The sequence below is a fragment of the Tenrec ecaudatus genome, chromosome 3, assembly GCF_050624435.1.
Source record: "Tenrec ecaudatus isolate mTenEca1 chromosome 3, mTenEca1.hap1, whole genome shotgun sequence".
NCBI lineage: Eukaryota > Metazoa > Chordata > Mammalia > Afrosoricida > Tenrecidae > Tenrec > Tenrec ecaudatus.
The window spans coordinates 7,980,864-8,052,952 of NC_134532.1; the positions used below are offsets into that span (position 1 = coordinate 7,980,864).

Genomic DNA, 72,089 nt, shown 5'->3' on the forward strand with positions numbered 1-72,089 from the left:
AGAGAGTAGTTCCTTAAGAATCATATCACACTTGGTGAAATAGAGAGATGAAGTGAAATACGAAGATCCTTGATGAGTTGATTTGGCATAGTGGTTGCAAAAGGGGGCTCAAACATAATAAAACAGTGTTGGACCAGGCAGTGCTTTGTTCTGTTATACTAGACAGTAAAGGATCAGTTTAATTTAGCAATAATCTGTTCAATTATATTGTTAATATTGGTCAAAATATTATGTAAACATTTCCTTCTTATGCTATATATCCTCAGTAATGATTATGTAAAGCTTTCTTTACATGTCATATATTCTTAGTGTATTTTAGTCCATTTTGATTTTTTTTTACATTTTAGAGAAATTAATAGTATCTTTCATTGCTAATTCATTGATTCTTCCACTCTCTATGAATAGTTAAAATAACTGTCTACAGGGAGGGGAGAAAATGGCAACCAGATAGGACTCATCTGTCTGGAGCTCCTGCTGCCAGACCAGAAAATTGGGAGGTAAGGCGAGGGAGGGCAGGCCACACCTAGGGAGGTACATGAGAGCCCAGCATGAAGAAGGGGAAGTGGGGCAGACATAGGGATAAGTGTGGTGGGGAGAAACTGAGTGGATGGCATGGTGGGGAACAGGGCACTAACCCACCCAAGGGAGAGTATTGGTTGTGTCCCCACAGAACAGAGCAGGCATCCGGATCCACCATGACATGCCAAACCAGGAGAGCAACATAAAGTGTGGAGGACTACATAAAGGGACTGGACCATATGCCGGCCCCAACCAGAATTAGCCTGATCCCCACCATCGAAGGGAGTACCACACAAAATTAAAATAGATCGTCTGGTGTGGAAAGGAACTGACTTATCACACCACACCAAGAAGGAAGCTGATGCAAATGAAGGAGGAAGAATGGAGTGGAGCACACGTGGGCCCACCAAGCTCAGAGGACGATAGCCTGGCTCCAAGGACCCAATGTACAGAGAGGAACATATAGCCGGCCCCATGGCGAGATGTGACATCCTGCATTGACGAATGGCTCTACACGTGACAGCACTTGAGACACAGTGTGGGATGTGCGACTGAGATGACCCCACCACACTGAGGCAAAACACCAGGATTGTGCAATGGAGAGGCGGGGAAAGCAGAGCAAGGAGGCCCTGAGGGAGTATAAAGGATGAACTTTGGGGTCAGGACGTGGCACCACATCAGACTCGCACGGAAAACACTCCGAAAGGTCAACAAACAGACCTTGAATTACTAACAGGTTCTCTTTATTTTGCTGTGTTTTTGTTTTCTTTTTTCTCTTCTTTTAAATTTTGTATGACAGTGGCTTTTTTGTTTGTTAGCTTATTGGTGCTGCTGCTGTCGATGCCATGCTCTTATGTGCCACTTTGGTGCTGTCAAAGTCATCCGCATTTTTATGCACATATTACTATAACTGTAGGTCCGTCTAGATAAGATAGGCTGGACAAACAATGTGAGAAGAAAATAACGGGACCAATGGTCCTGGAGGGACATTAGAGTGTGGGAAGTAGGGGAAGGGAGGAGGTGTTGGCCAACCCAGGGACAAGAGTAAAACGAGTGGTTCAAAACCAGTGGAGGGAAGGGATGGGAGGACTGGTAGGGAGTGACCAAGGGCAAGGTAAGTGAGAGGAATTACTGAAACCAGAATGAATCTGAACATGGTAGTGGACAGGAGGAAAGAGAGGAAAGGAGTAGGAGGCAAGGGGCATACATAGAAGCCTAAATACAGACATATACATAAGTAAATATATTTATGATTAAAGGGGTAATAGACCTATGTGCATATATTTATAGGTTTAGTAGTAGGGGAGCAGGTTACATTGGGCCCCTCGTGTGTACACTCACAATACAAGAGCACCTTGTTCAGCTAAATGGTCATTCCATGATACCCACCTCCCTGAAATGATCGCTGAAGACAGATGTGTACATAAGAAAACGTAGTGAAGAAAGCTGATGGTACCTGACTATCAAAAGATGTAGCATCTGGGGTCTTAAAGGCTTGAAGGCAAACAAGCGGCCATCTAGCTCAGAAGCAACAAAGCCCACAGAGAAGAGCACACAAGCCTACATGAACACGAGGTGTTGAAGGGATCAGGTAGCAGACACCAAAGAACAAAACCATCATTGTGTGATGACCTTCCCCACATAAACACTGAAGATGTTCGTGTGCATAAGTAAGTGTGGTGAAGAAGCCTGATGGTGCCTGACTATTGAGAGCTATAATGTCGGTAATTAAAGGCTTGAAAGTAAACAAGCAGCCATCTAACTCAGAAGCAACAAAGCCCACATGGAAGTAGCACACCAACATGTGTGATCATGAAGGGCTGAGGGGACCAGGTTTCAAGCAACAAAGGCGGGTGTAAAAAATCACATCACCGTGAATGAAGGGAGTGCATGATGGGGACCCATGGGCATCCCTTGCAGAGGGGTAGTGGGGAAGAGATGAGTCACTCAGGGTACAGTGTAGCAATAAAGAAACTCACAATCTTCCTCTAGTTCTTAAATGATCCCCCCCCCCCCCGCAACTATTGTGTTCCCAATTCTTCCTTGCAAACCTGGTTAGATCAGAGGATGCACAGCAGTACATATGGGATCTGGAAACACAGGGAATCTAGGACAGATGAACCCCTCAGGACCAATAGTGAGAGTGGCGATACCGGGAGGGAAGTGCGGGTAGAAAGGGGGAACCGACCTCGGGAATCTACATATGGCATCCTCTCTGGGGGATGGTCAACAGGAAAGTGGGCAAAGGGAGACGCTGGGCAGTGTAAAATAAGATAAAATAATAATTTATAAATTATTAAGGGTTCATGAGGGAGGGGAAGGGGGAAGAAAAGGAAAATGAGCTGATTCCAGGAACCCAAGCAGAAGGCGAATTTTGAGAATGATGAGGGCAACGAATGTATAAGTGTGCTTTACACAATTGATGTATTTCTGGATTGTTATGAGTTGTATGAACCCCAGTAAAATGATTATAAAACAAAAACAAACAAAAAAATCCATCACGTCAGTAATTTAAGCATTTCTGTTTCTGGGCAGTCCATAATTGAATAATTGCAATTTCTCTACATTGTTTTAAATTCTATACCAAAAACTAAATAAATTACACTATAAAAACAGCAACAAAAGAACTGTCTTCAAGAGACTTCAAAGGGTTGGGGAAATAGTGGGTTCTTTTTCCACCTTTCGTATTGCAATCACCAGCAGTTATCAATGCATCTTAATTACATGTTTGATCAGTTTCACATAGAAGTTGTTAAAGTATTTTAGTGTCTTTTTAACTGATTTTAATGTTTAGTGCACACATATAAATAGTAATTGTATTAATTGGTCTTCCTTGTAGGCAAATCAATTTTATTCTGTCATTGATAGCTTTAGTCTTCAAGAAAGAATATAAAATATTGTTTACCACCACGATGCCAATGGAATTTCACTTGTTTTTAATTCCTGGCATAGGAGATTGTTTGATTTAAATGGCCAATCTATGCCAATTAATAATGCCTAATACACCAATATCTATGAGTTTCACTTCACTCTTATACTATAATTATTATCACTTAATTATTGCCAAGGTCCATTATCAATATCAGTTTCTAAATATCAGTTATAACATCAGGATATATTCTGATTAGCTAAATAGTTTTATATTTCTGGAAATTAATATAGAATATATTTAATACAATCTTATAATTGCATCCTGGAATTTGTAAATTTGGATAGTGCAGATGATTTATGAAATACAGATTTTAATATATACTATCATTGTAAAACATTATCAGTAAATTATACAAACTAGGTTCTTTTCAAATTAATAGCATTTAATCATAACACACACCATTGCTGTTCATCGAATTTCTACCTTATATGAGCAAGGAGAAATTCATCCATGATATTTATAGTCCTGTAAAACTTATGGAAACCAAATCTGAAATCTTTTTCCTGTGGTGTGGTTATTTGGTTTAAAACACCTTTAGATTAGCAGCTAAAAGATTGGGTTTTGCATCACGACATCTTCTAACTGAGAATAAAATTTCAATTAAGTCATATAACGTACTTTATTACAATCTAAGTGTGTTAGTCTGGGTAAACTAGGGAAACAAATCCACAGAAACTAGTATGTAAAATAGAGAGGTGTATATAAAGGATAAGTGTACATTAAGAAAGCATCCCAACTCATATGTCTGACACCAGTCTTCAAAGTCATCCTCAATCCTCAATCTCATAAAACACATGCAATGACATTGACTACAGGAGGAAAACCAAATCAGTGAATGTGTAAACATCTCAGCACTGGCAGGAGTCTTCTCATGGCTGGTCCAGTACCCAGGGCAGAATCAAGGAAGGTCCATGCGGCTTCTTCTCAGGACTGTCTTCCAGGAAGTGAGCCTGGCCAGCTGAAGCAGGGAACTGGCTAATGCACCTGTACCCTGTTCTGACCATCAGAAACAAGAGATCCGAGAAACTAGAAAGGTGAGGCTCATGGAGCCATTTATCTCTTCACCCTTCAATTAACCCCACATGTGTTTATTGTCTAGGTTGGCACAATATAAATTTGTTATTTGTATCATAGTCAGACCTAGAACATTATTTTAAATTTATTTTCTACTTACTGAAAAGTTGTACATTGATTAAGTAATGAAGAGAATGTGTGTAATTTAATAAAAAAGACTGTAACACTACCCCTTTATAAATAAGAATCCTTTAATACTGATGCTATCCATATTCATAATGTATGCAGGGATATATTAAAGTAGATATAATCATATCTGGTTTAATAATATCCCATTAATTTTTACCTCTTAAGAATATCTTCACCTATTACTTGGATTTATAACAAATCCAGCTTACTTTGTTATATTTTCTTCATTCTTCAAAAATTCTGTAATATAGAAGTCATGCAGATTAGTTAGTTACAAAATGTGATGTTTATTTCTCAATTAATAAAGTACTATTCATATATTTTGACTATGTAGAAAAATAAGATAAATATTAAAATTATATTGTATAATGAAATATGAAAGTCAAATATAATTTTAATTAATTACTAAAATAATTAAACCAATAATTAATATTATTAACTTGTATCTTGAAGAATTTTGCCACAAGTCACTATGGAGAAAATCATCTTAGGGTTAGGAAAAAAAAAGAAAGAAAATCATGAATGAAGTATGGAAAAATTTGAAAGTATGACATTATTCTATATTGAAATAAAATAGAATGAGAGACTTTGATAAGATTGGCCTTCACTGAATTTAAAATTGATAGTATGACTATTTGTTCTGTCTATATATTTATCTTCCTGTCTTCTATTTTATTGACTATGCAAAGGCATTTGAATATGTGCATCATAATAAACTACAGATATCCTTGAGAAGAAGGGGGTTTTCACAACACTTCATTGTGCTCATGAGACACCTAAACATGGATCAAGAGAGAGTTGTGCAAACAGGACGAGGGGTTACTCTATGGTTTAAAATTAATAAAGGGTGTTTCTGGGTTGAATCTTGTCATCATATTTTTTCCAGATATATGTTCAGCAAATAATCAGAAGATGGACTACATGAAAGAGAATGCAGCACTTATAAGCCAATGGCACAACCGTATTTATTGCAAGTGAGTAAGACTTGAAGCACTCGATGAGGTCAAGGATTGCAGCCTACAGTAGGGATTACAATTCAATGTAAACCCAAATCCTCATAACCGGGCCAATAGGTAACATCATGCTTAATGGGGAAAAGATTGAAGTTGTCCAGAATTTCATCTTGCTTGGATCCACAATTGATGCTCATGGAAGCAGCAGTCAGGAGAGCAAATGTGTATTGCATTGGATAAATCGGCACACAATACCTCTTTAAATTATTGAAAAGAAAGGATGTTACTTTGAGGACTGAGGTGCACTTCAAGGTCTTTTCAGTAGTTTAATATGTATGTGAAAGTGGGGCATTGAACAAAGAAGACCGAAACAACATCAGTGTTTTTGAACAATGGTGCTAGTGAAGAATACTGAAAGCTCCATGGACAACAGCCAAAAGAACTAAGAAATCTATCTTGAAAAAGTGCAGCCAGGATATTCCTTAGAAGTAAAAATGGCAAGACTTTGTATCATCTCCTTAGGCTATGTTGTCAGTAGAGATCAGATCCTGCTAAAGAATATCATGGTTGATAAAATAGGGGACAGTGCAAAGAGAGATAGGTGCTTAATGAGATGGATTTGCACAGTTATAAGAACAATTGTGAGGAGGCACAGCACCAGACAGTGTTTCATTCGGCTTACATATGGTCACTAAGTTGGAACTGACTACATGCTACCTATCAACAAAAACTAAAAAACATCTATAATATTTCTACATCTAATATTTATCTATCTTTGCCCTAAAACAAAAGACATGGTGATTATTCAGTTTAATTCAATTTGGGGTTATATATAATTGTAAGACTGTCATTTGATCCTATAAAATCACACTATCTGTACTTGTTTTTTGGTTCTTAACCAGAACACTAGTCCTACATATTTTCTCCACATACACACATGCATACAAAAGACATACTTCGATATTTGGGAGTTATGATCCCCAAAGTGGCAGAAACTTATTAATGACATATCTATCCATTTTTACTGCCAATGTTCCCCTAACTTTCCTTTCATTCAAATTCGTGACATCACTAGCCAATCTAAGAAATCTGTCTTCAAAGAAGTGCAGCCAGATAGAGATACATATCGAAACAATGATGACATATCAATTCACATCCACAATAATAGCCCAGTTGAAGAGTTTAAGAGAGAGAGAGAGAGAGAGAACTGTTGGAGAGGATTTGGAGAGATTGACACTGCTGGTAAGCTTGTAAATATGTACAGCCATTGTGGAAAGCAATTTGATGATACCTCAAACAACTGGGAATATTAATATCATGTTGCTGTGTCTAGGTGTTATCAAATTGGTTCCAACTTATTGTGCCCCATGTATAACAGAACAGAGCATTGTCCACCCTGTACCATCCTCACAGTTATTCTCATGTTTGATTTCATCAATATACTCCCTGTGTCAATCCATCTCATCAAGAGCCTTCCTAATTTCCACTGCCCTGCTAAGATAAGAAGCAGGATGTCCTTCTTCAGGGACTAGTCGCTCCTGACAACGTGTCTAAAGAACATGAGACATAATGGGGTAATGCTTAGCAATACTTCTATAGAAACTGAGGGAAGAATTTTTCTGGTATTAGGAATCTTTTAATCTAGTTTCTCTCCAGTTCTTGGTGACTCATGCCATGTACTACATACTATTGGGATTTTAGATTAATACCTTCAAGGTGAACATCACCAGAGATTACACAAGAAGTCTTTAATGTGAAAATCCCACTGAGTGCACTGAGATTTACCTCAAACTGACCTGTAGCATGTTGAAGTAACTGACAACCTCCCTTGGATTTAAGGCTGAAATACCTTCATGTAGGAAGCATCAGATGACTATTATCCCAAGATTATGGTTGTTGGACTTGAGTTTGGATCTCTTGTAGGAGGGTGGCCAATGAACGGTGGCCAGAGACTACCATATATTTGCTATTTCAATGCTCTGCTTGCTTTCTTATGAAATAGACCAGTCTGGTAGACATGGTTCTGCTTCTGTGGATAAGAATTATTGAAAGTGTTACCTATCTCTAACCATCAGTGTTCATTTACCTAGTAAGCATTTAATATGTACATGCAAACAATGCATGCATTGTGGTCTGAAAATCTGTCCTCCACGTGTATAATTTCCTCTTCTCAATAGTGCTTAAAATTCTCTATCATTGACTGAATTAGTGTCCAAGCCAATAGAATCATCCTGTGTCCCAGGGAGATGATTTACAATACTCCCTATCATAAAATGATTATGTCTCCAAAGTAAACCAGAGGCATACATAAATCATAGATATATGAATGTACCTGGGGCTAGCACTTAATTCTAGCCTAAATCTGAGAGTAATTAGTTCTTATGACATTGGTTCTCAGAGAGAGATCACTGATGATATGGGTACTATAGCAAAGTGTAGTGAAGAAGGCAGATTATGTCTAGCTATCAGAAAGAATGGTGTCTGGGATCATAAAGCCTTGTCCTAAAACCATTATTATTGGGGGAGTAAATATTTAAAATACTATTTATATTGAAAAGAAATGCATTGTTTCCCATGGCTTCTGACCCATAGTGATCTTACAGACTATTGTATAATTGCTAATAGCGTTTCCAAAGTTTATTCTTTAGAGAAGTAGGCTACCACATCTACCCTAAAGACAAATATTGGGTTCAACATATTGAACTTTCAATTAGCAGCTTACCACTTCATTATCATAACACCAGGCCTCCATTTTCATAATATATGCTAAAAAAACAATGAGCACTGGGTATTTTGGTGTTTACTATTTGTTTTAAAGGTATGACATATGTGAACATGTTTGAATGCATATGAAATAAGGAAATAAGGAAGGAACATGGAAAAGAGGTTAAACAGACAGAAAAACTGAGCAAAAATAAACAGTTGAAAGAACAAGTTCCTAGAAGAGGTGGGGGATTGAAAATCTAAGAATGATAGAGTTAAGGAACATGGACTTGGACTGAAAAAGGGCATAGTTTTCACAAGTTACAGAAGAGAAAAATAAAATATAAATGAGTATTGATTGCAGAAAGATTTACAGATTTGTGTGAAGTAAAAACTTGCAAGAAAGTTTTATGGCTTTTATTTTCTGCTAGAAGAAGAATTGAGTTCATCTGTGAATAGTCAATGGATAAGCTGTAGGTTTCAGAAACTGGAGGGCTGAGAAAGACACTACAGAAAATAGAATACTAATTGAAGAACTGACTGTGTTTCTTGTAAATAGAAGAGAAGGTGAAGTTTCCTGTATTATTTGGAATCTATGTGAAATGACAAAATTTAACTTTAAATTCTTACCATATTGTCTTGTCATATGATTTTGCCCAGGTGGTCTCAGTAGTTCAGGGTGGACCCTTAAATAAAGAATTTTGAAATCCCTTATATCTTTTAATAACCAGTTAAAATAATATACTCCTCATGAGAAATTATTTTATTAAGCTTGCATTGCTACTAATTCCCTTCTTTATGTGTTTGTTTTATAATCTGTATATAGCACTTATGTTAGACAGGGTTCTCTAGAGAAAACCAGGACATTTGTGATTTTATATGTATTTATATATATAAATATATACAACACAAGGAATAAACAGCTAATTAGTCTATAGAGAAGTACAAATGGCTCAATTCAACTCACTTCTGTGAGACAGCTAATCCACTGACAATCCTTCAAGTCTTAAGGGTCACCGACTGCAAGTCAAGGAACCAGACAGCTGAGACCTCTGTAGAGCAATAATGGCAATCCGGCATCAGGCAGCAAACAGCAAGGCAGGCCACCAACAGTCAGCCAGATGACAGGATCCAACAGTTCCCAGCTCAAGAGATATATGCCCCAGTAGCATGGTGAAGCAAGTCTTGAAGGAACCTCAAACTATAGCTACACAGTACATGGGTTGGGTAGCCCACAGGCAGTGTAGTTGCAAGTTGAAGCAGAGAGCCAGGTAAGGCAGCCACACACTGGTTCTATCATCAAAGAGCAGGAGACAAGAAAGGTAAGGCTCATGGAGCTATTTATTTCTCTGCCCTTTAATTAATCCCACAAGTATTCATTGACCAGGCTGGCACAATAAACCTTCCTATCACAGCACTAGATCATTTTCAAGTGTTAGATAGGTTTACTCATGTCTATCTCAGGTACAAAATAATAAAATCTTTGGTCATAAGTTTAGGCATATTATCCAACACATTGCCTTATATTATCTGTTTACTATTAAATAAAAATATTAAATAAAACTCTGAAAGCTTAAGAAAACTATCCTCTCTTTCTTGCTAGCATTCTAATGAAAAGTATTGTTAACCAATTTTGAATAGACATGCTATTTTTGTTACATTTTTAAAAGATGAGAGCTATATGTTTACAAATAACACTACTGTATGAAAACTTCCTATCTATATTGGAAGCAATAATCTGAAAAACAGTGTCATATTTTTATAATATTTCTTCAACCTGCCTTTATTTTCTTCATATTTACCATCTGTTCACAATCCTGTAAAAGCTGTTCAAAACACTGTGATGCTTGGAGTGAAATCAATAACAAACCGTCTAAACAATTTATCAGAAAGCTTTGGCTAAATCATTCATATGTAATTACATTAATATAAGCTCAAGCTTCTAATTAATATTTTCTTGTAGCTTTATCAGAAAGTATAATTTATTAAGAAGTATATTGCTACCCACTCTATTTAACTCATTTGTCATAAAGTTAGCTATGAGTTAAAAAAGCAGAAGACAAGAATAATAATTTTCTTCTCATGTACTTAAAATATTTTTATCATGAATAAAGAGTGGATTTATATATATATGCTCCTAGCACCAGTTAACATTATGTATAAGCTAGACACTTCTTATTAGTGTTGACTATCAACACTATGGGTCATAAAGATAATGACCTAGATTTAATTACACAATATATGGAATAAAAATGAAGCAGCCAGTTGAAGCCACAAATTTGAACACCTTCCTAAGCGGGGAGAAAGGTATAGGAGGTATTAAAAAAAGGCATTATGATCATTTTTACTATTTGAGGGCATCCAACAGTTTTATATTCTCAACATTCTCTTTGGTAATTCATAAATTATGTTACTCATCAACCCAAAGTGAAATCTAGGAAATATGCTTTTCATGACTACTTTGAAGGTAAGTCCTTTTAAATCTATTACACACATTTCCATAAGAATTAGATTTGAAACAATACCTGCTACAGAGACCTGATTTGAGTTAATTTCCTAGTAAGTTTGACTACAGATATGACTAGGGAAATTTTATTGATAAAAATAATGGAAACTTTTATTAAACAAAGATATCAAAATACAAAGTTACTGCTCTTCATCTTATCCGTAATGTAGTCTATGCATTTCTGAAGGTGGTATTTCTATCTCTAAAGCCCTTCCCTGAAATATTCTATGCTTTCTGAATTATCACACAAAACAGCTGATTTGGCACTCTTTTCAATATTTCTTGAGTTGTGGGAATAAAAGAGGTCTGAAAATGAAGGTCATATCTAAAGAGCAGAAGGGCTAAAGTCTACCAGTGAACTTCCCTTAGCAAGGTATCATTTGCTGCTCTCCATGAATGAGCAAGTATATTGTCCTGATGGGAAAAAAAAAAGATTTCCTTACAACTTTCCTAGCTTTTAAATTATTTCCTATAAATATATTTTTAAACTTTCTTAAAATGTCTACATAATAGGGAAAAATGGAGGGTTAACAGGCCATTGCTGTGTATTCCATTTCTTGGGCTGTGTAAGAGATACATGGTATGTTTCTTTAAATCCCCCTCCCCCCAAATTCTCTAGATTCCTTATCCCTCAAATCTGAAAAGTGGATTGAGTCTCTTTAAAAAACAAGTACATTGGGGGAACAAAATTAAAATTGAAATGGACTTGGATTCTTTGGTGACAAGCAAGTTCATCTCATATAAGCAACAAAAAAAACCCACTTGTATATAATAAACCTCCATGATCATCAGGGCCCTTTGAAAAATATGACTCAAGAATGCTACTAAGGAGTCCCGATACACAGTTACCAGAACCTTCTGAGCTTCTTTCTCTACCTTGCATTTAATTCACCATACAGATTCTCATGAAGCTAGTGTTCTTAATGGCCCCTTTTGGAAGGTAGCCCAATAAGGATATTACTGAGAGAACTTCTCCTTAGCCTTTCAGCGACAGTAGGCACATGTTTAAATAGGTTTTATTTGGAATAAATCTAGGCATGTATTAACTGAAAACTTAGTAGCAATGATATTACCTGTTTCTTTGTGGTGAAGGTATAATGAAATTTTTGAAAGCTAATCCTTAAAACTATTAATATCAGCTGTTCTTAGATGAGATGAGCAAATTTTTAAAGATACTCTTCATTGTGTTATAAATATAACTCCTAACAATTTAGTTTCTGAATCTGGCTCTTAGTTATCAAGTGCCTTTTATGGTGCAAACTATACCCAAATATGTTGTCAATAATGTCCATTCTAACTCACAATGACTACAGGACAGAGGAAAACTGCCTGATACTATTTCCAAGACTGTAAATCTTTACAGAAGCAGATTGACACTTCTAAAAAAATTTTTCCTTCTGCATATTGACTTGTGGCTTTACTTAACTACTAATTCACCTATAAAGGACTCTTTTTATAGTGTAATAGTTTATGAAAATACATGTATTGTTTAAAATTGATTCTGTTCTTTGCAACTAATATTGAAACACTGATCTACCCTAACTGAAGGAAATGTTTGTTAAATCACTGAAGTGAATACTTATTGACAACTTCAAAATATGCATATTTAAATACATATAAATATTAACATTCTCTCCTAGAAAAGTTTGGACACTGTTAATGCATATACAGTAAATAATCCTTGCTTTGAAGATCAAAATTCTAAGTCTAGCACATCAAAGGAAATAGGCTATCTTGTGAGAACACAAATATACTATCCATTTAGCTACCTATTCTTTCTTTATTAACCTATACTCCTCCAGGGAAAAAATGAATGATAAGGAATTTTACTGTTAAGATTAGTAGAATATGAAACAATATGGAAAAAAAAGGTCGAATCTGTGACTGACCACAAGAATGGCTCAAGACTAGACATGGTTTTGTACTATTGTGCATGTGATAACATTAATCTGGAATCAGTGACAGACAGCAATTACAAAGTTAAATTGATCCTATTTATTAATTAGTATTTACGCCATACACCCCTTGTCTTTTTGTCACACTGTGGTGTTACAATGTTGACAAACACACCCTCAGTGACATGGTTTACAATAAGGAAATATATGTTTTAGGGTTGTATCATTTAATTGCTCTCAGCCCGTTTATATGTTGAATAAATTATCTGAGAACCTGAGCTGTATGAAGAAGGAAGTGGCATCAGGATTTGAGGAATTCTTATTAATACCCATGATATGCAGAAGCAGAACCAGATTTGTCCAATGTGAGGGAAGACATGATGGGCTTACTCATGAAAATGAAAGACTCCAGCCTTCAGTGTGTACCACATCTCAATGCAAAGAAAGCAAAAATCCTCAAAACTTGAACAATAGGCTACATAATGATAATCAGATAAAAGTTAGTTTTTGTAAATAACTTTCTTCTATTTGGATTTATTGTCAATGTCCATGGAGGCAGCACTTAATAGGTGAAACAATAAATCATATCAGGCATATCAGTTAAAAATGACCATTTTAGCCAAGATAGCTCTTTAAGAACTACAGTGCACCAGAAAAAAATCTTGTTTTTTTTCTATCACTTCATTTGCATTTAAAATGTGGACAATAAATTAGGAAAACCAAAGTAGATTTGATGCATTTAGAATTACGGCATTAGAGAATAATATGAAATATACCTTGAACTGCCACAAGACTAAGCATATCTGTCTTAGAAGTATAGTGAGAATGGGTCTTAGAAATTACATCAGCATCCTTTGTCTGGTGTACTTTGAGCATGTTATCAGGAGAGGTTAGACCGTGGAGAAGGAATCATTAACAAAAAACAGAAGATTCTCAGTGAGGAGCACAGTAGTTGCCACAATGCATATATCACAATCATGAGCATTGTGCAGGAATGAACACGCTTCTATTCCTGTTCACATCGAGTCATTATGAATTGGAAAGGATTTGTAGCACCTAACAACAACCCCATTTTCAAGGCATATTCATCCAGCTCAAATATTCTATTTTTCCTTAGTGTACTTTAGTCATACCAACACAAGCATATTTTTCTTAAAATGCATACAAAATACTATTGACATTTATTATTGATTTTCCTGAAGTATAAATATACTTGCTCCACTAACAGTGTTCTGTGTGTACATTGTCATTTACTATTTACTATTTACTTTGGGGGCATTATTGTTTAGTACCCTAAATACAATTGCTAAATCAAGTGGTGCCCAGCATTGAAAACCTAACTTCCAGGGAGAACAGGGACAGTGAACACAGACACAATATACAATCCAAATGTGGTGTCTTAAAAGATAGTTTTATAATTTTTAATATATACAGTAATAGAAATTTTATCATACATTGCTTATTTTATCATACACAGCATATGTTATCTGTCTTATTGATAAAAGGTGTAAATGCCTTCATTATGATAGAACAAGAACACAAAAAATACAAATTTACATAAATGATCAGGAAACAAGTCAAAACAAGCCATGATACAAGTCAAAAAAAGTTCAAGAAGTCATTTTATCAGGAAAATTCTTAAGCTCTTTAGCAGTCTCAACATACAATTTTAAAAAGATCATTTAAAGTGTTATTTTTCTTTTGCAGAATATATTTTTATATTAAAAATTATGTTCATCTTCTAATATTATTATGTACTTCATTAGAATTTCAATGATTTTCCAGAATAACAAAATTTTGACATTTATGATTTTGTGCAAAAAATCATATGCAAAAGATTGCATGCAATACTCATCTTAAAGTGCTAATAACTATTTAATAAATAGATGTCATAAATTCTAACCTCTATGCTTATGGGTATAATCTCATTTGGGAATGGATTGTCTTTGTTTTGTTAATTAGACAGGATTAGTATAGGGTAAATTTTAGTCAATCTCTTTTGATGAGTGAAAAAGAGATTGAAGAAGCAAGCTAAAGAGGCAGAGATGGGGAAGAGGGGTGTCAAGCTCCATGACGATTTTGCCCGGAGAGAAGCTTACAAAAGTCAAGAATTTTCTTCCAAAATCAACAAAAATCTTTCCCCTAAGACAGTAAACCAAATTCAGATCCCTAGAATCTTGCCATGAGAAAAAATAAATTTATGTTTGTTAAAACTGAGTACTTATGGTGTCTGTTATGATCAATTATGGAGGAACAGATTGAGCTGCTTGGTGATCTAGCAGCACTAGGTCACTAACACACTGAGGAATTCATTGCAAAGAAAGATGATATAAATATTATTATTATATCTAATTCTAATGTAGAAATTTTAGAATGCTCTTTTTTCTTGATTTTGCATTTCATAAATGTCTAAGAACATTACATTTAATAATAAATATAATGCTTGCATGTAGTACACTTTTCTAGTCACAATCAGAAACTTACATAGTGAATGACATATATTTATTTAACTTACTAGATTTTGAGTAATTTCAACTCATATGGTTCTGGACATAGGTTCTTAGTGCATGAAAACAAACATAAACACATTTTTCTAGTCCCCGGGCTCATATTGCATAACGTAAATAAATGCCTTTCACATTTTTATAAAATAATCTGTACAAGAGAAAATTAAAATAAAGGAATGCAGTGCTTACAATTCCTAGTTAAAGAACTTAAACCCAGTGGTTTCATTTCATCAGCCAGGCTAATGCAATAAGTATAACCAATGCAAAGTAATATCCATAGAGGTTGCATATTTTTATTAATAATCTCTACTTCATCTCTAAGTTCTAACATTCTTTTTTCCAAGTCCTCTTCTGATTTCTACCGGAACCTCTGACAGTTCCCAGTTAATGCCTTTTTGCAGCTGTTGTTGGCTGATCTTCAAGAAGTTTTTACTTTGAATGTGACATTTTGAGCATTCTAGTGGGTCATGTTGCTTTGAAATGGATACAAATGCAGATCTCATACAGTAAATTAGTGAAAAGTGGGAAGGCTTGCTCTATCTGACTTTAGCACATATGATACAGTCACAGTGGTCAAAACAGTATGGTACTGGTATGACAGATATTCTGACCAATAGAAAAGAGCTTAAGACCCAGAAATAAAACCATCAGCATACATTCAACTGATTTTAGACAAGGGCCTAAAAATTCAAATGGGAAAAGGATGCCCTCTTTAATATGTGGTGTTAGAAAAAATGGATATCCACCTGAAGAAAAGCGAAGCAAGACCTTTACCTCACTCCATGCACAAGATTAAATTCAAGGTGGATCACAGAACTTGAGGTAAAACCCCAAACTATTAGAACCATTAATGAGGGAATTGGGACAAACCTGAGAACCTTGGCCCACCGGAAATAGGGAAGGATACAAATATAGAGGAGTCACAAATTGGCAAATGGAATATACTGAAGATAAATCACCTGTGTACATCTAAAGAATTCACCAAGACAGTAATAAGAGCACCCAAAGACTGGGAAAACATCTTTAGCAATGACACATCAGAAAAGTCCATATTACTAACAATCGATAATACTTTGCAAGCTTACAATTAGGAAAAAAACACTAATTACCCACTGAGGAGGTAGGCAAAGGATCTGAAAAGAAGTTTCACAGGGGAAGAAATAAACATATGAGAAAACGTTCCCAATCATTATCCATAAGAGAAATGCAAATTAAAACAACTATGAGATACCACCTAACACCCTCAAAGATAGCCCAATTAAAAAAAATCAGAAAGTAACAAGTGTTGGAGGGATTGTGGAGAGATAGGAACTCTTGTCCACTGCTGGTAGACCTGTAGGTATGGACAGTCATTATGGACATTGCTTTGGCGATAAAACAGATGGAGCTTGAGCTACCACATGGCCCAACAATCCCCCTACTGAGCACATACCCAGAAGAGACAAGAAACAAACCACAGCCAGACATCTGTGCTCCAATGTTCATCGCAGCATAGCTTACAATTGCAAGAGTTAAAAACAACCCAAATTTCTATCAACTAACAAATGGATCAAAAAACTGTGGTACATACATACAGTGGAGTACTATGCATCCCTAAAAAGCAGCGATGAATGTATGAAGCACATTGCCAAATGGGAATAACTGGAGGAAATCATGCTAAGTGAAGTAGTTCAAGCACAAAAGGACAAGTACAACATGAGTCCACTGAGGCAAGCTTAAAAAAACCCCAACAACAAAAATGGGGCACAGGGGAAAAGCTATTATAGGCATTTACCTCTGGGATGAAGTCCAGCAACTATGGCAAGAGCCAAACCAAATCCAAGGATACATAAAGCAGCCAACTAAGTAAGACAGGGAAAGAAAGGGGGGGTTGGAGTCATGCCTAGTGGGAGAGTTGGGCACTAACCCATCCAAGGAGTGGATATTGTTTATATCTCCACAGGAGAGGGAGAGAGAGTCCAGGCTTCAACCTGGTGTGCCAAGACGTGAATATAACTTACTGGCATGTACCAGGGAACCAATAGAGAGGTCTGTGGGGCTGACCCCAATCCCAACTATGTGGAAAATCTCCCCCTTCTCCTCCGCCACCCAGAAGAATGTACTTCAGAGGATAGCGCAGGGATTATAGCTTGAGGAGAGAGGCTCCTCTGATTTGAGCACATGGAGTAATGAAAAGGGATGGAGAGGGAAGAGAGAACATCCTGACCAACCAAGCCCCAAAAGTATGGTGTTCCTGCTTGGAGCAAACAATGCACAGGAGGAGCGTAGAGCTGGCCCTACCACGGGACCTGGTGTCCCTTACTGAACCATGGTGCCATGAGGGACAGCATTGGAGAGACAGCGCGGGAATAGTGATTAGTCTGGCCCAATCATGCTGGGGTGAGGCACTGAGGGAATGTGGCAGAGCAGCAAGGGGATCAGAGTGATGAAATCCTGGGGAATACCAAAAATAGATTTTGTCGACACACTGTGGCATTCCATCAGACTCAACTGGAAAATACCTGCAAAGGCCAAAAAACAGACCTTGAACTATTTATAGGCCTTTTCATTTTTGTCAGTGGCTTTCTCTTTGTTATTTATTTATTTGTTGTTGTTGTTTTGTTGGTTTCAACTTCCTTTGTTGTTTTCTTTGGAGTTGTCTGGTTTTTGTACTCATTAATGTATCTGCGTGTCTACCTAGATAAGATAGGTGGGATAAATAATTCAGAGATAAAAAGAATGGAACCAATGGTTTCAAGGGGATACGGGAGAAGGGGAGGTAGGTGAAAGGAGAGGGGCCAACCGAGGGACAAGGGAACAACAAGTGAACTAAAATCAATGAAAGGAAGGTCGTAGGATGCCTAGTGCGGCTAAATCAAGGGCAATGTAACAACGAGGAATTAGTAAACCTAACTGAAGGCTGAACATGATGGGGGACAAGAGGAAAGTAATAGGCAATAGAGAAAAGAACCAGGAGGCAAAGAACACTTAAATAGACCTAAATACAGGCATGTCTTATGTAAATATATATTCAATGAGAGCGGAATAGAACTATGTACTCATATCTGTATGTTAAGAATTAAGGTTACAGATGGATGTTGCGCCTTAACTGAAGTACTCTCTCAACATAAGGACACTTTGTTATAATAATCTGGCATTCTGTGATGCTCACCTTTCTGACACAATCACTGAAGACAAAATGGGTGCATAAGCAAATGTGGTGAAGAAATCTGATGGTGCCCAGCTATCAAAATATATAGAATCTGGTGTCTTAAAGCTTGAAAATAAACAAGTGGCCATCTAGCTCAGAAGCCAAAAAGCCCACATGGAAGAAGCACACCAACCTGTGTGATTACAAGATGTTGGTGGGATGAGGTTTCAGCCATCTAAGACCCAGAACAAATTCATACACAATGTGAAGGGGGGGTTGAGTGGGGCATGGAGAGGAGACCCAATGCCCATCTGTAGACAATTGGATATCCCCTCACAGAGGGGTCACAGGGAAGAGATAAGCCAGTCAGGGTGTAGTATAGCAACAGTGAAACACACAACATTCCTCTAGTTCTTTGGTGCTTCCTTCACCCCATTATCATGACCTCAATTAAACCTACAAATCAGATTAGACCAGACCATGAACACTGCTACAGATAAGAGCCAACAACATTGGGAATCCAGGATAGATAAGCTTCTCAAAGTCAATTATGAGAGCAGAGGTGCCAGGAGGATTAGGGGAGGGTAGGGGGAGAAAAGGGAAATCAATCACAAGGATAAAGCAGGAATAATAATGGAAAAGTGGGTGCAGGGAGATAGAGGATGATTTAAGATATGGAAATAATAATCTATAACTTATCAAGGGTTCATGAGGGAGGGAGGGAGGGTGACAGAAGGGGAAGAAATAGGGAGCTAATACCAGGGGCTCAAGTGGGAATAGAATGCTTTCAAAATGATGATGGCAGCATATGTGCAAATGTGCTTGACACATTGGATAAATGTATGGGTTGTGATAAGAGATGTAAGAGTCCCAATAAAAGTATTTTAAAAATAGAGTATACTTCAATAAAACAGACAAACAACAATATACAACCTCTATGGTCTCCTTAAGGCCATTAGTTTCAACTGTTTATCCTTGTTGAAACTAGACTGATTGGTGGTAAAAACATTGGGTATGGTTTCTTCAACTAGGAATTACATAAGCACTATGATTAAGAACAAGTTTCAGAGTCTCTTCTGACATTGACTTTGACCTTTGTTTACTGTCTTTTTAATGACCCTTTTCTTTCTTCATTATTATATTCTCAATGTCATTCCACAAATCATCCAATCTGTAATTAGTGTTCAATGCAGCAAATCTATCTTGATATATTCTCAGAATTCAAGGGAAATATGATTGAAAGTCATGCTGTTGTTGTTTTTAAAAATCATTTTATTGGGGGCTCAAACAACTCTTATCACAATCCATATATCCATAGGTTATGTCAAGCACTTTTGTATTTTTTGTTTTCCTCATCATTCTCAAAACATTTGCACCATACTTGAGCCCTTGGTATCAGCTCCTTATTTTTCCCCTCCCTCTTTGCTCCCCCGTCCCCCATAATCCCTTGATAATTTATAAATTATTATTTTTTCATATCTTACACTGTCTGACATCTCCCTTTACCCACTTCTCTGTTGCCCATCCCCCAGGGAGGAGGTTATAAGACCCCTTTAATCTGTTCCCCCTTTCTCCCTCACCTTTCCTCCAACCTCCCGGTATTGCCACTCTCACCACTGGTCCTGAGGGGTCCATCTGTCCTGGATTACCTGTGTTTCCAGTTCCTATCTGTACCAGAAGCATACCCGCCTATCCTGACAAGATCGCTGAAGACAAAACGGGTGCATAAACAAATGTAGTGAAGAAAACTGATGGTACAAGTCTTATAGGCTTGAAGATAAACAAGCGGCCATATAAGTGAGAAACAACAAAGCCCACATGGACGAAGAACACCAGCCTGTGAGATCAAGAGATTCCGAAGGGATCAGGTATCAGGCATGAAAGATGAAAAAAAATCATAGCACTGTGAATGAGTGGGGAGGGTAGAGTGGGAACCCAGGGGCCATCTGTGGGAAATTGGACTCTTTGATATTTGTGTTAGTTTGGGTTGACTAGATAATCAAATTCATAGACACTCACAGGTGTATAACAAAGAGCTCTGTATAAAGAGTAATTGTGTATTCAGAAAACATTCCACTCCAGTACATATAAAGCCCATAAGTTTAATATTAGCCCGTATGTCTGATACCAGTCTATAAATTCCTCTTCAGACTCATGTAACATATGCTGTGACACCAAATGCAGGAAGTTCACAGGTCAGTGGGTGAAAAATCTTGGAGATTCAGTGGCAGTGGAAGCATCTCAGTTCTGGATGGGTCTCGTGGCTCCTCCTGCTCCAGGCTTCTGGTTCCATTAGCATAGTTCTATGTGACTTGTCAACCGGAATATGAAGCACAGAGTCTGTCCTGCTTTAGAGAGGAAGACAAGAGTTCCCAGATCATCAAGCAAAGGAATGCCCACAGAGAGGCCTCATTGGCTATGATCTGATTGACAGGCTAGACTCCATCCCTTCACTCAAGTTGGCAAGAAATTATGTAACTGTAACAATATTAGCAATTATTTTCTTTTTTCTGTGTCTTCTTCTGAGTTAAGCTTGAATTTCTAAAACTTTTCTGTTGATATACTGTTATAATTGTTATAATTATCTTCAGCAAAATGTTACTTGCATGAGAGATTGATATTTTCCCATAGTTTCCTCATTTTATCAGACCACATTTTAGGAAGGGTACAAATATGGAACTTTTCTAGCCAGTTGATCAGGTAGAGTCTCCCAAGTTTTCCAAATCCCTGGAACAAATAAGTTCCAGTGCTTTATCAGATTGTTATGTATTAATGCATCTGTGAGAATTTTGGTTTTCTTTACATTGATTTGTTGTCTATACTGAAGGCTGCATTCCTAGATCTTCAGCAGGTGCTTCAAGTTCTCCTCATTTTTTTTCAACAGTCAAAGGTGTGTCATCTGCATATGAAAGGTTGCAGACAGGACTTCATCTAATCCTGATGCTGTGTTCTTCTTCAGACTGTTTGCTCGGTATGAAATTTGAATAAGTTTGGGATAAGGATTAAATTGTGATGCACATATTTCAATTGGTGTTTTGTCCAAACTTAGAGCCTGTTTTTCTCCAGTAACTCCAATGTAGTTTCTACTTCCTCTTTCAGTATCATTGGTTCTTGGTCATATGCTACTTCCTGAAATGGTAAATATATACAATCTGAATTTAGAGAACAGACTAAAAAAATTTGATATATTGAACATTAATGACAGAAGAACTGATGAGTTATGTATTGACATCAGCAGCGTCATATATGAGGACTATATGGTATTTATGGTAGTTACAAATCTGATGTCAATTTGAGGATTCAGAGTGAAGGGGTGGACTCTAGGCTGTCAATCAGATCACAGTCAAGGAGGCCCCTGGTTATGGCCTTTTCCTGAGGATTCTGGGAATTCCTGTGTTCCTCCTTAGAGGCGGGAGACATACATTCTCTCTCTCTCTCTCTCTCTCTCTCTCTCTCTCTCTCTCTCTCTCTCTCTCTCTCTCTCTCTCTCTCTCTCAGCTACTCCCTGTGTAAGACATCCCTGTGGAGAAGACACACATGGAGAGAGAATGATAGAGTCAGAGTTCTGGAATCAGAAAAGCAATGCGGAGACCTCTGCCAGCACTGAGATGCTTACAATGAGATTGGATCCACAAGACTTCCCACCCACTGACCTGTGATCTTCCTGCATTTGAGATCATTGCATGTGATTCATGAGTCTAAAGAGGACTTTATAGATTAGTATCACATATCGGTTAATATTGGACTTATGGTCTTAAACTGGACTGGGCAGGGATATTTTCTCAATATTCCCTTGCTCTTGTATATTAACCTATTTCTTATACACACATCAGTGTCTCCCTGGATTTGTTTCTACCCAGACTATCACAGTCATTAATCAGACATTAAAGATAAATAAAACCAAAGTACCTTTCAGAAGGGATCTAAATTTTGCTACAATTGATGATAGGATATTTAAATCAAATGAAATAAAAGTTAAAAAGCTGAGCATAAAATTTCAAAGGGCAGCGCAAAATACAAAACAGTGTATTTTAATGAAATGTGCAAAGATCTGGAATTAGAAAATCAAAAGAAAATAACATATTTAGCATATCTCCAGCTGAAAGAACTACATGAAAATTCAATCCTCAAGTTGAAATAATGATGGATGCGAGGGCAAAAAATTAAATTATGCAGGATGAATTTTTTAATTGGAGAAATATATAGGCTCATTATAATAAAATTAATTGTTGACATTCAACCATTTCAAGAGCTACCATATAATCAAAGACCATGCTCAATATCTGTCCATTTCAGTTCACTAGTGTCTAGGATCTACCTTTCTGCGTTCCATTTTATTTTGGTTGACTTTTAATTTTTCTAGATTTGTACTTATTGCATACAACTTCCTGATTATTAATAGATATTTGTTGTTCTTCCTCCAAATTTTGAATTTTTCCCTGCCAGCAAATGAAGACCTTGGAAGCTTTACATGGCTCTATTCCGAGGGGTCTGCATCTCCCCAGGAAGTTTTTAAGTATTTTCCAACTTGAGTTGCTGCTTTTCATAAAGTTGTCAGTGACTAATGCCTCAGAAATGGACAACCCATTCCATCTTTCAGCATAGTATTTGGCAATGTGCAGCTGTTGGGCATAAGGTTTTCAGTGGCTAATACTGCAGAAATGTACAGCTTATTTGTACTTCATTGTTGTTGTTAGGTCTAGCTTACAGCTGAATATTCTCACAATTGTTCTTAAGTTTGAGCCTATCCAACGTAGCCACTATATCAATCCATGTTGTCAAAAAACTTCTTTTTTGATGCCCTGCTAGTTTAGCATGATATCCTTCTCCAGGGACTGCACTAGCCTGACAACATGTTCAAAATATGTAAGATGAAGTCTTTCCATCTTTGCCTCTAAGGTGCTTTCTGGAAGCACTTTTCCAAGACAATTTTTTTTCCCTTTTGTCAGTCTACAGGGATTTCAATAATCTTCTCTAGCCTTACAACTAGGAAGTATCCGTTCTTCTCCTGACTTTTTTATTCAATGTCCAACTTTCACATGCATCTGTAGTTTGTTGTCAGGTGACATCTAGTCGCTTCAGGCTTATGGAAAGCCTATGAGAAACAAACCAACAAAAATACTACCCAGTCTTGGGCCACCCATATAATTGTTCTTATGCTTCAAGCCTTTGTCGCAGTCACTATGTCAATCTATCTCATTGGCGGGCCCTCTACTTTCCTAAGCATGAGACTTCTCCTGGGACTGGTCCCTCCTAACCACATATCCAAAATTTGTAAGATGAAGTCTCTCCAACTTTGACTCTAAGGAGAATATGTGTGTCACTTCTTTTAAGACTTGTTTGTCCTTTAGGCAATCCGTGATGGTACTTTCTATATTCTTCCCCAGTACCGCAATGCAAATGCATCAATTCTTACTCAGTCTTCCTTATTCAATGTCCAATTTTTTCATGCATATGAGGCTATGGGAAATCCCATGGCTTGGGTCAGGCATACCTTAGTCCTCAGAATAGCACCCTTGATTTTCCATACTCTAAAGGGGTATTGTGCAGCAGATTTACCCAATGCAACACATTGTCTGGTCTTTTGACTGCTTCTTTGATGATTGTGGATTTAAGCTAGACAAATTTTTTGAGAACTTCATTCTTTTCCCCATTTACCATGATTTCACTTATTGGTCCAGTTGCGAGGATTTGGGGTCTTCTTTTCAATGAGTTGAAATCCATACTAAAGTACGTAACATTTTATTTTCATCAGAAAATTATTAAATTCGTCCTTGATTTCAGTAAGCCAGGCTGTGTCATCTGCATATCACATGTGGTGATAAGCCTTCCTCCAATAGTGATGATGCATACTTCATATAGCCTAACGTCTCTGATAAATGTCTCAGCATACAGGATGAATAAGTATAGTGAGAGAATACAACCCTGGTGTACATCTTTTCAGATTATGAGGCCATTAAAATTATCATGGCTTGGGTTAGGTGTCCATTAATCTTCAAAATAGCATCTTTGCTTTCCAACACTTTAAAAAGGTCTTGTGCAGAAGATTAATCTGGAACCTATGTAGAAACTGATTGATTCTCAAAGTGCCCTAGCTTCCAGCAGGACTGTAACACACTAGCTCCACCATCAATAAACTGACATATAAGTGACAGAGCCAAACAATTGACAGGGCTATATAATGATTATGGAACCTTGGTTAAGCATTGGGCTGTGATCTGCATGGCCAGCAGTTCAAAACCACCTGCAGCTCTGCGGGGAAAAGACGGCTTTCTACTGCCATGAGCAATTACAAGATAGACCAAATAATAATACTCATGAAGAATGTATTCCTCAGAACTAAAAATGAGGCAAGAAGGGCAGCATTTGACAACTACAAAAGATGAAAAGATAGAGAAGACCAGGAAAAACAGGTGAATGGGAAAAGAGAAGAAATAGAGAGAGTGGTAACACACTGTAGAGTTTGAACGCGTGTTATGGAACCATTTGTGTAGGAAGTGCTCATTGAGAATACTATGTGATATGAAAACTTTCAGCTAAAGCACAAAAAATATTCTTAAAATAAGAAATTAGAATTAGGAAGTCACTGTACACAGCAATAGTACTACCTACCAAGAAAACTCTAAGAAAGACAAAGAAAACACATATTAAATAATGGAGTTTTCAGAATCTAAGTTAAATATTCAACATATGTCATTTTAATCTTTGATATAACTTATTAGTATATAAATTCTATAAATAATAAATATGAAATGCAGAGATTAAAATCCCCCAGTGCCATAGAAGCACTACTATAAGCAAGATTAAGAGCCATTGTCCTTATGTCTAGATTTGAGTACTAAAATAGTGTGTTATTATATCTTTACCATGATGCAGCATTATAAATATGTACATGTATGAACTAACATGAGGGAAAGAAGGAAATGAGCAAAGAATTTCAGAATCATAGTCAAAAATAGGTCATGAGTGAGATATGAAAACTCAAGTGTGATTATGCTATTTATATAAGTTAGAGTGCAATATATAATGTTTCATGTTTACATTTTGTGCTATTTATACTTAACTTTTGCCTCATTATCAGAAAATAAAATATACATACAACAAATTTGTTGAATTAAGAACAAGATATCTTATAGTCATTTTGCCTATATCTTTGGGGATAATATTGGGGAAATATTCACTTTATGGCTATTGCAGAAAGTGAAACAGAAAACCTATTTTGTTCTTATTTATCTCATTTTAAATATCCCCCCAGCAACTGAAAGTAGGAGAAGTTTAATAGCTGATATTTCTTCTAAATTCAATATTGTGAAATGTTTTAGAAATAGTTTTTTTTCAAAATTCATTGAGTAACCCATATTGATTTATATTCCTGGTTATCTAAATGATTTCAGCATGTCCATAGATATAATTAGATGAGTACTGTGTGAATCTCTCTAATTAGAATTTAAAGTAAGATGAGTGGAACCTGTTTCTACTCTGATATTCATGTGTAATTTCCAGCAAAGTGAGCTAGCATCACTAAAGACAATGCTTTCCCCTTTGAGCGCTTGGGATTTTAAGCTCTCCAGATGTCATGGAGACTCCTATGACTATTTCCTTTATTCAAACCATTGATTTGCTATGGTAATATAATTCCATATGAATTCATGTTTGTTTGTTTGTTTAAATGAAATTTTAGACCTCTCCAAAGTAATATAAGTTCTGGTTACGGAGAGGATAACTTTTCAGTGATGAAAAAAAATATTTGCTAAGTAACATGAAAATATTTGTCAAAGCCATTATGCTTCTAGCCTGATGATTCTGGACAGGGTGCTGATAATAGCTGGCAGAAAGATAGGAACATCTCTGCAGATTAAAATGCAAATTTTATTGCTGCAAAGAACAATCCACAAAAAGACCATCGAGCCTTGCAGCTCTCCGACAGCGGCATGCAGAATCAGCGCACCGAATCACTCCATAGCTTTAAGTATCTATCGTATTCGGCAACTCTCATAAACATCTGCTCACACGGCACCGATGCCAAGTTCTAGTTTTAAGAATATCCATGCTTCAACATTAAATAACAGCTGGATTAAAACTTTCTGTCGAGTAGATCATTATGAAATGCACACATAATTCAAAACAAAGGCCCTGGGGAGAAGTGGAGTGATATATAACATTGCATACTGATATTAGATCCTCCAATGTAATATAAAAGTAGACTTTAAATAAAGGCAATGTTGTAAATTTGAGATACTTGAAATTTACAACTGATAAAAATGAGTAAGATGTTTATCCAGCAAGCAATTTTTGAGATCAGGATCCCAACATGGTTCGTCGGTCAAATGAGCAAAATAAAATTGTTTGGCTTACAAATAATGTAAAATGTAGTCAAACTAAGCTTCCTTGAGAATTAAAGGAAAATGTTATACCTGAATTTAACAGTACAACCTATGGTCTAAATTGCTTCTGCTGCAATCTCTCAATATAGAAATGTCATCTTTCCAGAGATTAATTTTTAAAAATAACTTTCAAGTTGGAGCATGGTGAAGTATTTAGAGAGTATGCTTAATAAACTATCAAAAACTTCATACTGTCATCACTTTGCAACGATTAATTTTGCTTTAACAATCAAGTTAATTAACAATCAAATCAATCAAAGTGAATCTTTGTTAACGTTGGAAATTTGGTCATGAATTTAGATTCTGTTTTCTTAACTTCGTGTTAACTGACTCAGTTTCTACAGGGTACATTCTATCTATATAGAAGTAATTTAGGTTTACTTAGCTATCAATAAATATTTAATGTATTAGGAAATACTACTTAAACCCAGTATTGATCACATTTTTCCATTTGCCCAAATTAAAAATCCAAAAAGATTTCTTTATCTATAAACCTATAAGTTGCTTTATGTTTACAGCCTGTACTTCTAATGAAGACAAAGCTGTAAATTTTTATATAACTTCTCTATGGTACAGACAATGAGTCATTTGTAGATACAGTATAATATGCAGCATATAACATACTCACATTTTTCTTATCAACTATATAACCCAATATCACTGTAAACCATCTATGTACTTACTAATTCTTATAGTCTAATTAACATATATTTACAAATGAATGTAAATATTTTCTATGTAAACTTCAATTTAAGATTAGATACTTTTAATATTATTATTTAATAAATTAATTTGTGCCTCTGGATTATTTCAATGAATAATCTAGAGTTGCTTCATTTTTAATTCCATTTATGAGCTTTTTTTGTCCCTGCTCTTCTATCATGACCAACTTTGATACAGAGTTTAAGAATATTCAACTTTGATATACAGTTTAATAATGTTTTACGTGCCATAATTATTCTTAATGCAAAGTTTTGATATTACTTTATAATGCTTACTATTGCTATTAGTTTCATTCTTATGTCACAATTATTTCTGAAAAAATATGACAGATACATCAGATTTTACAAACTAATTTGTAGTTTACATATATTTTCCCTTTTACTGAAATTTACAAAGAAAAGCCTGAAATCGTAAACATATTAATGGTCTTACTGTTTAAGAGTGAAACATATGTTTTTCTCTGGCATGTAGAAGGAGGCACTATAACATATAAGAATGTTAGTTACTGACCTCTAAGGGCATGAAATGACATGGAAGAATCATCACAGATAAATGTTGACTTAGTTTTTTAATTCTGTGAGGGAGTTCAAGTAATAATATTTAATGAAGGCCATCCTTAAGCATTAAAGAAACAATAAAATAAACTGCGCATGGATTAATCCAATGACTACCAAGTAGTCCTGCTCAACCTTAATAGTTTTCATAATTAAAACTGTTGACTATGGGAGTGACTATCTCAGCAAGTAACCATGCATGTCAATGAGATCACGCTTACCGCCATCAGCCAGAATTTATGGGAGAGAAAAGACCTCAAATATATAGTCTTCCATTCTCTCATTCTTTCTTGGGAGAAAAACTTCCCAAAGACTACAATGACAAAGTTGGAAATTTTTTCCAATTTGAGGGTTCACTTAGGTCTGATATGTAAAAATTGGTATTTGAGAATAAAGTTACTTGTGTTATCTGATGGCCACATCTTAAAAAGTTATTTTTCCCCCTTTTACTCAAAAATGACTTGACACACACATATATAAGCACATAAACACGAGAACACAATATCCTTAAATTCAGAGAATCATGGCTTCAATGAATATTTTTCTCCCTAAATTTATTATTAATGATTATAGAATTAGCACTATTATTTAATTGAACTGAATAAAAGGAGGATTGAGAATTCAAGAATTCATGTTTCCTTGACTTGGGTCAAATGTACCTATATCCTCAAAATAATATCCTTGCTTTTCAACAATTAATAAAGGTCTTGTGCCACGGATTTACCTAATGCAATGTGTCATTTGATCTCTTAACTTCTGCTTCCATGGACATCAATTGTGGATCCAAGCAAGATGGCATTCTTGACAACTCCAATCTTTTCTCAGTTTATCATGATATTACTTATTGGTCCTTTTTTGAAGATTGGGGATTTCTTTATCAGTCGTACGGAAGGCTGCTATCCTTCCAAACACATTGCCATCAAGTTGATGCTGACTCATAGTGTAGCGACCTTAGAGCTTTGCTAAGGCTCTAAAAATCAAATGACATCTTTACAATATTAAAAGGCAAGGATGTTACTTTGAAAATTTAAGATGCATCTGATTCAAGCAGTAGTATTTTCAAAAGTCTCCCATGAGGAGGTATACCCAAGAAACCGGAATTTTGTTTTGTAAAGCTATGCATTTAATTTTTTAAATTAACGCTAAAGAGCCCACTCTGCTTTATTTACAACACACAGGCCGTCCGGACAAACAGCTCATAAAATGGAAAAAGAAACACCACCTTTCTGCTTTCCTTCCTCCCTCAACCAGGCCGTGGTACTTCTGAGCTGCCATGTCAAAAAGGGGAAGTCCAAAATTAAAAATACAACTGATGTATACGAAAATAAATGAGTGAGAAGAAATGAGGGAGTGCTATATTTACACTAAAGTTTTATAGACTCTGTAAAATTCCATCCCAAGTCCAACCCTGACCCAGAAAGTGAGAGATGGCAGGTCCCGGGGAGTTCCAGGAGGTGGGAGCCTATCCCCCACCCCACCCCCGCGCTCTGCCTTTTTCAACTTCCCTTTCTTGCTCTTCTTGATTCGAGACCTCTTTTCCCCATCACCAGGGGCTGGCCGTGCTCTTCGAAGTACCCCAAAGCCAGCCCTGCCTCCAGGCCCCAGCTTTCGGTTCTTTCGGTCCTTCTTTCAAGGCGGCTGGGTGAGATCCCCCTGGGAAAGGGGCACTGGGGTGAGAGCAGCAGGGGACCAGGAAGTATGTGTCAGGGATCTAGGGGACAGGGGAGATGCCACTTTCGGGCTATCCAAATCAAAGAGAGAGTCCTTGAGCTTCATATTCTCAAGCAAGGTGGACCTGTCTGGGGCCTTGCAACGGAGAGCTGGAGCCAGAGGCTGGCCAATCACTGTCCTTTTTGCTGCGGGGGGGTGGGGGAATGTAACCAGCATAGGCCAAGACAAAACTACAGAATTTGTTGAAATCCTCAATTGTTCTCCACCCTTTCTCTGGTGGATGGGTTTCTGGTTTAAGGGTTGGAAGTAGATCTTCAGGACTGGGTTCCTCCATGACTTCCAGCATCGCCCCCTCTCCTCCTCCTGGTCCATTTAATTTTTTTTTTATAGAACAACCTTATCACCTTTAAAGTACTCCCCATTACACCTAAGACATTTGTCAAATCTGCGAACCAGTCTGAAATGTTTTTCAAACTCTTTTGTTTGGATGGCTGACAGTACCTCCCTCATTATTTTCTTTACCTCTTCTTCATTGTCAAATTGCTATCATTTCATGTCCCTCTTCAACACAGAAACAAAAAGAAGTCGCAAGGAGCAAGGTCAGGTGAATAACGTGTGTGGGTCAAGAAAAGCATATTGCTTTCTGCCCAAACTGGCACACTGAGATGGCTGTGTGAGCAGGTATATTGTCCTTGTGGCAAACCAGACCCCATGTGTCACAAATCAGGCCTTTTTGTCACACAATCTTTTCAGGACCTCTAAAAAGAATGCTTGGTTAAGTTTTTTTTATTTAGCTTTCCAAGATTTATTAAGCTTTCCACAGTCTCACTTGGTAGAATGAACTTCAAATGCACTGTAAGTTAACTTTTCGATCCATCTGGAAAGTTGATGGATGTCCAGAAGGAGGTTTGTCATCAATTTTTTTGAAATGAGAAATGAGAAAAACCGCTCACACACTTGAGTTGTTCCCAAGTGCTGTCCTTGTGAGCTGTGCTCACCATCACAGCAGTTTCTGCGGCACTTTCCTGAACAGGAAACACAATTTCACAAACTGCATGCTCTTCTCTTAAATTAGCCATCACAAAAAAAAGGAAGTTCCAGTGAAAGATTTACAAAAAAAAAAATTCACTGTGACCAGAGAGAACCTTGCCAGGCAATGCCACAGGGTGCACCACTCAGAGTGAGTTGCTAGATGCTTGCCTATTGAGAAACACGAAAACTCCATACAGAGGAGCTTTTTCCCTTTTTTGGGTGGTACACCTTCAGATGCATGTGGAAGCAGAAGAGTGAGTAAGGAAGACCGAAGAAAACATTTATATATTTGATTTATGATATTTTTGAGGAATACTAATATCTGGGACTGCCAGAAGAACAGGCAAGCCTGTCTTGAAAGAAGCAAAAGAAAATGTTCCTAGAGTGAGATTGGTGAGATTTCTTCTCACGTAGTTTAGCCGTGTGATCAGAAGAAAATGTTGTTTTTATACTTATAAACTACCATATTTTTCTCTTGTGGAGACACTGGTGTATTTGAACCACAGATCTTTTATTAACACCTGAGGACTCAAATACTGTGCTTTTTAAATAAGGCTTCTTTAATAATGTTTAATGTTTTAGAATATGTACTATTATCCATGCATTGGAATAAGCTCTCTGTATAATTTCATCTCCACTCAAAAATCTTACGTGAGCATTACTAGGAGCCCCGAGTTAAGAGAGGTTTTCTTTGAATGAAGTCTAAATGTACTTAAAAAAAGAAGGGGGGGGGGGATTTGAACTATTTTTAGTATCTGGTTATCAGTGCTTGAAATTAGAGAAGTTATTACTATCACGTTGATTCTGACCTATGAAACAATGGGTAACAAAGTACAACTATTGCCTGGTACTTTCTTGACTATAATCGTAATGGAAGCAGATTCGGGGCCTTTTTCCCATGACATTGCTAAGTATATTTGAGTCATTGATTTTTTGGTTATTAATAAAATTCTAATACTTTGCCCCATAGGGAAAATTAAACTATAGAAAAGGACATCACAAATCAAAAGCATATTTTTTGGGGGGGAAATGTGGCAATACATATGTGATGGCATCATTGAGAAATGACAAATATTATAAGTTCACAATTTGGGAAATTATGAATGGAATGCCTGGAAATTAGTAAAAGACTTGTATGAGGTTTTCATAAGACTTTGTATACTCATATATTTGTTGTTATTGTGTAAGCTTTGTGTCAACTTGGCTGAGTCAGTATTCTCAGTGACTTAGCAGTTGTAACCTAGTAGTTCCCACAAAATGAATAAACACAAATGTAATCAATTCCACAATGAGATCTTTTTTGCGTATTTAAGCAATTAAAAGACAATAAGGGTAGCATACACCCCCCTTTCTCAGGCCACATCCTTAATTAGGTTTCCTCAGGGGTGTAAACTGCTCCCTCTGTAAGGGGCCACTGTAGAATTGCTTGCTTCCTTTTTGTTGGGGCTAGATCCTGTACCTGGCTCATCAACTCCTGGTTCTTTGAACATAAGCCAGTAGCCTGCCCTTTAGATTTCCCATCATACCTGGCAGCAAATAGCAACCTGCTATTTGACCTGCCATCTGACATGCTGACCTTGGATTCATCTGCTTTTGCAGCCACCAGCCTGTGAAGTTCCAGTCAATCTTGGGTTCATTGGCTCCAAAATCATGTTAACCAGGAGAAGCTTTGAAATTAACATCTGTCCCACAGGCTTGGAACTGGACTTGTCTTACCTGCTTCTCAATTTTTTATTCCTTCTCTAGTGAACCCTGTCTAACATACTTACATATAGTTAAGGTTTTTAAATGTGTATCAGTTACTATTTGAAAATATACAGGAAATAATATACAATAATGGTCATATGAAAGGGTACACTTAAAACCATCCTTTTACAGCAGGAAAAAATCACCACCACCAAGACCACACGGTTTATAAGCATCAATGTTTTCTGAACTGTACTCAGCAAATAGTGGGCAGTCATGGTGCCTGATCAAGTTGAAAGAGAGGTATACATTAAAGACCACAGATTATTCAGTTTTCAAACTAGTATGCTGTAAAACTAATATTGCTGGTGACAAATTATGAAGTTGAAATGATTATTTAATAGGATGGATTTGGGGGATAACGTTTCTTCTGCTGCTTTCTTAGCATTATTTCTCCTTTTTTGTTTGTTTTTATGCATGAAGAAACCAGGATAAATTTCTCAGGGACGTTAGTATGAAATTTGAATAATGATTTATTTCTTTATTTTATCTGACTCTTTATGAAGAAGGAGCTACCCTAAGCAAGTTAAAAACTCTCAGAGGAATGGTTTTGTAAGATTTAAAATTAGGTTCTAGACATTAGTACAGAGCATATTCAGTTATATATCCTCTACATATAAATGGAAGCCCTGTTCTTACCAGACAAAGGAGAAAGAGAAACACGATTGTATATTTACACAAATACTAATAATACCCAGTCATTTCTCCATGGGTAAAAAGGTTATATCCACTAAGAATATTTGGATCTCTTGTTGCAATGGGTGTAAATAACATCTGTGAACACTCTAAGTTCAAACCTAGTCTTAAGATCGATACTATAGAATTTTACAGATATAATTATAAGGGAAGTTATTTACATATCACATTAAAAATTATACCAAATGGAGATATAATTAAAATGGCCACTGTACACTTGAATGGATTTTTCTAGATAAAACAAGTTTTTATTTGTTTCTCTGATTAGAAGCCTCCAAACTCTTAACACTGAAACAATGTTATTTATTGGAAAGTTTATAAATCTAAATATAATACATTGGAAAACTATGAGTATATTTTTAAACAGCTTAGAGTAATCATTTAAACTATGCATAAATTATCAAAGAAATTTAGCCATCATTCATTTATTTTTTCATAAAGTATGAACAGCTTAGATTCAAAAATATTGTTCTAAATGTGTGAAAAATTCTAGATATTCTCAGATATTTGGCAAAATAAGATTATGCATATAAATGCATTTGCTAAATTAATGTATGTGTATAATGAGTTATACAGGAGCCCTGGGGGTTAGTGGCTACTTGCTGAACCGTGATTCTCATGGTTGGCAGTTTGAAACCACCAATATCTCCATAGGGGAAAGACTGGTCTTTCTACTCCTGTTAACAGTTAGGTTGTTATGAGTCAGCAATGACTCAATGACAGTAAGTTTGCTTTTTGTAGTTATGATGGGTTATTATTGTAATTTATTTTCCATCTAGTATAAGTGGCAGTCAGATAATTTTAGCAGCATGGACATATATTCAATTGATGCTCTATTTTTTAATGAAGAAAACTGAAACCATTACGACATATTGTTGCTGTTAGGTGCCATTGAGTTTATGCTGACTCATAGTGATCCTATGAACCAACACTATTGTTCTCACATTTGATGCTATATTTGTGACCATTGATGATCTCCATTTTTCAATGCCCTCAACTTTATGAAGTCTGGTGTGCTTTTCCAGGACAGGTTCCCCTAACAATATGTCCAAAGCACATAAAACAAAGAGGAGTTATTCCCACTTTTAAGAACGTTTCTGGCTGTACTTATTTCAAGACAGATTTATTGTTCTTTTGGCAGTCTATGGTTCTTTCAATGTTCTTTTCCAACACCATAATTCAAGTGCATCGATTTTTCTTTTATTTTCCTTATTCAATGCCGAACTTTCGCAGGCATATTGAAAATGCCATGATATGGGCCAGCCACACCTTAGCTATTCAACGTACCTTTCTCACCCCTTTCATATGCCTTTAAGGCACACAGAAGGGCAGGGGGAGAAAAAAGGATGGCAATAGGGGAGCAGGGCACTAATCCACCCAAGGGGAGGTTATTGTTTATGTCTCCACAGGGAAAGAGGGACCAAGAGTAAACCACATTCCGGACTGCCACTCCTTGAGGATGGAGTTCCTGGGTGGAGCAGCTCCTTCCCAGAGAGGATGGCAGTGCTGGCCTCAGCTGGAGACATGATTTCCTGGCCATAGATGACAGCACTATGTAGGATAACCCTGACGCCACACTTTGGGGGAGCAGCCGCGCTGATGTGTATACATGGGTGCAAACCACAAAGAGAGTGCAAAAGACCAGCGATGGGAGCCAAGTCTCAAAGTCCTCGAGAAATCCCAGTTGTAGACTTCTGACTATGGGGCAGCCCTTGGCACCTCACCTGAACTGGTTGGGGGCTGTTCACTAGCGGGCCACACTGAAAGTCTAAATGTGTAAAGCAGGGGTGGGGTGGGTTTGTATTGCTCCATTCCCGATGCAGGAAGAGCAATAAGGAACTGCAGGGTGAGCGCCTATCAGACACAAAGACTGGGGACTAAGAGGGTATGAGCGATGTTAGGTATTTTTAGGTAAGCAGATCCCAGGATATGGAACCCTGAAAGAAAAGGCAATTGGGCTGATGCATTTTAACAGGTACTGCCCACTATTTCGCAGAGAGATGATCTTCTACTCTGAGTCAGGACATCAGCTGCACTTGGAACTATATATAGGGACATTCCTTTTTCTTGCTTTTTCTCTTTTGTGTGTGTGTGTATCTCTATGATAGGCAGGGCAAACAACCCCAAGGGGACGGGGAAGGGACTAACAGCTAGTTGGGGGTGAGGTGGGCATGGGAAGGGAGGAGGCAGTGGGAGGGGAGTGGTAAGCCAACAATGAGAGGGACTGGGTAGTAATAAGGGTTATAAAATTGACAGTGAGGAGAGTATAGCATTCCTGGTTGGGCTAGATCAATTGAGAAGTATCTGAGAGGAATTACTGAGAGATGAACGAGGGTAAGGATATAGTGGGAGGAGGAAAGAAAAAGAGGAAAGAAAATATGTATATAGGTATAAATATACATATAATTATATAAATATGGGTGCATTTGTATATACATGTACACATATGTAAATTTAATAAGGAAGCAGATGAACTTTGGGTCTCTACTAAAATCTCACTTAAGTACAAGAATGGTTTATTCTAATAATGTGGCACTGTATGATACTCACCTTCCTGACATGATCACTAAAGGCAAAATGAGTGAATAATCAAATGTGGTGAAGAAAGCTGATGGTGCATGGCTATTAAAAAACATAGTGTTTGCAGTCTTAAAAGGTTTTGATATAGTTAAAGTTTATTGTGCCAACTTGTCTGATAAACACATGTAGGGTTAACTGAATGGCCTTGCCTTTAGAATTCTTGGGTCTCCTGTTTTGTGGTGGTCGGGCCAGGGTAAAGCTGCCTTAGCCAGTTCCCTGCCTCAGCTGGAAAGGCTCACTTCCTGCAAACATCCTTGAGGAGCAGCCACATGAACCTACACTGATGCACCCTTGGGTGCTGGAGCAGCCTTGTGGAACCCCTGCCAGTGCTGAGATGCTTACACATTCACTGACTTGGTTTTCCTCCTGTAGTCAGCATCATAGTGTGTGTTTTGTGAGATGGAGGAGGACTTTGTGGATTGGTGTTGGACATATGGGTTAATGTTGGACTTGTGGGTTTGGGCAGCACTGGGATGGGATGTTTTCTTGATGAGCACTTACCCTTTATATAAAACTCTCTCTTATACATATGAATTTATGTGGATTTGTTTCTTTAAAGTACCCAGAATAACACAGGCCGCAAGTTAAACAAACAGCCATTGAGCAGGAAAGCAACAAAGCCCACATTGAAGAAGGTGACCAGCTTCTGTGATCATGAGATGTCAATGGGAACAGGTATCAGAAGGTCAAAACAAAGCAATCAAATAGTTATAAAGGAACGTGAACAAAGTGGAGACCCAAAACCCACCTTCAAGATAATTGAACAGGCCCTCACAGAGGGGCTGCATGGTGAGAATGAGGAATTCAGGCTGCAATAAAGCACTAATATAAATCATAACTTTTCTCTGGTTCTTTAATATTTTCTCCCCTTACTATTAAAGCTTATGTTTCAGCTCATTAATACTGTTAGATCTATGTATGTTCCAGCTTTTAAGTAAGATTGTTCAATGCAGGAATGCCAGGATGCACGATCTTTCAAAAACAGCAAGGGGACTATTAATTCCCTAAAAGAGATCAAGAAGAAAGAAAATGTTTTAAAACCAATTGTAGTAGCAATTGTATAATTATGCTTGATTCGCTGGAATTATGGAATATTATGACACCGTAAGAGAGCCCAATAAAGTGAGAAATTCACAGTTTATAAAATAAAAATGAAAAATATAGGGGTTTTTTGCAACAAATTTACACAATTCAATATGTCATTTGATCTGTTGACTGCTCCATCATGGGCACTGATTGTGGATTCAAGCACGATGAATCGTTGACAACTTCATCTTTTCTGTTCATCAATATGGTAGTAACTCGTGTAGGTGTTTCTTTGCATTTACATATTGAAGACTGCACAACTTGACATTCATTAACAATTACTTTCAGTCCTTCCTGCTTCCAGAAAGCAAAGTTATATCTGTCGCCTGCTTATTACAGGTTTTTAAAGAGCCTTCCTCCAGTTCTGATGCAAGATCCCTCTTCAGATAGCCCAGATTCTCTGCTTATTTGCTCAGCCTGAAGATTGAATAAGAATAAGATGATACAACCATGACACGCAGCTTTCTTGATTTTAAGCCATGCTACGTGTTCTTATGTTCTGTTGACAATGTTTCCTCTTAATCCATATACAGATTACTTATTCTGCAACTCCCATTCTTCTCCATGCTATCCATATGTTGGTGTGATCCACATAGTCAAGTGCTTTTGTACAGTCAATAAAACGCACATAGAAATCTTTCTGGTATTCTCTGCCTCAAGCCGAGGTCCGTCTGACATCTGCAATGGCATTGTTTGTTTCATGTCCATTTGTGAATTGGACCAAGTTTTGTAGCAGATCTCTCTCCATATATTGCTGCAATTGTTGATTAATGATCTTCAGCAAAATTTGACTCTACGACATTGGCATTGAATGACACATTATGAAATGCAAACAATATTAGATTTGTAGATGACCAGATTTACCTCACTTTGTTTCGAGACAATTATTTGGATCATCAACACATATTACTTTCCCCCAAAAAGCAACCAGACACTTGATTTTCTACATTTCCCTAGCTTTCAGAAAGAAACTAAAAATCTGTGTGATTAGTTGTGTGGGTAGATGCTTGTATAATTTTGAATCAGAAAATCATATGGTATACTATGTCAGGAATAAACAGAAAATCAAATGGTATACTATGTCAGGAATAAACAGATAAGGGGCTAACTGTGGAAAGAGCCATCAATTACTCATATGTAATTCAGGTTAACATTGAAGAGAAATAAAACAAATACCTGAGAGACAAATTATGACTGGGTATATCTGACCTGAATTTTAAGAACAGATTCCTTGCATTGAACATTAATAAATGACCAAAGACCTGGTGAACTGTGGGAAGACGTTAAGAATATCATTCATGAAGAAAGAAAAAGGTCATTAAAAGGCAAGAAAGAGAGAAAATATCAAAGTACAGATCAGAAGAAACTCTGGAACTTGCTCTTAATCAGAGTAGCTAAAGCAAATGGAAAACTGATGGCATCAAAGAGCTGAATAGAAAATTTCAGAGGGCAGTGTGGTAGTCACCTAATCTGGGGTCAATTTAAGGATGAAGAATGTAGGGGTGGAGTCTAGGCTGTCAATCTAGAGATAGCCAATGAGACTTCTGTGTGGTCATGGCCTTCTCCTCAGAATTCTGGGAAATCTGGTGCTTCCTCCTTGCTCCCTCCCTGGGAGACATTGCAGAAGATAGCCACATGGATGCAACCAGACTTCGGAAGCTGGAGAAGCCACAGAGAGACACCTGCCAGCACTGAGATGCTTACAACGCCACTGGACCTAAAGACTTTTTACCCACTGGCTTGTGTTTGTCTTGGATTTGGCTTCATTGCATGTGTTTGGTGAGTCAGAAGAGAACTTTATAGATTGGTATCAGACATATGGGCCAATATCAGACTTATGGCCTTGGACTGCACTGGGTTAGGATTTTCCCTCAATATTCAATTTCTTTTGTATATAAACCTCTCTCTTATATAAGTATGCATGTTTATGAATTTGTTTATCTAGTCTATCCCACCAATATAATAATGAAATGTGTAAAGAAAAATTAGAAAACCAAAATGGAATAACCGAAAGAACTGATGAAAAATTTCAATCCTGGTGTTTTAACTATGAAAGATTCTATGGGAAAAATATTGAACGATGTGGTAGGCATCAGAAGAAGATGGAAAACATCACAGTACCGCAAATAAGTACTCAACATTCCACCATTGAGGAGGGCAGAATGTGAGCAAGAACCAATGGTGCTGAAGAAAGAAGTTCAAGCTGCACTTGAAGAATTAGACAAAAAGTAGGCTTCAGGAATCAGTGTAATACCAATTTAAATGTTTCAACAAGCTGATAAAGTACTGGAAGCACTCATTTGTCTATGCCAAGAAATTTGGAAAACAGCTACTTGGTCAATGGACTGTAAGAGATACATCTTTGTGCACATTCCCAAGAAAGATGATCCAACAGAATGCTCAAAATTACAATTGTATAATTGATGGAAAAGCAAGTAAAATTTTGTTAAATATCATGCAACAACAGTTGTAGCACTACATTAGCAGAGATGATACAGAAGAGGATGTAAAACAATGGTTCTCAATCTGTGGGTCACGATCACTTTGGGGGTCGAATGACCCTTTCACAGGGGTCACCCAATTCAAAACAGTATCAAAATTACAGTTATGAAGTAGCAACAAAAATATTATGATGTTTGGGGTTCACCAAAACATGAGGAACTGTATTAAAGGGTCACAGCATTAGGAAGGTTGGATGCTACTTCTGTCAGACGAATCTTGGTTGAGATTAGAAAATATCAGAAAAATGTTTCCTTATTTTCTTATTGACTATGCCAGAGTATTTTACTGTGTGAACCATAATAAATTGTTGATAATCTTGGAAATCTCAGAACACTTCATTGCTCATCTGGAACTTGTACATGGATCAAGAAGCATTGCGCAAGCAGAACAAGAGAATATTGCAGGGTTCGAAATCAAAAAAGACATGTGTCAGGGTTGTATGTTCTCACCATTGTTGTTCAATCTGTATGCTGAGTGAATCTTCAGGGAAGCTGGATTATATGAAGAAGAACGTGGCATCAGAATTAGAGGAAGATTTATGAACAACCTGAGATACCCTGATGACCCAATCCTGCTTGCTGAAAGTATGGAGGACTTAAAGCACTTGATGAAGATCAAGGATCGCAACCTTCTATGCATAAAAACTGAAACCAAGCTCATCGCCACTGAGTCAAAGCTGACTTGCTGAGACTGAGATCGTCACCATTTACAGGAGTCAAAAGCCCAGTCTTTCTCCCTCAGAGCTAATGGTGATTTCAAACTGCCAACTACTTGGATTGCATAACCATTACAACACCAAGGATCCTCCTCAGTATGTAAAGACCCACGCCTTCACAGCTGGACCAATAGGTAGCATCAGGGTAAATGGAGAAAAGATTGACATTGTCAAGGATATTGCCGTGCTTGGATCCACAAGCAATGTTCATGGAAGCAGCAGTCAAGTGATCACAAGTCATATTGCATTGGGTGAATCTGCCACGTAAGACCTCAGTAGAGCACTGAAGAGCAAGGATGTTTCTTTGAGGACTAAAGTGCAATTGACCCAAGCCATGGGATTTTCCAGTGCCTCGTATGTATTTGAATAAGGACGACAAAGGAGAATTCATACATTTGAATTATGGTGCTGGAAAAGATATTGAAAATACCAAGGAATGCTGAAAGAACAGACTATTGGGTTGTAAAGTATACCCAGAGTTCTCCTTAGAGGCAAGAGTGATGAAAGATCGTTTTACATACTTTGGACATATTGTCAGGAGACATCAGTCTTGAAGAAGAGCTTCATGCTTCTCAAAGTGGAGGGGCAGCAAACGAGAGGAAATTCCTCAAAGAAAAGGGTTTACTAAGTGGTGCAACAAGGAGCAGCCTCATAGGAACAATTAAGAGGATGGCACAAGTGTGACGTGCTTTGTTCTAGTAGGAACTTGTGGGGGAGGTCAGATGCTCACAGACATCCTCCCAGAGCAATCAGTTGCCAAACTATATGGCAGGCCCCACTCTCTGCTGTTAAAGACAATGGACGCCTGCAGTCATCTATTTGGTTCCAGTAGGTGGGGTTTACACCCTACTGATAATGGTTCCTATGGAAATCTAGGGAATAGGTCAAAGTTAAGCCACCATCCTAAACCTAGGATCCGCCCATCTCGTCCCCAATCCCTCCCCTTCCTATAGCATGTATATCCCTAGACCACCCCTCCTCTCATCACTGTATTACCTATAGGACAGCCCCTTTCAGTGGCGTATGTCCTCAACTGTAATTAGGGGCTTGCACGTCCCCAGAGAATATAAAAGGCCTGGGATAGCATTAAATATCTCTCTCCCTGTACATGGACCATCGAGTGGAGCTGAAGTGAGCATACTACCATGAATCGTGTTTGACTCCATTTATTTCAATACTTCACTTCTATCTCTCATGCTCTGTACAGCTTTACTATGATCTCTACTTATTATCGCTGTACATTTGCACCCACCGGACCTGTAATGACGTGTTAGGGTTTGGCTTCCCCTGACTGGAACTGATTTGACAGACTTAACACCAGCATATGTTTGTGCGGCCTAAATTTATAAATTAGTAAACATAATAAATAAATCCTATACTTGGCTCTCTGCCTTTCTCTAATTTGCCACAGGGCACATACTAATAAATGAGTCTTTAAAATAATCATTTGGCACTTTAATAATTCTTTGTGACTTAAAAACAGTCATTATTTCTCTAGTGGTTGCCCACTATCCAGATTTCTACAATTAAACAGTGCTGACTATTCAACAAATGAGGCTGCCTGGTCCCAGATATATTTGTAGTCTTTAAGCTATACAGAACAATTCTATTTTTCCATTAAGGTTAATATAAGTGAGAATTAACTCAAAGGCAGCAGTTTCTTAAATATATAATTCAAAATTAATTTTAAGAAGAACACTATGATTATAGAATGTGTATCTTTTTTTAAATTAATTAATTAATTTATTTTAACAATTTATTGGGGCTGATACAATTCTTTTCACAGTTCATACATATACATACATCAATTGTATAAAGCACATCTGTACAGTCTCTGCCCTAATCATTTTTTTTCTCTTTTCTTCTTTTAAATTTTATTAGGGACTCATACAACTCTTACCACAATTCATACATATACATACATCAATTGTATAAAGCACATCCATACATTCCCTGCCCCAATCATTCTCAAGGCATTTGCTCTCCACTTAAGCCCCTTGCATCAGGTCCTCTTTCCCCCCCACCCTACCCATTCCCCCCTCCCTCATATGCCCTTGGTAATTTATACATCATTATTTTGTCATATCTTGCCCTATCCGGAGTCTCCCTTCCCCCCTTCTCTGCTGTCCCTCTCCCAGGGAAGAGGTCACATGTGGATCCTTGTAATCAGTTCCCCCTTTCCAACCCACTCACCCTCCACTCTCCCAGCATCGTCCCTCACACCCTTGGTCCTGAAAGTATCATCCACCCTGGATTCCCTGTACCTCCAACCCTCATATGTACCAGTGTACAGCCTCTGTCCTATCCAGCCCTGCAAGGTAGAATTCGGATCATGGTAGTTGGGGGGAGGAAGCATCCAGGATCTGGGGGAAAGCTGTGTTCTTCATCGATACTACCTCACACCCTAATTAACCCATCTCCTCTCCTAAACCCCTCTATGAGGGGATCTCCATTGGCCGACACTTGGGCCTTGGGTCTCCACTCTGCACTTCCCCCTTCATTTGATATGATATATATATACATATATACACATACATATATACATATACACATATATACACATACATACACACACTTATATCTCTTTTTTTTTTTTTGCATGATGTCTTATACCTGGTCCCTTGGGCACCTCGTGATCGCACTGGCCGGTGTGCTTCTTCCATGTGGGCTTATTTGTTTCTGAGCTAGATGGCCGCTTGTTCACCTTCAAGCCTTTAAGACCCCAGACACTATCTCTTTTGATAGCCGGGCACCTGGGGCCAGGGCGTGGTGCCCCAACAGACTGGACTGGAAAACGCTCCTAAGGGCCAGCAAAGGATCCCTGAACTAACTACAAGCTTTTCTCTTGTGAACTGTTTTGTTCTGTTCTTTGTCAGTGGTTTGTTTTTGTTGTTTTGTTGTCTGGTTGTATACTGTTGCTTTGTTTTCCTCTGTCTAGTTTTCGTGTATGTTACTGACTCCACAGGTCTGTCTGAATAGGACAGGCTTGATGAACTATCTGGAGGGAAAACAACGGGACCGACAGTTCCGGGGGGACTTGGGGTGGGGGGTGGGGGGGTAAGGAAGTGGTGTTAACAAACCCAGGGACAAGGGAAAAACATGGGACCCCAAATGGTAGAGAAGGGGGAGTGGCAGACCTGGTGGGAAATGATCAAGGGTAAGGTTGCTTAGAGAAGAGGTATACTCTAGCCCAGGTGGCGATGAAGCATGGTAGTAGGGCAGGAGGAAAGTCAAGGGAGATGGAGGAAAGAGCTAGGAGTCAAAGGGCATTCATGGAGGTCTAGACAAAGACATGCACATGCAAATATATATAGGAGGATGGGGAAATAGATCTATGTGTCTATATTTATAGGTCAAGTATTAAGGTGGCGGAAGGACCTTTGGCCTCTACTCAAACACTCCCTCAATGCATGAATACCTTCTTTTATTAAATTGGAACTCTATGATGCTCACTCTACCGACACAACAGCTGGAGCCAAAGTGGGTGAACAAGTAAATGTGGTGAAGAAAGCTGATGGTGCCCGGCTATCAAAAGAGATAGTGACTGGGGTCTTAAAGGCTTGAAGATAAACAAGCGGCCATCTAGCTCAGAAGCAACAAAGTCCACATGGAAGAACACACCAGCCTGTGTGATCGAGTGGTCCCAAAGGGATCAGTTACCAGGCATCAAAGAACAAAAAATCATATCATTGACTGCACACCTCCATGATAGGATCGCTGAAGACAAATGGGTGCATAAGCAAATGTAGAATGTGTATCTTTAAAAGAACAATGTGCAACTAGCCAGAGAAGCCATTGGAGCAATGTCTTTAGCCATTAGATTAAAAGACCACATTGATGGAGCAACAAAGGCTAAACCTGGTCATTGTGTCAGGTAGCTGTTCCAACGAACTCAGTGTATCTTGATATTTTATTCATCTTATAGTAACACAATAATAATTTAAGACCAAAGGTAATGCCTGGAGGCTAAACAGATGGAATTGGATAATGCATCTTTGTTAGAAAGTAGCAGCTATAGAGAAGAGTGAAAATGAACATAAAATATAGAAAAAATAAAAGATTGGTACAGAAAAATCCATGATCTCTAATAGAATAAACAAGCCATAAGCTTATTTTTGAAAACATTTGTTACATGGTTATGTGAGAGTTATACAATCTGTTGTCAATCGGAAATTTAGGAGCGAAGCGGTGGAGTTTAACCTGTTAATCAGGTCACAATTGATAACTTCACTTGGAGGCACTAAGGAGATAATAAGCTTGCTGTTGGCAGGACACATGCTTACTTCCTTGGAGACTCTCTACTGACAAAGTTCACTTCCTGAGAGACTCTCTACTGACAAGACACATGCATCTATGCTGATGGCAGCCAAAGCCCTGGAGCCCGAGGAGCCATGTGGAGACCCATGCCAGCAATGAGATGTCTACACCCCCACTGGATCCACAAGACTTTCCACCCAGGAACCTGTGATCTTCTTGCACTTGATGTCATTGCATGTATTTCATAAGTCTGAAGAGGACTTTATAGATTGGTATCAGTCATATGCGCTAATATCGGACTTATGGACTGGGCTGGGCTGTTTTCTCAATATCCAATTGCTCTTGCACATAAAGCCCTTTCTTCTCCACTTATGTGTGCCTACGAATTTGTTTCTCTAGTCAACTCAGACTAACACATTATGGGAAATTGGGAGTGGGGTATTAGAGAAACAAATCATAAAGGTGGGGAGTGGATATTTGATCAACCTCTGCCTCATCATAGTTTTTCTTCTTTGGCTAGCCGGAAATCAGAGATGTCCATGCATTTTACTGGGTTGTTTTCTGGAAAGAATATGAAAAAGTTAAAGTTTGAATTATATTTTTTGGTTGCTGTCTTTGGTTATTCCTGTTTGAAATGGTGAAAATGAATGTGATTAATGTATATTTTGAGCTCAGGGGTAGAAATCGCCATTTGAATTTCTCAGAAACCATGCTGCATAAGGAAAATGACTGACAGAAGGTCAAAATAGTTGACAGAAAACCTGGCTCTGGCTTGATGCTGTCAGAAGCCTAATCCCATATTTTTGTATCAATAGAACTGTTTAGATAAAGCTAAAATTGCTTAGATGAGCTAAATAAGGATTGAACTTCACTGTGTTAAGAATTGAACTTAGGATCTGATTCTTTATACCAATTTCTTCTGCTTACTATTGTTGATACAATTGATAGAAATGATTATTGGGACATATGAAAATAGTGAGTTTGTAAACCCACTTGCCTGGAGTCATTAAAATTTGATATTTAAGTGGGTTTAAGACACGCCTTTAAAGAAGGCTCTGAAAAGATAAGCCCACCCCAGTGCTTTGGAGTACTCAGGACATTTGCATTCTAAGAGACTTGCCAAGGGGTGTGTTGACAGATTGGAGACAAAGGAACTGTGGTGTTTTGAATCTTGAACAAGTGGTTTTTGTCAGAGCCTGGAAAAAATCTGGAACCATGAAGATAACTCCTTGCTAGGGCTGAAAGTTAAAGGAAGCCTGTGGGCAGGCTGACATGCTTGCAAGGTGACCATCTGGATCTATTTGTTGAGTGGAAGTGGGAGAAAAGCAGCAATCAAGAGACGGGTTGAGTCTGGACACTGACACCCAAGGACCTGGTTTATAGAAACTATAAGATGAGAGTGGGTTGACTGATTTGAAGTTCATGACCTAACCCACGGGGGCTAGAGTTGTTGAAAGTTTGTGAGAGGGTCCATGGTATAGCGGGCAACGTGGTGAGGCTAAGTGAAGCAGCGTACATTGAGTTGACCAGAACCCAACCAGATGAAGAGAAGATTTTTCAGCCTGTGCACTGGTCTGCTTTGCTGAAGATTTTATGGATGGCCTGTCCTGATTTGACTTTACTTATAGATGTGGATTTCACAAGGTTCTAATTGCAATGAAGATTCTTCATGTCAAAGAATATAATTGTCTCCTCAGAGCAATGGGTTGATCTAAGTGGGCAGAATAGAAATTGCATACCCCAAGTTAGAGGATAATGGCCTGAAGTGGTTGGTTTACAAACTTTCATAGGTGGGGAAATATATTCATAGAATTATAGGATGAAGGAGTAGGCGTTACTTCACTGCAATTGTTAGGCATAGGATATTTTTGTTTTGTTCACTTGTAGAATGTTCTGTTTAAATGATGATGGCACATATTGAATTGTATGCATTTTAGCTTTATCCTGTTAGGTAGAGCTATGATTTCATGAGTTTTTGTTTTAAAATTATATATGGCTAAAGAGTTGTGTGAAAGTGTCAAATTGACACGCGGTGGTCTGTGGTAGTTACATAATCTGGTGTCTACTTGAGACTATTAAGAGTGAATGGGTGGAGTCTAGTCTGTCAATCAGGTAACAACTTGATGACCTCATTTGGAGATGCTAAGGAGATTAAATAGCTTGCTGAATGTGGGACACATGCTGATTCTCTTGGAGACTCTCTACTGACAAGGTTCACTCCCTGAGAGACTCTCTACTGACAAGAGACATGGATCTATGTTGATGGCAGCTGGAGCCCTGGAGCCAGAGCAACCACAAGGAGATCCACACCAGTGCTGAGATGCCTACACTGCCACTGGACCCACAAGTTTCTGTCCACTAACCTGTGATCTTCTTGCACTCAGCGTCATTGCATGTTTTGTGAATAGGAAGAAGACTTTATAGATTGGTATTGGACATATGGGCTAATATCAGATTTATGAACTGGATCTGGACTGAGGTGGGATGTTTTCTCAATATCCAATTGCTCTCATACATAAAGCCCTTTCTTGCACATATATGAGTGCCTAAGAATTTTTTCTCTAGTCAACCCGGACTAACACATGGTATATGATAATAGATTGAATTGATTTGAATATTTCCAGTTATTAATTATTCAAGTTTAAATAACCAAGGCCAGAAAAAGGCAGATATAAAGGATATTACCACATACACTTCTGTTTGCTTTGCCACATAATACCATTTAAGAGCATAAAGCCATAGAGTTAAACTAGCTACACACAACGAATATTCCAATCATCAAATGGAACGTATGGAATTGTGCCAAATGATATCACTGTATTTGTAATAAAGATAATCAACATATTCTGTGAGGTGATTTCCATTAAACAAGAATTGCAGCATAAATACAGTTCATATTAAAGAAAGCATTTTATTTCATATTCACTTAGACTTGAATTGACAACTAATTATTTACAAGTGAGGTTGGAAATACACATATACTGGTTTATTTCCCCGAGTAATAAATGTTGACAATTAGAACAAGTAATCAACATGACAACCCTTCCTTAGATACAATATTTTGTAATTGTCATTAATTTTAGTTATGAGGCAGTGCTACTAATTTAGAAGTCTAGAAACAGTTTAGATGTACAAATTAAAGCCAATTATACAGTGAGAGTTTTGTGAATGGGTTAGGTTGAGTGCATTTTTCAGCCTTTGACTACTCTTTGAATATATCACTGAAGTGGGGAAAAGAATGAGTTTAAAAATACTTATGATCGTAGGATTACACAGATTACACAGAATGACTGTGCATGCTTGCTGCACATCCTAATACGTTATAAATAAATATAATTTATGCACACATCTGTATCTATAAGATGCACTGAAATATTGGTGTGAAAAAATTATCCAGGAACTGAGAGTATAGAAATTAAGTTTTTTTTAACAGAAAGATAATATACTGGTGACTGAGATCCCTATTTCATTTCCTTTAAAATAAATATATGGACATGATGGAACATTGTCGTTAATAAAAGCAGTGATAGTAACATTGCATGTTTTGCTGTTTTGCTTTGAGTTGCTAACCAGTTCAAGCCAATCAACCATTCCCTGGTTAAAAATGAGTATTTATATATTTGTAAATATTTATAGTCCAGAAACACTATATAGGGATTCCAAGAGTCAGAATCTACTTACTGGTGGTAGCTTTGTGTAATATTAATAAAATACACAAGTACAATTTGGCGATAAGTAAAAAAAATTGCAGTGGGTATCAGTAGAACTGCAAAACAAGCAAGGTAGATTCAGAAGTAGAAGGACAAAGATTGCTGAGGTAAGATGCACCTTCACTGGACATATTTACCTGAATTGCATTGACATGCGAAGAAACTCAAATATGTGAATTGTGACAAGCTTTGTATAAAACTGAGAACAATGAGGATTCTTGAACACTCATTGCATTTTGTAGAATCTGTATAGAGACAAAAAAGGCTGTCATTTAAACACATCAAGAGGATACTGCCCGCTTTGGACTCTATGAAGATTTTGGCATCAGGAATGCAGAACAATTTATTAACAACTTGAGATATGGAGATGAAACAACCTTTTTGCTGCAAATAAAGATAATCTGAAACACTACTGATAAACATTAAATACCACAGAATTCAATATGAATTAACACTACAACATAAAGAGAGCAAAATTCCTCAGTTTGACCAATACACAGCATTAGAGTAGACAGAGAAAATATTGCTGTTGCCAAGAATTTCATTTTACTTAGAGCTATAATCAATACCCCAATAAAGCAGTACTTAAGAAATCAGACAGTACACTGTAATGGGTAAAGTTACTGAAAAAGATCTGTAAGGGGTTAAAAATCAAGGGAATTTTAAAAAAGAATACATTATACCACACACAATTAATTGTATTTTCAATTACTTTATATTCATGTGAAGCTGGACAATGACTAAAGAAAACCAGAGGGGAATGATGCACTTAAATTGTGGTGTGGATGAACTCAAACTCACTGCCACAAAGTCCGTTCCAACTCATAGCAATCCTATAGGGCAATGCAGGACTTCCCCTTTGGTTTTTGGAGTTACAACACTTTACTGGAATAGAAAGCCTTGTCTTTATTCTCCCAGAGTGCCTGCAGTTGGCAGCTTAGTGCACAGCCCACGAAGCCACCAGTGTTCTTTAAAGAATACTAAGTAGGAAATACAGCCGCCAGATAACAAGCACAAGAAGTTCTCAGCAACTACCAGCAAAATTCCACTAGGAGAGATATCTTTCACTGCCTTGTACTAAGAAATTCTGCTTAATAGCTAAGTAGACCCAAGATTCTCAAAGTGGGAAAACAGAAAAGACTGCCAAGAGATGCCCTTTTACAATCAACTGAGCAGCATAGTTTGGTTCTGTGAGTCCTCCTCCTCTCCAGCAAAACTGGTTTTTGCCAACACTTGGGGCAACCCATCCAATTGAACCCCTGACATTGCTGGCTTCTGGGGCCCTGGAGGAGAGCAGATTTCATCCACATTTGATGCAGACACAATTATATTTCATTCTTTGACCAACCCCCTGCCCCCCTTCCTATCTCCTTTCCTGCTTTGGTCTCCAGTGTTTTTGTCCTGCTACATGCCCTACCTAACCATACAACAACATTACAAAATGGGCAGGAATCCCTACTCCCGAGACAGTTTTTACGTTTTACTTTATTTTCTTCCATTTTGTACCTTTGATCTATTATATCTATTATGTTTTCCTCGTTCTCTCCCACTTCCTCATCTAGTGTTCGCTTTTGTGCTACCCCATATTCCTGAGAATATTTACTCTCCCCCACCAGCGCGCGCGCACTCACAAACACGCACACAGGACTGTAGATTCTAGTACATCCACCAAATCAGAAACTTCTTTGTCTCTTTTTCCCCATATGAGTGAATAGACACATATCTACATTTATGCTTTATACCATTACCCACATCCAAGTCACACCTGAATATCTTGTTTCTTTGTCCCTGATTTATCTTGCACTTCAACCCATCATCTCTTTATGTTCTCTTTTTCTTGGTGAAATATATTTTCATGAAACATAATTCTCATTACGCCTCTTACAGTATATTTTCCATTATTTAAAAATTTTGTGTCGTATCTAGACTTACGATTGGCTTACCATTTTTACTTTTATTTTATTCCCGTTCTTCTCCCTGTACCCCACAAACATTTCCCCCACTTACTTCGCTCTCTCCCCTTTTCTCCATTTAACCACAGAATGCTTTTCAGTTCTTATTAGACCTCTTCCTCTCACTACACAGAACCAACTTCCCCTACATGACTCACACACCACTAATAGTGACACCACAATACTGAAAAATAGCAGACAACAATGGTAAATCTAAAACAAACAAACAAACACAAGCAGCCCCAAATCACCCAAACTTAATGAAATACTCTGAAGAAGAGGTCATATCAGGATACAGAAGAATGATATTTAGATTCTTTCAAGAGATGTGGGGAATACTCATAAAAATGCTCCTAAGAAGGAATTGAAAAAAATCCATAAACTGAAAGAAATTCAAGAAGATGAACAATGAGATAAAGGAATTAGCCAACACATTAAAACACCTGAGGAATAGAATGGGAGAAAAGAAAAATGGAATCTGTGAGCTCAAAGATGATAATTTTGACTAAAATTGATAAGAAAAGCAAGCAATAGACAAAAAATGAAGGAATAAGCAGAAAGCCTGAGAATGATAGAGGACCCTAAAGAGAAACAGTCTACAACTCATCAAGATCCCAGAACAAGAAGGGAAAAAAGAACAAAAATTATTTACAGAGAAAATCATAGGAAAAATTATAATGGGAAATTTTCTTAACATGACGAAGATAAAATAACTATTCAGGAAGCAGAAAACAAAACCTAAATAGGATAGATTCCAAAGGAAAAACATTACAACATATCATAGTCAAATTTCAATTTTGATGAAAAAGAGCAAGTCCTAAAGGAAACTGAAGAAGAACAGTCCCCTGCACAGGAAAATCAAATGGGTGAGTTTGGACTAAGCAGAAACTGTGCTGGCAAGAAGACAATCAAGTTACATATATGAAATTATGAAAGAAAAAAGCCAGTCAAGTAGAAATTCTAGATCCAGGTAAATTATACCTGGTATATGAAAAAATAAAGGTATTCTCATGGAAAGAAAAGCTAAAAGAATTTGAATAAGCAATGCCAGCATTACAAAAAATGTTAACCACTTCACTAAGGAGAGAGAATCAACAACAGCAGAGAAAACTGAGAGCTTCAGACAGGACAACACAACCCAGAAAACAATACAATGAAAGCAGTCATCAAAACAACACACAAACTAAGAAGGAACAAAGGTACCAATAAACCCACAACAACAAAAATGGGGGTGGGAAACCAAACAAAAGCACATCAAAATGACAAAATTGAACAAACATACAGCAATTATACTGCAGTAAGTATCAATGGATTAAATGTCCCAATTAAAAAAAAACAGAGTTAGAAGCTGGAATAGAAATAAAATCCACCAAAATGCTCCTTACAAAACGCAAACCTTAAACTCAAAATAGACTAATATTCAAGAGGGTAAAATTATCCACCAACCATATGGCAACCACAAAATGGACAGAGGTGACAATACAATCTCTGATTAAATAGACTTCAAAGCAAATAACATCACGAGAAACAAGACTAGACACAACATAATGACTAAAGAACGGAATACCAGGAACATATCATCTTTTTTTTTTAACATATCATCTTAAAAAGACATATATGTAGCCAATGAAAAACTCTCAAAACGCTCACAATCAAATGCTCACAATCAATCAAATGCTTACAGACTTTAAATCAGAAATAAGCAGTTTGACAATGATAGTAGGAGACTTCAACACTCTACCCTTAAGAAAAGATTCATCAGTAAAGAAACTCAATGACGAAATAAAAGAGGTAAGCACAAAAATCAAACACCTCAAACTCCGAGACATATACAGAGCACACCACCCAACAACAGCACAGTATGTATCCTTCTGCAGCTCACACTGAACATACTCTAGAACAGATTGACTGCTAGGCCACACGGCAACCCTCAAATAACTACAAAATGTGGAGATTCTACAATCCATTTTCTGAGATCACTATGATATAAAATTGGAAATCAGCAATGGGAAGAACAGGGACATAAAGACATCCACAAGGAGACTGAACAACATTGTGTGTAAAAACGAGTTGGTAATAGATAAATAAGGGATAAAATGAAGATTTTTCCGTGAAACAACTGAAAATAATATTTCTTTATACCCAAATCTTTTGGACATAGCCAAAAACAGTTATCAAAGGACAATTTATAACACTCAATTCATACATTAAAAAATAGAGGAGAAATCCAAAATCAGTACATTGACACAAAACCTCCCACAACTAGCACAAGGGACACAATAAAACAGTCCTAACAACTGAAGAAAGGAAATCATAAAGAATAGAACTGAAATGAATGGTTTGAAAACAGAAAAATCAATATGATTAGAAGTTGCTTTTATGAAAAGATTAACAAAACTGAAAAACTACTGACAGACATAGCAAAAGAAATAGTGAAGATGCAAATATCCAGCATTATATATGAAAAGGGTGACATCACAACTTAGCCAAAAGAAATAAAAGTAATAATAACGCACTTCTGTAAAAGGCTGTATAATGTAGAAGAAATCGACAAATACCTAGAAATGCACCATATACCAAAATAATGGAGTCAGATGTAGAAAACTTGGAGAGACATAACCAAAGAAAAAATAGTGAAGGCCAAGAAACTTACAATAAAAAATGCGCCCAGGATCAGATGGTTGCAAAAGGGAATGCTATTAAATATTCAGGGAAGAGATGCTGCCAATTCTACATAGACTATTCCACAATATGGTAAAAAAAAAAACAGCAAACTCCTGAAGTCATTATATGAATCAATAATAACTATAATACCAAAACCAGGCCAAGACCCCACAAATAGAGAAAACTACAAACCTATAGCCCTCATGAACATAGATGCAACAATTCTCAATATAATTCTGGACAATAGAGTCCACTACCAAAGCCAAAAGTAATTCTTTATGACCAAGTGGGACTCATGCCAGAAATACAAGAATGGTTCAATATTTGAAAAACAACCGATGTAATCCACCATTGATACAAGACAAAAAATAAGAACACATGATCTTATCAATAGATGCAGAATCAGGATTTGACCATTTCTAATAATAACTCAATAAAACAGGAATAGAAGGGGAATTCCTCAACATAATAAAGGGCATATGCGAACATCCAGTGGCCAATATCACGCTCAATGGGGAAAAACTGAAAATATTCCCCAGCAAATGGAAACTTTATGAATGCTCCTTATCGTCACTCTTGTTCAGCATTGTGTTGGAAGTGTTAGCTAGAACTTTTAGTCAACAGAAAGAAAGCAATGGAATATAATTGGGCAAAGGAGAATCCAAACTTTCACTATTTGAAGATAATATAATTTTATCACCTGAATTTTTAGACTCATACCATGCTTCATAGGTACATGGTTGGATTAGACAGGTGGAGCAGAGCACTGCATGGGTATACAGATTGCATGGGTATACAGGTAGCACAGCACACTTGAAGAGGTAAGGCAGCATGTTGATTCCACCATCAGAGAGTGAGAGAGAAAGAGAGAGAGAGAGAGAGAGAGAGAGAGAGAGAGAGAGAGAGAGAGAGAGAGAGAGAGAAAGAGAGAGAGAGAGAGACAGACAGACAGACAGACAGACAGACAGATAGACAGACATGGTATGGCTTCCAGAAAACCATCAGGGTTCGACCTGAAAGACTAAATGTCATCCATATCTCTTTATAGGTGCCGTGTTGATACAAATATATATTGAGGAACCTCACTGAGTGAACTGGACTTTAGCTCAAAATCACTTGTAGCAGAACCAACATGCGCTCTTGAACTTAACAACCGACTGTGAGATGAAGCAACTGACTGCGATACCAAGCTTATAGGATTGCCTGTCAGACTTTCCTTCAGCTCCCTCACTTTGAGAGTGTCAGAAAAATGGTGGTCTGGGATTACTGTACCATACTATTATTATTTAATAGTATATAATGCCCTCCTTGCTTTCTTATGGAATGCATTAATCTTGTAGGCATGGTTCTGCCTTTGTGAATAAGTTTTATGGAAAGTTTAACCCAATCACTAAGTCCCATTGTTTGTGTCAAGAGTCAAGTCACTTAAGAAGTTAATTCATGTATTGCAGTCTATATCCAGATTATACTTTTATAAACTCCTTTCCTCAAATGTGTTTTAAATTTTATACCATTGGCTAAATTAATGACACTTTCAATATAATTCTTTATGTCCCAGGGGAATGATTTATAATGTTCTCTGTCATACAATGATAATGATGTTAACAGAGACATGTATAAACCAATAATATATGAATGGATTTGGGGCTTGAACTTAATTCTAACCCTAATCTAAGAACTATTCACACTTATGACATGGCCCTGCTTGGCCTCATGAAGATACCACTAAAGACATGGGTCCTATAGCACATAGTGGTGAGGAAATGAGATGGTACTGGGCTATAAAAAGTAATAGTGCCTGGAGTCTTAAAGCAGTGTCTGAGCAATCAGCCATCTAAGTCAGGCATCAGCTAAGTCCACACATAAGAAGCATACCAGCCCTATGATCAAAAGATTGTCAATATTAAAGCCCAAATACAAAGGAGTGTATAGTATTAGAGCTTAAATTGTGAATAGCTAGTTTACAGAAAGCTATGTATCACAGTAGAAGCCCCAATCCCCTTGCAAAGTGTCCACATGGAAAAAGCCTCTGGTGAATTCCCTCTGGCCATATTCCAGAGATATTAATATCTTTTCTATGATACAGAGAGCATAGTAAAATAGATTCTGGCAAATGGAGTTATGTTAAAATATAATACCTTTTCATTTCATCTCCCTTTTGACTCATTATAAAGTTGTTTCAATTTTTAATATTTTCTGCTTTTTCTTTTATGGAGATTTTTCTTTCTGTCTAGACATATCTTTGTTTGTTTTGTATTATTTCTGTATATCAAATCCAGGAGAGTTTGATCTATAGAGTCACTAATTGGATATGGTCAAGGCAGGGGAGGATGGGGGAAATGGGGCATAAACAACAATGAATATGTTAAGAAAATACTCTGAAATTGATTGAGGTGATAAGTGCCCAAATCTTCTTAAGAAAACTGAAGGATTAAATTGTATCATATGTGTATTATGTGCCAATTCAATATTTTTAAACAATTATCAAATATTTGACCAAAAAACTACCAGAACAAGGTGAACAAGCGGCCATCTAGTTCAGAAGCAATAAAGCCCACATGGAAGAAGCACATCAGCCGGTTCAATCACGAGGTGCCAAAGGGACCAGGTATATTCTTTTATATATATATGATATATATACACACACACACACACACACATATATATATATACCATAGTGAATGAAGGGGGAAATGCAGAGTGGAGACCCAGGGCCCAAGTGTTGGCCACTGGAGATCCCCTCACAGAGGGGTTTAGGAGAGGAGATATCAGTCAGGGTGTGATGTAGTACCGATGAAGAACACAGCTTTTCCCCAGATCCTGGATGCTTCCTCCCCCCAACTACCATAATCCGAATTCTACCTTGCAGGACTGGATAGAGCAGAGATTTTACACTAGTGCATATGGGAGCTGGAGGCACAGGGAATCAAGGGTGGATGATACCTTCAGGACCAGGGGTGTGAGGGGCGATGCTGGGAGAGTGGAGGGTGAGTGGGTTGGAAAGGGGGAACTGATTAAAAGGATCCACATGTGACCTCCTCCCTAGGAGATGGACAGCAGATAAGTGGGGGAAGAGAGACTCCGGATAGGGCAATATATGACAAAATAACAATCTGTGGATTATCAAGGGCTCATGAGGGAGGGGGGAGCGGGTAGGGAGGGAATAAAAAAAGAGGACCTGATGCAGAGGGCTTAAGTGGAGAGCAAATGCTTTGAGAGTGATTAGGGCAAAGAATGTACGGATGTGCTTTATACAATTGATATATGTATATGAATGGATTGTGATAAGAGTTGTATGAGCCCCCTAATAAAATGTTTAAAAAAACAAACTACCAGAACATAAAAATCTCTCATAGAAGCGTAGTCTGGAAGTGAGACTGGTGAAACTTCACCTCACTTATGTTGCACAGAATATTAGTAGGGGTCATTTCCTTGAAAACGACCTCATTGGTAAAATGAAGGGTATTTGAAAAAGAGCAATATCCTTTAGGAGACATAATTGATACAGTGTCTGTCACAGTGGGCGCAAACAGAAGATGCGAGGTTGTGAGGATGGTGCAGGACTGGACAATGTCTCAGTCTTTTGTGCACATGTCACTGTAAGGACAAACTTAGTGGATGACACTTATGTTTCTGCGTACATATGTATACAAATCTACCTTTAAAATGCCTTCAAATCTATTCTAATTCATTATAATCCCTATGCATTTCAGAGTAGAACTGGACTCTTAGGATTGTAGAATATTTTTGAGCTGTTAACAATTTGTAATAAACACACATGTACCACTTATTATAATAGTTTAGTCTTCTTAATAATAGAATGAATAATAAAAATAGAAATACTTTAAGTATCAATAAGAGGGGATTGAAAAGGTTATGGGACACACATAAAATGGAATAATATACAACCCTACAAAATAATTGTGGGGCTTACAAAATTTCATGTCAACTTGATAAATTAGAATGAAGGGGTAAGGAATAGCCTGTCAATCAGGTCACATCCTGGGGCTCCCTCTTTGTGGTCATGGTCTTCTCCTGAACATTCTGAGAGATTTCCTCTCTTCCTCCCTGTAAATGGGCACACTCCCTCTGTGCTATACCTTTCTGTTAACAAGCCACAGGGAGCCACGTTGATGGCAACCAGACCCTAGATATGGATCCACAGGTCTCTCCACCCACCAGCCAGTGATCTTCCTGCATTCAGCATCATTGCAAGTTCTGAGTGAGTCTCAAGGGAAATTCATTGGCTCATAAGGTCTAATATAGAATGTATGGACCTGAACTGGAATTGGCTGGGATGTTTTATTGATGTATAATCACTTCTTGATATCAAGCTCCCTTGTACACACATAGGACTATCTCTGGGTTTGTTTTTCTCCTCCACTTGGACTGACAATAATTAATTTATAGGCAATTAATGAAAACAACTCTTTAGGATATATGCACATTGAAGAATAGTATGATGAGCATGGTGTCATTTATATGTGAATAATAAATACAAATTAGTGATGCTAATGGCTGAAAAATTAAGGACAAGTCTTGGAGGAATCTAAAAACTATGATTACTTCAGGGAAAGAAACAAAGGATGGATGTAGGTTAACTTGTGATATGTTATTTGAGGTGTTTTATAATATTTGGTATTATTTCCATGATAAAATATTACTTTTATATCGATGCAATGTAGTGCATGTACATTTAATGAAAACATTTTTTGTCACATTACTCATAAATGACTTTGTCTTTTGTAAATTCTCCCTTCATATAATTTTGTTTTTTCATCAAAATCTAAATACTCGTTAGGAAAATAATCCAAAGGCTTCCTATGTGGTTTTTGATATGCTTTTTACAAGACACTCTTTTTTTAATATATATGAAAATCTTAGTATACAATTACACTTGATTGATAATTTAATTGCTGGGAAAATATTTATTGCTCCAGTTTTAGATTAATCAGAATGTATTAATGATATAAATTCAAATTAAACAACTCTCAGAAAATATGTATAATGATTTCTAAATGACTACATTAAAAGCATTTTCAATATTCTAAATTATTTAGTTTAATATCATTTCAAATTCAATAGCTATTTTTATTATCTATATTATATAATGCTGTAGCAGTAAGTATAAAGGAAATTGTTTCCATTTTGGATTAAATATTTAACTAAATGATGATATAATTAAAAGGAAAATTGTGTACTTGAATAGATTTTACCTTCTAGGTTGTACTTAACTTTTTTATTTGTTTCTATGATTGTAATCCTTCACATAGTTAATAATGAAACAAATATGCATTGCAGCTGTCATAAATCTAAGTCTATTACAAATTAAATAAAAGGTTTTTGTAATTTAAACATAATAGCCTTGAAAAGCATTTAAATTAAGAAAAACATACCAAGGTCCTGTTTTCTAAGTTATATTCATCTTTTGTAATTGATTCAGTCACCAATGCCATCAAATCAATTGTGACTTATGGGACAGTTTTGGACCATGTGAATTTTGAAGACTGTAAGTCTTTATGGGAGCAGGAAGTCGAATTTTGCCCCAAGAAAGAGCTGGAGGTTTCAAACCACTGACCTTAAGGTTAGCAATGCCACATTGTAACACACTGCAGTACCAGGTCTCCCACTCATAATGATTAGGGGGGTCGTGGGAGAGTCAATCAAAACACTCTACACTCCTTCGATTTTCAGTTTTAGGTTGGATATCAGCAATTATATTCCTACTCACAGTGATTAGGAGAGGGGGAAAGTCAGCCATACAGTCGACACTGCTTTTGAGCTTTAGAGATATTAAAGATGCAGTCTAAACATGAGCCAAAACAACAGAACAGAACCCCAAACTAAAACAGACAAAACCCCAAACTAATGTCACTGGCATCGTGTCATTGCTGACTGGTAGTGACCCTTTAGGACAGGGTACAATTGACCCTGTGGGTTTCTAAGACTGTGTAAGAGCCTACCAGAACAGAAAGATGCCTTTGCCAGTGACTCTGCTGGCTGTTTTGAACCCCTAACATTATAGTTAGCAGCCCAGTGTGTAACCACTATGCAACCGGGGATCCTTTTGATAACAAGGTCGTGAATTACAGTGCATTCTTCTTTATTCATTGTACAGCTTTCATACTGATACAAGGAGATTGAAAATACCATGCCTTATCGGAAGGACCTTGGGCCTCTACTCAAACACTCCCTCAATGCATGAATACCTTCTTTTATTAAATTGGAACTCTATGATGCTCACTCTCCCAACACAACGGCTGGAGCCAAAGTGGGTGAACAAGTAAATGTGGTGAAGAAAGCTGATGGTGCCCGGCTATCAAAAGAGATAGTGACTGGGGTCTTAAAGGCTTGAAGAGAAACAAGCGGCCATCTAGCTCAGAAGCAACAAAGTCCACATGGAAGAACACACCAGCCTGTGTGATCGAGTGGTCCCAAAGGGATCAGTTACCAGGCATCAAAGAACAAAAAATCATATCATTGACTGCACACCTCCATGATAGGATCGCTGAAGACAAATGGGTGCATAAGCAAATGTGGTGAAGAAAGCTGATGGTGCCCGGCTATCAAAAGAGATAGTGTCTGGGGTCTTAAAGGCTTGAAGGTGAACAAGCGGCCATCTAGCTCAGAAGCAAATAAGCCCACATGGAAGAAGCACACCGGCCAGTGCGATCACGAGGTGCCCAAGGGACCAGGTATAAGGCATCATGCAAAAAAATAAAGATATAAGTGTGTGTATGTATGTGTATATATGTGTATATGTATATATGTATGTGTATATGTGTATATATATATCATATTAAATGAAGGGGGAAGTGCAGAGTGGAGACCCAAGGCCCAAGTGTCGGCCAATGGAGATCCCCTCATTGAGGGGTTTAGGAGAGGAGATGGGTTAATTAGGGTGTGAGGTAGTATCGATGAAGAACACAGCTTTCCCCCAGATCCTGGATGCTTCCTCCCCCCAACTACCATGATTCGAATTCTACTTTGCAGGGCTGGATGGGACAGAGGCTGTACACTGGTACATATGAGGGTTGGAGGTACAGGGAATCCAGGGTGGATGATACCTTCAGGACCAAGGGTGTGAGGGATGATGCTGGGAGAGTGGAGGGTGAGTGGGTTGGAAAGGGGGAACTGATTACAGGGATCCACATGTGACCTCTTCCCTGGGAGAGGGACAGCAGAGAAGGGGGAAGGGAGACTCCGGATAGGGCAAGATATGACAAAATAACGATGTATAAATTACCAAGGGCATATGAGGGAGGGGGGAATGGGGAGGGAGTGGGGGGGGAAAGAGGACCTGATGCAAGGGGCTTAAGTGGAGGGCGAATGCTTTGAGAGTGATTGGGGCGGGGAATGTGTGGATGTGCTTTATACAATTGATGTATGTATATGTATGGATTGTGGTAAGAGTTGTTTGAGTCCCTAATAAAATGTAAAAGAAGAAAAGAGAAAAAAATGATTAGGGCAAAGACTGTACAGATGTGCTTTATACAATTGATGTATGTATATGTATGAACTGTGAAAAGAATTGTATCAGCCCCAATAAATTGTTAAAATAAAAAAATTAAAATAAAAAAAAAAGAAAATACCATGCCTTTGACCAGGTCCACCTTAGTCTACAGAGTGACATCCTGATTCTTCAACACTATATTTTGCAGCAGATTTGCTCAGTGCAGGCAGATATTATTAAATATTTTAGGAAGACTCCCACATGAATTCTGCAGTGAGGTAGTTCATTTGCTGAAAATGGAGAAATTAAGAAATATCAGATTTGATGTATTATTTTAGTTTCTAATCCTAGCTTTGGAAAACTGTGAACAGATATCAATGTTCCATAAGTCAGGGGGGGAAAGCCAAATTAAGTCAAAGTGTGAAAAGTAGACTTGAGCTGTGTCTCGGTCTTCTGAGTACTTGGATAATCTGAGGTAAAGTTAGTAAAGGTAAACAATGTGATGAGCAAAGCGCAAGCTTTCAAATTAATCCGAATATATAGAAGTTAAGACACAAGAGAAGTGTACTGCAATGAAAAACATCACAATGATTTAAGAACAAAATCATTTTTATTTAGTGGATTCTGACTCATGGTGCTTGAGGTAGCTAGTTTATTGTGCCAACCTCTCTGATAAAAACACATGGGAGTAATTGAAGGGCAGAGGGATAAATGGCTCGGTGAGCCTCGCCTTTCTAGTTCTCTGGTTTCTTGTTTTCTGATGGTCCGACCAGGGTGCAGCTGCCTTAGCCGGTTCCCTCCTTTAGCTGGCAAGACTCACTTCCTTCAAGACAGCCCTGAGGAAAAGCCACTTGGACCTATCCTAGTGCAGCCCTGGGTGCTGGAGCAGCCATGTAGAGACTCCTGCCAGCACTGAGATGCTTACACATTCACTGACTCAGCTTTCCTCCTGCAGTCGGCATCATTGTGTCTGTTTTGTGAGATGGAGGAGGACTTTGTGGATTGGTGTTGGACGTATGGGTTAATGTTGGACTTGTGGGCTTGGGCAGAACTGGGTTGGGATTTTTTTTTTATGCGCACTTAACCTTTATATAAAACTCTTATATATGAGTTTCTGTGGATTTGTTTCTCTAAAATATGCAGACTCACACAGCAGTGCCTTTTCAGGATACAGTAGGAGTGACACGTAGGGTTTTCAAGACTGTAAGCTTGACTGGAGGACTGGGGCAGATTGCCACATCACTCTCCCACAGAGTGGCTGGGTGGGGTTTAACCATGAACCTTTCCAGTAGCAGCCGAGTACTTAAGCATTGCAACAACAGGGCTCTTTTGAATTAAGGTGGAAAATTACAAATCCTTGTTTATTAGCTTTTGTCCACAACATGACATTTTCTCACAATGGTGTTTGGAATCTGAGATTATTATATTCACCATCTGATTCTATATGGACACCTTATCTCTGTTCCTTTCCATATCAGGTGATTGAAAGGGGTTGAATTTCTCCAATTATGTGATATGTCAATACATAAAATTCACGGTATATTCACGGTTATGGAAGAAGTTACAGAAGAAGTACAATCAGAATGTTCCTTAAAGGCAAGGATGGCAAAACTTCATCTCACATGCTTTGGATATGTTATCAGGAGAGACCAGTCCCTGGAGATGGACATCATGTTTCATAAAGTCGAGGGACAGTGGAAAGAAAGGGCTTCAATGAGACTGACACAGTAGCTGAATGGCTGGGCAAAAATAGAACGATTGTGAGGCTGGTGCACAAGAACTGATTTGCTCTGTTCTACATTGGGTCACTATGAGTTAGGCCCAACTGTGTGGCACTTAACACCAACACCAGCAAAATTTTCTGCGTTGATTCAAATCACAAAATGTCTTTGCATAGTCAGTCAACAAAAGGTAAACATATATCTGGTATTCTCTCCCAGCAAAGATTGGATTAAACAATGTTTTTTCCTTATTTCAAGTTCTTTTATGAATCTAGCTTCAAGTGTATTTAACAAAAATTTACTCTCTGTCATTAGGTGCCATGGAGTTTGGGTACTTTAAAGAAACAAATCCACAGAAACTCAGATATAATAGAGAGTTTTATATAAAGGTTAAGTGTGCATAAAGAAAACATCTCAACCCAATGCTACCAAAGTTCATAAGTCCAACATTAACGCATTAACCTATATGTCCAACACCAATCCACAAAGTCCTCCTCCATCTCACAAAACAGAGGTAATGATGTCGACTGCAGGAGGAAAGCTGAATCAGTGAGCATGTAAGCATCTTAGCTCTGGCAGGGGTCTCCACACTGGCCCTCAAGCACCCAGGGCTGCATTGGGTAGGTCCATGTGGCTTCTCCTCAGGGATGTCTTGCAGGAAGTGAGTCTTGCCAGCTAAAGCAGGGAACTGGTTAAGCCAGTTGCACCCGGATCCAACCATCAGAAAGCAAGAGACCTGAGAACTAGAAAGGCGAGGCTCACCAAGCCATTTAGCCTTCTGCCCTTCAATTAACCCCACATGTGTTTGTCAGCCAGGTTGGATGGATTGTGATAAGAGTTGTATAAGCCCCTAATAAAATGCTTAAAATATATATATCATACTGGTATTCTTTACTTACAGCAACATTCACCTTATATCAGCAATAAAAAATCCCTTGTCCCACTTCCTCTTTTGAATACAGCCTGAAATTCTGGCAGCTCCTTGACAATGAACTGCTACATACATTTAGCAAAATTTTACTCACATGCAATATTCATTATGTTGTTCTATAATTGGAGCATTCTGCTAGATCACCTTTCTTTGGAATGCGTACAAATATGGACCTCTTCAAAGCTATGGGGCAAATAGGTCTCTTTCAAATATCCTAGCAGAGATGAATAAATGCTTCCAATGCTTCACCAGCTTAATGAAACATTTCAATTGTTATTTCATCCATTCCTGATACCTTGTTGTTTTACTAATGATTTCAGTGCTGCTTGAACATCTTCCTTCAGGACAAATGGTTCTTGATCATATGCTCCCTCCTGAAATGATGGAATGTCGACTATCTCTTTTGGGTAATGTTTCTGTGTGTTTTTCCCATCTTCTCTTGATGTTCACAGCACCATTTCATAATTTTCCCATAGAATCTTCCAATATTGCAACTTGAATCTTATTTTTTTTTCCTTTTTTCCCTTTGGTTTAAGTTATACAGAGCATTCCCTTGTTTTGTGGATTTCTAACTCTTGGACCGTGCACATGTCATTATAAGATCATGTTCAGACATGTTTCCTGTCTTTTTAATGACCTCTTACTTTCTTCACAAGTGATGGTCTTGATGTCCTTCCACAGCTCATCAGGTCTCCTGTCATTAGTGTTTATTACAGCAAATCTGTCTTGAGATCTTCTGGAAATCTAGGTGGTATAAACTACAGGCCATATTTTTGGCTTCTGTGGACTTGTTTTAATTTTCTTCAATTACGGCCTGAACTTACATATGACTAGTTGATATTCTGTTCCCCAGTCAGCATCTGGCCTGGTTTTAGCTACTGATATTGAGCTTCTCCATCGACTCTAAAATCGTATTTTCGAACTGCGTTCCTTCCTCTTCTTCTCCAACTTTTTCATTCTAATTGCCAATAACTATCAATGCATCTTGATTGCATGTTTGATCCATTTCAGACTGATGATATGTTAGAATTCTTCAATAACAATCTATCTGATTTTCTGAATCAGAAGGGCCAATACTGTCATTTCAGCACACTAAATCTTAGAATATTGATCTTTATGAGCTTCATTTTATTTTCGATGATTTCTAATTTTCTTAGGTTCATACTTTGTACATTTCAAACTTGTATTATTAGTAGATCATTTTGTAGCTATTTCTTCTCATTCAGAGTTGCTCATATTAACACAAGAAGCCTTTATTTCTGTAGATATTTCTCCATTCAGTAGCTTCTCCTCAGTCACATTTCCAGTGCCTTCTTTCCTGAGAGGCCCATTCTCGGGCATCATTTCTGAGAATATTCTTCCACTCAATAGGCCTTCAGTATCTGATAGTTTCCTGCAATGCATAGCACCTATAGAAGTGGGCAGCTGATCCCGGCTTTGTAGTCTGTTCGTATTCTCGATGCTCCACTGAAACCTCTTCATTTTGGATGACCCCAGTGACCTTGGCAATACCACTGGCAAACCTCCCAGGATTGCAAAGCCACCACAGCAAAACAAACTGACAGACAAGTAGGGATGTTATGCCATTTTCTAATGACATCTGTGTCCAATACTAATGGTATGGAAACTAACAACAACAACAACATTCTTTATTGCATTGATTATGCTTATATTCTTCAGAAAATATTATGGAAATAAATGAAGGGGCCAACATATTCTAAATCTTGACATCTACACCAAATAGTGAAGGTTTCAGGGCTAAGATATAATATCGAATCCAAATTTTACATTAATGCAAATGCAGGTCTAGGGCACAGGCCTTAGTGGCCTTCTATTTGAATATACCACCAGAATAAGGCATTCATTAAGAATATGAGTCACCTATGATTTGCAAACTGTGTTTATTTCCTTGACATCTATTAAGTGATAATTAAGGTTTTTTAAATAGCGATTTAATTTCTTTAGCAAAATATACTTTATTCCGGAAACAAATAAGATCAGTTATCTAATACTGGGGCTCTTTATATTAAAATTTTATATACAAAGAAAACAGAGGGTAAATGGTTCCAGATGAAGAATTACCAAAGGGAGCACTCATAGTACAACTTCCAATTGAGCTGAAAATGCTAGAATAGGAGCATCTTCCACATCTGTGCTGCGAGCTTGGCTTAGAAATGACAAAACATAACATAAATAAGACAGTCTGATATGCTTAAAATAATGAAATAAAGTTAAATATCATTTCCTAGGAAGTTAGAATAAAATTATAGTTAAGATGAAATCCTCTGGGTAATTCAAAAGCCATAAGGTGTAACTTTGTGTGTTCATTAGGAATACATCTTTTAAAAATCATTCATTCATAGAATGAAGATGATCAGATACAAAAAATATATATCAGTCATTCTATGATGCTGGCCACATAATGAAACCTCTTACCAAGAAACAGCTGCAGCTGCATTTTCCAGAGGAGTGGAGGTGATGAGGGGAAACAGATGTTCAGCTTCTCCCTCAGTGACAAAGAAGACTGGTAATTTCAAGAAGGGTTGGCATTTTGAAGAAAGCTAGTACGTTTTTGAGTGATAGGGGTAAAGACACCACAGTAATTAGTACAGATTAAAGCAAAGAGGGATAAATATCTTGCCTAAACAGAGGTCAAAGCTATATGACTACAATTATTTTGGGAGGGGATAGAAGTATTGCATATTGTGTTTTTCTCAGTTGACTAAAGAAACGAATGCAGAGACACTCATATATGTATAAGAAATGACTTTATATAAAAGAGTAATTGTATATTGAGAAAATATCCCAACCCAGTGCAGATCAAGTCCATAAGTCGGATATTAGCCAATATGTTTGGTACCAGTTCATAAATTTCCTCCTCAGACTCACACACCTGCAATGAAGCCAAATGCAAGAAGATCAAAGATCAGTGTGTGGAAAGTCCTGTGGATCCAGTGGCATTGGAAGCAATCCCAGCACTGGCATGGGTCTCCATGTGGCTCCTCCAGCCCTAGAGCTCTGGTCCCATCAGTTTGGCTCCATGTGTCTTGTCAGCAGGAAGACAAAGTGAAGTGTGTGTGTTTCTTGCCTCCAGGGAGGAAGACAGGGGTTCTCAGAATCCCCAGGAGAACATCATGCCCACACCGAGGCTTCAATGGCTATAATCTGATTGTCAAATTAGACTCCACACCTTCACTAAAGTTGACAGTAGCTTATGTAACTGCCACTCATATGGTCATGGACATACATGTCTATTACCTTACCTGTGTATTTCATATGAAATATTAATTTCAAATTTTTTTATGGTGCCATATGTTATAACAAAAAAGATTTGTAAAGGTATTGGTCAAAATATTTTCATGTCTTTAAAAAGAATATAGAATATGTCTGTTTTCATGTATTATTTTAGAGTAATTTGTATGCCACAAATACACTTAGAACAGACTATAGGAAATCATCATTGAATTCAATCTATTCTATGATGTTATATGAATATTATCATCTTCTATAGAGTCAATTCTGAGTCATAGTGACACTAAATAGAGATTTTGAATTTATCAAACTTTACAGGAGCCTATAACCTCATCTTTCTCCTGTGGATTGGCTGGTCGGTTCAAACCTCTTCACATGGAGGTTAGCAGTACAATGCATAGCAGATAACATACCCACAGCTTCTTAAAAATTGCCTTGACTTTCCTGACTGGAAATTTCCCTGGGGCAGAGGCAATGAAAACATCAGATCCAAGTCACTAGACTAATAGACGATGATACATTTTAATGATGCCACGGAATATCATTAAGTAAAATTACATTTGAGTTATATTTTAAACAGGATGTTCCGATAATTTGATAAATGGTTGGCATCAGTCATCTTAAGTCATTTGAACATTGATCAATAATGGTAAAACCAATAACATGAAAATCAGATTAAGTGCAGTGGATTCAGAATATATATAATGAAAGGCAGCTTATAGTTTATGTCTAAAGATTTGAAATGAATGAAAGGTATATAAAGTGGGATGTAGTGGATAACTTGGAAACTATTAAGAGAGAAATTAAAGTATTCTATTTTAAAAACTTAAAAAATTAAAGTATTCATTTTTATCGTGAGTGAGGCTATTTTCACCACAAATCAATTTTTCAATCAGCTATTGACACACATTTTGTTTGATCTTACTGCCTATAACCTGCAAAGAGCTATCTCTTATCCTATTTCTTCCTTTTATGTCTAATTCCCTTTTCCCCTTCTTTGCTAATTCTTCTTAACTTTCTTGGATGCATGCTGCTCGTTTGATCTCAAATGATTTATTTTCCTAAGAAGTGTGCCTCCCTGTTATCATTGTACCCTTTTTGGCTCTGTCTGTTAAAGAAGCCCCGGTGCTGCCAACAGTTACATTTTGATTGGTAGCTGCAAAGTCTTCTGTTGAACTGCACCAGCCTCTCTGCAGGACAAAGTTAAGCTTATCCGCTCTCATAGAGGATTACAGCTTTGGAAACCCTACGTGGACTTGCTATCGACTCTATGACAATTGATTTGGTTTATTGTTTGGCTGTCAATTTCACCATGGGTGTGTTTATTTCCAGATGGGAAGGGTGGCTAAAGGCCAGACTATTAGAGGTTCTACCAATTTCTCTCTGAAAATGCTCCCCCTTTCCCTTCCATTCTCTAAGGGATCGTATAATGTAATCTCTTTCAGAGAAGTAGTAACTGGGTGCCATCTAAATCTAGTGTAGACCGTTTGAGTAGTCCATTCGTCTATTGAACAAATTATTTTTATGTGTCTTTGGTTTTCAACTCATATTTCCTCGACACAGGGAAAGACCAAATTTGCGCCTTAAATGGCTGCTCACAAGCTTTTAAAACCTAGCTGCTACTCACTACAGCAGGATATGGAACACTGTCTTTGAAGATTAAGACAGTTGACCCAGCTGTCCCTTAAGATAAATATCCTGAACTCGGAGGCCAGAGACCCATTCCCACAAAGTGGTTGGCTATGTTCAAGGAATTTTCATAATTTTACTGTCTGTATGATCCACCAATTCATGAATATATATGTAGCAAAGGGAAAAACTCATGTTTGTTCCATACTTGTGAGAGAGGAGTCGGGGAACCTGAAACCAGCATTTGGAATCTTGCTTCCACTATGTCAAGGGTGATTTAGTCACGGTAGTAAGTTGGCCAGTATACCACAGTGATGCCCTTAGCAAATAATTTACAAATGAAAACAAACAAATAAAATACATCCACAATTTTACAGTTTTGTGAACAAAGGTACTTTTGGTTTTCTTAATAACAGAAGAGATACTCAAGGAAAACCATCAAACAAGAGCTAATGTAGTTTATCATAACTATCTGAGCTAAACACAGAAAATTTGATTTTCTGTCCTTTAAACTTAATTGATAGATGATCATGAATCAATTTCTAATGTGACTAAACATTATTTTTGCAACTCCTCTAGGTGGATAAGGACATACAATTTTGGTTATAATCCTAATCCTCTTTATTTAATATGAGTTGCTTCTTCCTTTTTTTTTGTCCAACAATTTCATTGACACATAATTCACATATCATACAATCAAGCAGTTCAGTCACTTCAAGGGAAGTTGCACAATCACCATATCTGAGATAGTTAAAGTTTTTGTGACCACCTGGCCGATAAACACCTGTTGGGTTAATTGAAGGGAGGAGAGATCAATGGCTCCGTGTATCTAGCCTTTTTAGTTCTTGGGTCCCTTGCTTTCTGATGGTCAGACCAGGGTGCAGCTGCCTTAGCCAGTTCCCTGCTTTAGCTGGCAAAGCTCACTTCCTGAAAGACATCCCTGAGGATAAACCGCATGGACCTACCATGATGCAGCCCTGGGTGCTGGAGCAGCCATATGGAGACCCCTGCCAGTGCTGAGATGCGTACACACTCACTGATTCAGCTTTCCTCCTGCAGCCGGCGTCATTGCATGTGTTTTGTGAGATGGAGGAGAACTTTGTGGACTGGTGTTAGATATATGGGCTAATGCTGGACTTGTGTGCTTGGGAAGCACTTGGTTGGGGTGTTTTCTTGATGTGCACTTACCTTTCATATAAAACTCCCTCTTACACATATGAGTTTCTGTGGATTTGTTTCTCTAATGTACCCAAACTAACACAACATCTATTTTAGAGCCTTACCCACCACCATGGTCACATCTCTTCAAACTGAGCTGCACAATCATTATCAGCTGTAGTGCTCACCACGACTTCTGGCCTTGCTCTTCACACCTGAAATCCCCCTTCCCATGTGCCCCCCCCATTCACTGAATTCCTTACAACACCTTGTGACAGTGATTAGCATCATTCATCCATTTCCTCCTGTGCTAAACTTGAAGTAGATTCCTAGCTCTCCAAAGGTAGAAACTCTTAAAAGACTATTATATTACATTAAAGCCAGAAGTGAGCTGCAAAGAAGCTCAGCTAACTGGGTACACTTCTCCCTTTGAACTTGCTGAGCTGGTGGTGCAGGGTTATGTCTTGGGCTATGATCCACATGGTCAGTAGTTCATAAATATATATGGTCTGGGAATTCCATAAGTGGGTTGCTGTGAGTCAGTACTGACTCTCTGGCAATGAGTTTATTTTGGTTTTGCTGACTCAATGTGATACTGCATTTACCATTCCACCGTCATCAACTTTCTTATTTTTATGAAAATTAGGATGTCATATCAAACGAGGCATAATACAAGTAAAAACACAAGATCAGTGTGAAAATAGCCTACATTTATTAGTGAAAATAGCTACATTTCTTAGTCATTGAAGGGAAAATATTGACACTATAAGCAGCAGAGGTAAGAACAGCAGGATGGTGATATATAATGAAGTTTGAACTCTGTTTTACAGTACAGATTTCGAAGAACTCAAATTGCATTTCAGCGTATCAGATGATCTCCTAGTTAGAAGAGGGAAAGTTCTTTTCAGTTCCTAGGGCGAACAGAAAATAAGGGCTTTGCTTCAGGTCCAGACCGTGAATTTAATACAGTAACATGTATTTCCATCAGTTTCAAGTGTTTTAGAATACTCCTTTCCTGCTGGAAATTTTATCCACAGGCAACACAATTGTTAAAAGGATGCCTTATTCATAATACAGAGCATCAATACATTGAAAGACAATATGCATGACAAAGTTTATAACATGAAAATGTAGATAAATTCTACCAGAACAGCAGTCTATCAATTAGGATAGATAGAATCCTGAATGTAGAAAGAGACATTCTAAAGGTCCTTGCGTTAAGTTTAAGATAAGTTGATCAATAAAATTAGTGGAACTACATTTAATTATTTAATTATTACCGTTAAAATAAACACATCAGCAATAGTTGCACTTAAAATTATTGGCAACACTGTCCAATACTTTGGAAACTATATAACAAAACAATGTGAAGCTCACAGGTTGTTTCTGATTTCTAAATAACCAGAATGCCATTACAAAAAGGAAATAAATAACTGATATAGAAGGATCCATAATCATCACATCCTTCTGATCAGTTCCTGGGTACACAGGAGCTCATGAAAAGTAGGGTTTTATTTTTACTTAAAACAATAAGCAAACAATAGTCTCCAGCCTCTAAAATATAGTCTGCCTAGAAATAACTCTTCTATGCACGTCCTATATTGTGGCGTGACAAGGACCTTCCATACGGGAAAAGCACAACCTGTCTCACAACCTCGAGCAAGGGAGACTTATTAGTTAGGTATGCTGAATACTTATGCCTCATAGTGTCATGCATGAGGGATCATGAGGTCCGTAATCCAGCCATGTTTACACTCACAAATCCCACATGGCATGTCACAGCGGCAAGCATCAGGCCTGCGGGTTGGGAGCTGTGAAAGTTGAGCCCAATCCTTCCTGAGGTGTGTTACCTAGGGGCTCAATTGGGCCTCTCCCATTCACGTACAGAATTCATTGATAGAATGCAAATACAGATATTTTTAAAGATGAAACTTTGGATGCGCTCAGTTTCCATGCCCAGAAATTTGAAAGAGAGCTTCCCGCGTAGCTGGTTACAAAGAAAATAAATTAGAAATTACTGGACTATCTCATAATTATCATCAAAATGATGATGAGGATAATTTGAAATTACAGGAATACAGCAACAAAGATCTTCTAGAAATTCATTCAGATTCAGAAAATAAATTTGCAATGAGGTATATAATTGCTTAAATGAAGTGGATCTTGCTGAAACAAGAAAACAACATTAAGATGCTTTGAGGTATTTTATTGATTATGCAAAGGCTGTGGGGATCGTAAGTAATTATGGCTAACATTGCAAATAAGAATGCTGCTCCCGTGGAACCAGTACACAGAGGGAAACATCATCGTGTGCACTGAACAAGGTGTGAAACTCCAAAAGCTACAGATGTGTGTCATGGATGTTTCTTTGGACAATTCTTATCAAGTCTGTATATTGAAAAACTGTAAAAACAGTGACATCAAGATCGGAAGAATACTAACAACCTGCCAAATAATTAGTAATAACTTTTTATTTACAAATGAAATAACCTTGTTCACTGAAAGTGAAGATGACTTGAAGCACTCACTAATGAAGATCAAACATTACAGCCTTTATTGGGAATTACACATAAATACAAATATGAAGAAAACAAAATCCATACAACTGAATCACCACCATGATAAAAAGAGAAAATGTTGAAATTGTCAGCGATCTCATTTTACTTTAGCTACAATGACTGTCCACGAAGCGACAATCAAAAAATCAAATTATGTGCAGTGTTGGGGAAATCTATGCTTCAAATGTTAAAATACAAAGATCAATTGAAAAATAAATATATTTGGGCAAGGTATAATGTTTCCAATAGCCATACATGTATGTGAAAATTGGAAAATGACTATTGAAAACCAAGGAATTTATGACTTTGAATAATCAGTAGAGAGACCATAAAGATATGACAAAATAATAATTTATAAATTGTCTAGGGCTCATATGGGAGGGGAGAGCGGGGAGGGATGGGAAAACGAGGAGCTGATGATCACCAGGGGCTTAAGTGGAGAGCAAATGTTTTGAGAATGATGAGGGTAAAGAATGTGCAGATGTGCTTTACACAATTGCTGTATGTATGGATTGTGATAAGAGCGGTATGAGCCTCTAATAAAACGATTAAAAAATTTTAAAATGAGACAAAATCAAAATGGGAAGCTATTATTGGAATTGTTCCATACTGTCAAGTTGGCTTCAACTCACAATTGCCGCAGCCAGAACAGGACAAAAACCTGCCCAGTTCTGTGCCATCTGACAAATGCTTCCATGTTGCAGCCATGGCATCAGTCCATCTCACTGAGGGTCTTCCTCTCTTTTGCTGCCCTCCTACTTTACCAA

At 37.6% G+C, this 72,089-nt stretch overlaps 1 pseudogene; it reads right to left on the reverse strand.

Moving 5' to 3' along the window:
- Positions 1 to 29,368: 29,368 nt before the first annotated feature.
- On the reverse strand, positions 29,369 to 30,026 carry LOC142443125 (PHD finger protein 23-like; annotated as a pseudogene).
- Between the last annotated feature and the right edge of the window lie 42,063 nt (positions 30,027 to 72,089).